This window comes from Megalops cyprinoides, chromosome 4 (genome assembly GCF_013368585.1).
Source record: "Megalops cyprinoides isolate fMegCyp1 chromosome 4, fMegCyp1.pri, whole genome shotgun sequence".
NCBI lineage: Eukaryota > Metazoa > Chordata > Actinopteri > Elopiformes > Megalopidae > Megalops > Megalops cyprinoides.
In genome coordinates, this window is record NC_050586.1 from 12,124,830 (window position 1) to 12,196,918 (window position 72,089).

Sequence of the window (72,089 nt, forward strand, 5' to 3'; positions counted from 1 at the left end):
AAGCCAGAGCCCATCCTACCAGGCCAACAAGAATCTGCCCTCCCATGATTACAAATGAACTGCAGGTATTTACACTTGAACCCACTGGATCCTGACCCTCATTGATATGACCCTTCAACTAAATATGTTCTTCTGTCTACCTTCTGTCTTTGTTCTATTGTGCAGTGTAGCATAGTGGTTAAGGAGCAGGACTTGTAACTGAAAGGGTGCCGGTTCAATTCATTGCTAGGGCACTGCTGCTGTATCCCTGGGCAAGATACTTACCCCACAACTGCCTCACTAGATATCCAGCTGTATAAAGGTATAACATTGTAAAAAGCTGTAACTGGTGTAAGTTGCTCTGGATAAGTGCATCTGCTAAATGCAAATAGTATAATAATGTAATGTATTAACATTAGATCTTTTACAAAGACTCTTCAAAGATTCCCTTATAAGCTGAGTAATAACCGCTTTCATAGACAGCATTATTTAAAGTATCTTAGGAAAGGTATGGATTCTCCTCTTAGGGATCTTGTCCATGCCTCGGCTAAAGAGTCCTTTTCCTTGCCATTGTTGCTCTTGGCTCACTTTGTGGCGTCTGAGATTTTCTCATTGAATTTTAGCCTCATTTCTCTTTGTTTTGTTTAACCTAGATTATAGTGCCAATTCTGTCTATGATGCTCACATACACTTCCCACATCTGTCCTATCATATGTTGACTTGATCATGCAATGCAACATATCAAATAAAATGACTTAATTGGTTATATGAATGAATGAACAAATGCAAAATTTCAAAAGTGACTTTCAGGAGCAATATCTCCAGCGTACAACCCATATACAGCAAATCCTATGATTCTGCAGACCAGTGTGGGCAAGACACGGGCAGAATGTCAAACCGACCTTGAGGACTGCCAAGAAGCTCTCCAGGCAAAGAGGCATTTCCTTTTGTTCTTTTCTAAGCTGTTTTGAGACAAGACAAGGCTGTTTTCTTTCCCTTTCAGTGGCACCCCTCATCCCCCTCCCAAAAAAAGGAACTCTCCTTCCTTCCACTTCTGTGGCTTTTACCTCCATTCTGACTTCCAGTGTCTCACTTGTCATATTTGCTGCCGCATGATTTGCTAAGATGATGCATTTTGCCATTGAGCCATTACTGGATGTAACCTTAGGCCCTTGATTGCGTCTCCCTCATAGAGTGTCAACATGTTTACTGATCTCTTCGGGTCACAGCGAGTGCCCAAATTCCAGAAGCAAGGTTTGATGTCTGCAACATGACAGCCCACAGTTTTACCCTTGCTGAAAAATGACAGCTTTCCAGAATGAATAATCAATGAATGGCTGCAAAAATAGTAGCAGGTCCAGGGTCTTGTTAGGCCATACCAGTCTGTGAAATGCTTGTCTTTTTTATTCACATCCCTGGATACCAACAATAATGTAGACCCCGTGGAATGGAAGAAATATACATCTCCTGCATCCAGGTTGCTTTTCACATCTTACATACAATCTTTTTCTATTTATACAGCTGGATATTAACTCAATAAATTTAAATGAAGGACCTTGCAAAAAAATACAGAATCAGTGCTCCAAGTGAACAATCAAATGTGAAACTGAAAATCCCGGTTCCTTGACCACCTGTACCACACTGCAACTCCTGAAAGCCATGCTCTTCCCAAGAAGCAAAGTAATACAAGCATTCACTGATAACTGATATTCTGTTTGGAATGGAAATTATATCAAAATGTCCCCTCAAAAAGCTAATGCAGAAAGGATCCATCTTAATACTGTCCATTTCATATCAACCATCTGTGATATTCAGTCACCTGGAGGTAGCACATTACATTAAACCTTATTCTAGCTGCCCCCAACAGACAAAAGCATAGCAGTTGGATAGTGAGGACAGAATTAAAGGTCATCTCTTACCTTCACAGCATAAAAAGAAATACACCAAGAGTAGCAGAAACATACTCAAACACCTATTTATAATGCATTAAAGGCTTTATGGAATTCATTTCTCTATCTAAGCATAACATTAAAAGGGCAGACCACAAAGCCTGTGAATTCATATTGTTTATTGCAGGTTTAAGCAATGGTAAAGCACAGCCTTACAGATCATCACCTCCCAGAGACAAAGACATGTTTCTTTCCCCCTTGGGACCTGGCTCTCAAGGTTTCCTGTGTATCTACTTTAATTGTCTCCTCACTGACTAAATCTCAGCAGCTCTTTGCTTTTCAAACGTCACCCTTAAACACTGCTCGGGAGTCAGCGACGGGTTACACACAATAAGAGGTAAAGTTTTTTTGAGACGCAGCGGAGGCTTATTACAGATGCCTAATCAGCATGGTTGTTGTGACGGCAGTGATTGCTCTTTTTGTGCAGGCCTTCATCGGAAATATTAGATAGAAATTGGCCCTCGCAGACGCCGAGGGCGATAAGCTGTGGCATAGGAAATGAAAGAGTGACATTTGGATTCTGTTCAGTAGCGTCTGCTTTCTCTAATCCCTCTCTCCTCCCTCTCTCCCTCTCTCTCTCTCTCTCTCTCTCTCTCTCTCTCTCTCTCTCTCTGACATACACACACTCACTGTCATCACCGGGAGCTTTCACCACTTTTCCATAAGATATTTTGGTAACGAGTCCAACGCTATGTAATTTATGCTAAACATGCTCGGTAAAATGCAGTAAGGCTTTCTCCGTATTCATTAATCTTTCTCGTGTCATAAGGCTCCCCACTGGAAAACAAGAAAACACAGGAGAAGGAACGTAAAGCAAAAAAAAAGGAATTCAATGGTGCAATGGTGTCTTGGTAAGAAAAAAAAATATTTGTGCACAAAACAATCACAACTAAAAAATCTTAGCCAATCGTCTTTAATCGTGATTTGTCTGATTTCCAGGAACAGCAGAATTGTTTGATTACTTGGTTCCTGTTACAAGCCTTCAGATACCTTATGCAACTTTACATGAATCACAGGGTATGCATTTATAGAGCAGCTTGTTTTATTTTTTTAAAAATCCAAAATGCTCTCGTGCTGGGTGATTATGAATATCACCTTAATGTCACTCCATAAAGATGCTTTTAAAACAACTAGTTACTCTAGTCTGTTGATGTGTTTTTCAACTATTGGAAGAGTTGTGTTCATTATGGGATTTTCAAGAGGCTCACTGGTGTTTTCAGATTATATGTCACAAAGATTCCCACACCCAGTCAATCCCAATTCTAGGTGCCCGCTTAACTCTTAAACCATCATTCATTTCAGGTGAATGGCAATATATATACACACATGCTGACTTAACATGAAATACAGGCTGTTCTTTTGGTACATATTTAGCGAGATTTTGTTTTTATGAGGTAGGGACATGTAGCTTTGCAAATGGTTTAGCATGAATAGCAGATTAAAACCACACTAAAGGCTACAGGGTTGCTGTCTTTTTGCACTTTGTTCCCTGTATGTGGATTAGCTGGTACTCCACCGATGTAATTATGGCATCTTCCCTGGCTTTTCCGCTGATCTTCAAAGCCACAGAAGACATCTACTGGGAAAATGTTGAATTTCACATCCACTTGTTATAAAGACATAGCTGTTTCATCAAAGAGTAATCTTTTTTCCCTCTCTGCGGACACAATGAGTCTTGCAGGTAGATGTGTGGTAACAAAGAAGGACAACCCTAATCAGCTCTGCCCTCTTGCAGATATTCCAGGAGGACAAACATGTAATGAATGAAGAGAATACTCTTTTAAACCTGGAGCTTCCTTTAAGTTGCAGGTGCAATAAATAATTCATCATTGTTGCTTTTCTGTATTAAAAAGCCTAGTTCCCTTTTATAAATGCACAATGCCTTTAATTTAAGACACAGAGAAAGCAATTTTCTTTACTTTACATTTACTTTCTACAATTAAATGGATGCACAGAATTCAGAATACAAATAGAATCAAAGGTTCATACAGTTAAAACCATGGAGGGTTACGTGTACGTTCAGATTCATTGCAATTCATCACCTTTGTTCATTAGTTGTAGCACAAGGTCATTCTTCTGGCTTCATAATGAAAGGTATTTTACTGTACATGATTGACCTCCTTAATACAGCAGAAGTACAGATCCCCCCCCCAAAAAAGTATGCTTTTCTCCTTGATAAATCAGAACATTTCAAGCACAGATGAACCTCAGCTTTTCACTATACTATTTCTCCTACTCTTAAATTACTATTCCCATTACCATTCTAAGACAGTAACTACAAACTGTCAGCATTGTTCACAGCATGTGAAAGTATTAATACAATGAGGGCATAAATACATTAAATAAATAATGTGCATTATTATATATTATAAAGAAATATAGAGCTGGTGGTGCAACAATGGTGCAGGTAAAGTCAGAAACTGTGCCCTCAGATTCTTTTTATTCAGTGGACTGACATTTTTAATCTTTAAGGTTCAAATACATTGCTTGTCAGTTGCTAGGTTACATTGCAAGTACAGGTATTTGGACTGGCCTGTAACAGCTTTGTTCCAAATATCATATAGCATTATGTCATTGTGATGTACGGTTTTGGGAAAATTATTATTTTTTAACATGAATAAAGAATATGAGTAGATTAAGAAAACTGTTGAACAGCAAACTAATGTAATACAATAACTATGACAATTTATCCGATCATTCTGAATCTGTCAGATTTCAGATATTGGATTAAAGATAGTAATTCGGAGAAGAAAAAAAATTAGATATGATCATGTGATCTTTCACATCCAGACTATTACCACCATCAATGATCAAAAAGGTACAGATGATCAGTAATATACTGCACATAAATTCATTACTCAAACACAGCACAACATGCTGCAGCAGCAGATCTGCTCCCAGTCTTATTTATGTACTGCTGTCTGCAGCTAGACCAGAACAGATGCTGAAAGTGATATTAAGCAGCATTCAGCGAGCATTATAATTGAACAGTCCGCTGCATTTTTAGACTAAACAAAGGCAACTCTCTGCACCTAAAAAAAAAAAAAAATGAAGCAATTACTCAGTAAGATTTTGGCCGCTGAATTCAGAGGAAGCCATCCTTGAAGAGCCATTTTCAGCATTGCTTGTGAAGTGAAGGCTGCGTTTTTTAGGTCTAGCCTGAGGGCTGCTCTCACCTAAGCCCTGGCCTGTGTGCACCCGTGCAGACAGGAGCACAAATGAAGGTGGGCAGCCCTTTCAAAAGGTGAGTTGGAGGTTTATATTCAGAGTCATGGAAATGGCAGGCAACCGTTGCTGTTTTTCCAACAACTTTCACCTCAGAGAGAGCCTAACACCGGCTCTGTCCACAAAATTTAACCCTCAAACTCCTCTTGAACAGCCTCTGCCCACTGGCTCTTGTTTGGAACTGCTGAAAGTAAGACCTGTGCTGTATGATGATGCTCTCCATTCCCATCATTTGTGTTGAAATTATGGCGGCAGTGTAGCATAGTGGTTAAGGAGCAGGACTCGTAACCGAAAGGTTGCCGGTTCGATCCCCGCTGGGACACTGCTGCTGTACCCTTGGGCGAGGTACTTAACCCACAGTTGCCTCAGTAAATATCCAGCTGTATAAATGGATAACATTGTAAAGAACTGTAACCTATGTAAGTCGCTTTGGATAAAAGCGTCTGCCAAGTGAATAAATGTAAATGTAAATTATATTAACAATGACATTCTCTAATTTTCCAATTTTGGTTATGGCCTGGCAATGATTACCATTCCTTTCATCAAAATATCACAAATGGAATGTCAAGTAAGGTGCTGTACAGCACAGACTGGAACTTTGTAATGGCAAATTATCTGGAATCTAACCTGGTGTTATTATAATCTCTTAAAATGCCCACAAAAATCGAATGGAGGGAATATCTCGCGTCCTGTTCATACACTATCTATCAGAGGACATGAAGATGATAATAGGTTGAAGACTTACACAAATTCATGTTTTAATTTCCATCTACTTTCATGATATGGTTGACCAGGGGTCTGACACTACAGTACTCAAATACAGCAAACTTGGACCAGAAGAATGACCGATCCCAAGGTCTGGACCATCTTTCCTTTGAACAGTGCTTGTGTCAATCTCGCCAGAGATGAACACCACTCAGGGTATATGAAACAAAACACATGGGAAAGAGGGTTGGTGAGCATGGGCAAACAGAGCCATCTTAAAATAGGGAGGCAGAGTCAACAGCTGCTAAGATATAAAATAGTGTTAAGAGACTGAGACTGAGATGTTTACAGCTGATGGGGGGGATGGAATCATGCAGCGATTACTGCCAGGGACAACGAGGGTTAAACCCAGCTGATATGAGCTCTGTGTTTCCACTGAAGTGCCTCCTTCTTGGAGCGAGGCACATTTCCAGACAGCATCTCTCTGCCAAATTTACTGACCTGCGCTTTTGAATGTCAACATTGTTTCCTCTTAGACCTCTCTTTTCATCCCATCAGTTCAGACTAACCTCAGCTGACCAGGACAGCCATCTGTGCCCTCTTTCTGTAGAGTCACAATTTCAATGAGAACGAAATTCTCATTGTGTCTACATAAGTAATTGTTAACAGATGCTTCTCCTCCATAGATACTCACTTTCTTCCCAAAATCCCAAGTTCCACACAGAGAAATAAAAACAGGAAAGTTAATCAAAGCTCAATAAAGGATGTGAGGCATGTTCAGTCCAACTGCTGTGACACTTTGTTCTGTTCTTTGAGTAACCAATTTATTTAAGCCAGTATGATATTTTCTCAATTTTAATCTTTTTTGCTATATTTCAGCAATACCCAAATTTATCCTATGAAAACATGTAAGAAAAAGTATAACACATGGTTTAGTCAGTTACTTAATGTTCAGGTAAATTTAGCATTGCATTTCAGTTGGATGTCACTTTATGTGTATTTAAAGATCACTCAACTTCAGTATGGTCAGGCAAGAGCCAAACACTCATTCGCTCTATTTGGTTCTTCTTGGCATAATTAATATATGGCATAATTACAATCTAATGACTCCATTACAACTGCGTTATCATAGTTCCAAGCCCAGTGTGAGTGCATTAGCCACACAGAACTGCAGCTAGGCTGTTCCTGTATTTGGTAAAAAGATCTTCACAAGATCTGCCCTGGTGCAAGAGGAGTCAAAATGAGCTGCAATGCAGAGAGCAGGTGAAGCTAATGCTCTTGGTTAGCTGTTTGCCAGGAGTAGACGCGGGCGGGGATCACGCTGCGAGGGTCAAGCCTTACATGGCGCGGCGCAGTCAGGCAAAAGCCTATGTACACTGCCACTGCGTCCTCATGCCCTGCAGCCGGAAAGTCCGTGGCACAGCGCTCTGGCGAAATGGTGCCCAGGCTTCAACTGATGAACTACCCGAAGCTGGCGATTTGAAGGCAGCAAAGAATGCACCATCATGCAGACAATGGGAACGCTTTTGCTGCGAGTGGGATCAAAAGCAAAACTGCAATTACTGAAATGCACTGTCTGGAGAAGCATTCATCACTTAAATGTGACAGAAGTGTTTGACTCTCAACATTCCTCGGTGAGGAAATTCTCCTTCACACCAGCGGAAAAAATGCATGACACCAAGCTGCAGCTTTTACAGTTTGAAAGTGACAACTTTTCTTGTGTTGTGCAAGCATCTTTTATCATTCTGTTACATACACATTTACATATGCTTAATGTCACATGCTGGCTCAGGAAATGTTTATGCGAATTAAAAATGACAACATGACTCCAAACAGACATGGAATATAACAAGCGCTGTTCCTAACCCACAGTTCAGTTCTTTTTTACTGATACCTGCTGAGAACATTCCTCCTCTCTCTGAAATGGCACTCATTCTTAAGTAATTATCTATTGCAAATATCCCCCCTTTTCAGAAGATGAAAGCTTTAATACAGTGCTATCTAATTAGCTGAGACCCTCATTTAGAAATACACAACAGAGTCACTACTCCCCGCTGTCATTGTGCTAAATTTAACACTGGAAAGGAAGACGTCTTAGAGCATTTGCTCTTTTTAAGAAAAATAACATATTGTCATATTTGTTATATACTCATTGACTTTAAGAGAGCATAGTTAATGCGAAAACAGCTCACTATAAAGATAAAGGACAAGAGCGCCCCCATGTGGGCAGAGGCATACTGCATGTTCAGTTCCCTTGGCTCGCAAGATGCAAGATAATATATCCAGGGAATTTATAACAGTATCTTTGTGAGGACTGAGGAAGGGCTGCTGGAAATAAATTTACACCATGGTGTATTCTTCTAGCTTCATCCTGTGGCTTTCAGTGCCATTAACAGCTTTTTTCTGTCATTAACAAAGATGTCCATCTTTGCAGTAACATTTTAAGTCTAAACAAGCTCTTAACAAGGTCAAATTTAGAGTACTTACAATGTTACCATCTTAAATGCCATCTCATACAACTATCAAAATCAACCTGCGTTCAAAGCAGCTTTTGAAGCAGTAGTGTCTCTTATTACCACTGTGGATGACATAATAGTGATGATACATCGATGAATGAAGAAACATTAATCTCAAAGAACTGCATTTCTTCCTGCAAAAACAAACTCCACCTTACCTATATATTCTTGGCTGTAATGTACAGTGGCAGGGTTTTCCAGGAATTACATTTGACATCCGTGCTCTACAGAGTAGGTTTTCTGTCAATGCTTTACATCTTTACCCCCAAAGAATGTACAAACTAAAGGCTTGATTCAAATAATGTTACAGACCCCCCACAAGGTTTGCATACAAAACGACATTACCAGGATGAACATGTAGAGTGTAAACCTATAATAACAATCTCACAAACCCTTAAACTGACCTTTAACTGATTCTTTCCCCCATCTTAATGCACCCGTTTCTCACATTTTGTGAAGAAGTAGAGCAAAATCCACTTTAATATTGGTAAAAACTATCTGACCCACATACTTCAATGTTGGATAATTTTGAGGACAAAGAACTGTAAGAGCTATGCAATTAATGGTGTAGTATATCTGAGTGCTTTTGAGCCCACTGGCATGTACAGTATACAGTGTTTCAGAGCAGTCAGTCAGTTGGGTGTTAGTCATGACAAGTTTAGACATGTCACAGGTCAGCAAAGACAAAAACAGTTTACGAACTCATTTATTACTTTGCACAGTCATATGCATTGAGTAACCAAAGACAAATTACAGCCCACTCTAAATACATTATCAAGCAATGCTAAACAGTATAAAATACATTCATTATATATTTTCTTCTTAAATTTCAAGTATGTTTCATCCTTCTCGTTGATACATAGGGTATCCCAGTCATTCCTTCCTTGTCTTGTGTCATGAAACGAATGCATGGAATAAATGATCAATGAGAAGGCTCCAGTGATCAGGTGTTTAGAGCAGAGTGTGGCTCTAACGTGTGTAAGATATGATTGATGCACAGCATGCTTCACCACAGGCTCTGACTGCAACAGACACCTTGATGCAGGATGAGTTGCCCACATTACCAGAAGGGGGCAGTGTCGCACAGAGATCCCCACTGTCATCCAGGCTGTTCAGCCTCACTGCAGGACTGGTTCACAGTAGGAGTGGCGAGCACGCTTCCTCTACTCAGACTGAAGTAATACCAATGACAGACATGTTGGATGTTTCCATCTTCTACAGACACCATTGTCTTCTTGTAGGGATCCCTGATTATGAAAGAGTCCTATGGCCCTTTCATGTGATTGGTACCGTCACTTACAAATGTGGCATTGAGGAAATCCCAGAGAAAGCACTGAGTCTATTAAACCCTAGTACCTGCCTTAGTGACAAGTAACCTAGCAATACAAGACTTCCCCTTTCACCTCTTAAGATGTGCTATATGGTTGCATTTTGAATGAAAGTGAATAAACTCATTCTACCTTGTTTATCAATTTGAGATTTGTATAAGCAATATAGGCTAATGGCTAGCTGGAACAGCAAGCAGGGAATCCCAGAGCTGTTAGGCCACTAAGCTACAGAATCTCATTTAAGAACCCCCCCAAAGGATATGCTTGTTTGAATCCCCCAAATGCTGTAAGACTGAGTGATGGTTGGGAATGTATAATTGGGCTGGGAAAAAAAATTATGTGGCACCATGTAGAAGGTCACATGCTCCCTGCCACTCCCACTCCGAGGCAAGGAAACTCCCACTCTCACTCTCATTTGCTTTTCACGCAGTGCTGTCATACTCCCTCTGTTTGGGATCAATAGCCTTATTAAATCCTTATTGGTGGAGTGGCTTCAGGGAGAAAGCAAGTTGCTTGCACACAGAGGGTGACAGAAGACTTAACTCTGGTGTGTCAGCCTGCATCCGCTCCTGGCAGCTGCCAGATCGCATTACGCTGATACATGCCGCAAGAGATCATCCCTCATTCTGGGATCCGGCCTTTGAAGATTTTTTTTTTTAAAACGATGAGGATCAGTTTCTCTGTGTGACTTTCGCTCCCACCAGTTGTAACCATCCCTTTTGTCTCCAGCTATGTCTACAGCAATTTGTCCTCGTACCGTGGCGGCCGAGGACGCCGCCCAGCTTCCGCGCATGGATGCCCCGTGGTTACCGGTGATGCATCACCGCAGAGTGTGCATTAAACAAACAGTGCCTTCAGGTATTCTCCGCACAGCACCCCTGTGATTCATGGTCAAGCAGAGCGCTCCCCGGGGAAGACGCATTGAAAGGCCGGGCCTTTGTAGAGTCTGACCCTGTCTATGAAGGAGTGACTCTTGTCCTCAAAGAGCCACCGTTGAAAATGGAGCCCTATACATCATCCTGCCGCTGTTCTCTTTGAGGACAGAGGGAGGCAAGAGCGGAGCACATTAAATCAATAGCGACTGGGCCGAGGTCCTACTTCCACTGCGAAAGTGAGCCTCAATCTGCTGTCCTGCTCTCCTTTATTTTTTTTCGAATCCTCTTTTCTGGGTTGCGCCATTTATCTCTGTCTGTAAAGACAACGCCTGACGATACAATCGCGCACGGCACTTCCTGCGGCCCAAGGTTAGCCTGCTGTGACACAGTTGGGTTTCCGGCCTTGGCAACAGACGAGAGAACTGTAAATAATGGTGGAGTGCTTCTGATTGCAGTGGAAAGCTATTTGCCTCATTAGTGTGGCACTTCAGTACCGTACACAGGCTCTTTGACTGTCTGGCAAGCTTGTTTATCTAGTTATATGCCAAAGAAATAGGACTCATATGAGAACGTACCTTCGAGATATATACATCATAAACTCTACCCTAGAGTTTCACTCTAGAGTTTCTCTAGAGTAGTGAAACTGGAAGTGCTGTCACATTTAAGCCACATTTATTACAAAATGATTTGTAACCACCCATCTGTAAAAATATCATTTACATTTACATTTATTTATTTAGCGAACGCTTTTATCCAAAGAGACATACAAAAGTGCATACAGTAAGTATTAGCGACAGTATGGGGACAGGATGTGTACAGTTCCACAACGAGACAGTTCTCAGCTGAGAGCAAGGTCTGTTTGAGGACACCATACTATCTAATTTATACAGCTACAGGGTATAGGGCAACTAATAAGATCCAACTTCAAACAGCGCAATGAGTGCCAGAGATCACTAATCAAAACTGTAACGCTGCTGATTACAATTGTAGTATTGTAGAAAAAAATTCCGATATTGTGAAGAAAGATTTTCCATATGCAATGTAAGTTGATTCCCTACATAATAAGTTCCTCTGTAAAAAGCACTGTGGGAGGCCCGTGCACTGTTACAATGAGGTTTACATTCTCTCAGCCGGTTTTAAGACAGAACCCAATGGAAATAAAGACAGCATGAGAGAGCGTGCTCAGACATACAGGGTAAGACATTTGGCTACATCCCTGGGTGAGTCAGCATTCATTGCCTGTTGCTACCAATGACCCCGTGTCAGCCTACCCTCCCTCCCCTTCAGACAGATGCAGAAGCCCTAGCCCCCCCAGGCCACACTCTGACCACGTAAATGTCAGAGGGGCAGGGTCTGGGGGGCGTCCGCCACGTGCGGGGGTAGCAGCAGGGGGCTGGAAGGGGGTAGCCGAGCTGAACCACAGCTCAGCCAACCACGACCCCCAACCTGCTCTCCACTGTCTGGTTGTTCCACGACCAGCCCCAGCGGACCAGAGCAGACCCCAAACTCATCTGTTCAGCCTTTTGGTTTGCAAACAGCTGATGAGATTAGAATTATTCTCCCTTTCGCCTTTTTTCTCATTACTCCTCCCACCCACCCCACATCGACACCTCCTTCCCCTTCCCCCCTTCTGTCTTGTGCTGCGTGGTATTTGTATTTACCGTGTGCATCAGAGGAAATGTATTGAGAGAATTCCTTCCTCTGAATGGTACTGTTAAGTCCTTTCAGACTCTGGTCAGGCAATAACAGGAGTCTAAATGGTCTCTTTTCTTGTGGTAATTATTGGACCCTCCATCATCATTAAAATCAAATTACTCTCCAGCCAGATAAGGCTGGAGAGGGATGCTACCCAGAGGCAGGCCTCCTTATCGACAAGAAGACAGTAGTAAAAATTCAAAACACAAAACTAACACTGAGTGTGCTCCTTGAACAAAGACATCCTTCCAGGTGTTTGGAAAAAACTTCCTCCATCAATGTTACTGTTTATTTCCTGGGGAGCAATGAGAAATCATGATTGTGTGTCTTATTTGAAAAGTGACATGAGCCTCTTTGTCTAATCATGCAGAGAAAAGGTAATTATGGTGAACTGACTGGAGGAAAATACTTCACAAACAACTCCTTGGGCAAATACATTTACAGAGAGAGGGCCAGTTTACACTGCTACACTGGATCAAGTGCACTGTTAACCCCAAAGATAGACCAGTGAATTATTTAACCAGCTGAAGCATGCTTTTAGTGACCTACAAAAGCCCTGGACATCTTTAGTTTCCCTTCTATATAGCTACGCAAATAGCTGTGTCTGTACAGGACTGCTTTCTAGAGATAAAAATGATGTGAGACCACACAGTTATAAAAGCGTGCTGAAAGGATACATGAGGTAAATTAAAGCTTTCAAATAACATTTTGTTTTGAGTCTTAATTTCAGTTAACACATCTCTGTTTTTAAATTGCATCTGATTAAATTAAGTCATTATAGAATTGCATCCATGGGTCTGCAATGGGCATTGCCATCAACCTTTCATTGAATCGAAGTACCCATCCTGTACTTATAAAAATGGGTGTTATCATGAACATTGTCTACTGTAATTTTAACAAAAAAAAACTAGACCGCACCTCATTGATTATAGTGTTTACCACTTAGACAATAACAGATGCCAGCTCTGGTCTCTAACTTACATGAAGAAACGACACAGAGAGCAACAACATTCCCATATTCGAAGACAGCCAGTTAGGGGTGTGATGACACAGTATTTTACTGCACTAAGTAAAAACTCATTTTGAGGCACAGTATAATTTCCAATTCACAAACAAAGGAATTTATTTAAACTGACTTCCCTTTGACACACATCTCAAGCATTTACTTCCTCTGTGGCTGGATTCAAAAACTGAATGCCAGTATCTGAATGAAGAAGTAAGTACAAGTGGAATTCCAGTCAGCTGTTCAGCATGTTTTGTCGCTTTTTTGTTTGATTGTTTCTTCACCAGAAATGGAACAATCTAGTAGCACAAACACGTGTCAGAATTACAACGGCAGGTAATCAGTCAAACTCAAATGCTAAGTACAAAGTGAACAGCATTTTTTTTTTTTTTTTTTTGTAAATCACAGACTGATTGTATATATGCATCAGGGCCTGAAGACACCACTCTGTATGGACAGATGGGAGTTCAAGCTCTGAATTAAAAGTTGTCTCCAACATTGGCATGAATTGTAAGTAGTCTTTGGTGGGTAAACACAAACACAGTGCAGTCAATCATGAATTTAAAAGCACAGCCATTAATTTATCTAATGGCTGTTTGTGAGCAAACAATGGTCATCTACTATAGCAAACTAATTTATTTTTTAATACTTAATTATATAATTTATATATTTATATATAATATATTTATATATTTATTATATATATTTATATAATTTATTTTTTAATAAAACCCACATGTTAGTACGGGCATGAATTGCTATAACTGTACACTATTATCTGAATAATGTAATACTAAAGCTGTGGAAAGTTAAAATCCATACACTTCATACATGCCATGTAAGGAATGCATTCCAGGTTCCAGAATGTTGTGTGCTGGAATTCAAAACCGAAGGTCTTTAGCAGATATAAGAGCTGCTTACGTGATTACTATAATAATTGGTCACCACTGGACCTAGCAGTACATGTAACTGATCAGTTTATGCCATGCCAAGGGCCACTGTCACACAGGTGGCAACATTTAAAGGAGAAATAATAGAATTTGCAGTTGCACAACACAGGACAGCATATCATTGTTGCTTAGTCTCAGTGCTCATGTCAAGGCATGTTAGCTTTTACAGTCTTTGATGTACTTTAAGTAGGCCAGGCCTGTTATTCAACTTATAATTACAGGGTATGAAGCTATTCCATCAGAAAACAAACTCTTAAAAACATGCACACCCACATGAGTCAATGTTAGGAAACATGCTGAGCCTTCAGGCACCTTTTGAACACATGAGATAGACAACATACTGCCATTTTAGATCAAATTTGTGGTTGCTTGAAACATCCACACAATAATCACTAGTTTTTCCTGGTCAAGTTCTCAATTCCTAGCATGCCCACATGTTATAAGCAACCAAAAAAAGTTGTCACTTCAATGGTCTTTACCACGGCAATTTCTTGTTAACTATGTTTAATCGATCATTCCTAAAGATTCCTAAAAATGCGTGTGGCTGAAGGCTACAGTGGACATACACATAATTCTGATTCTTCATGTCAAAATGGTTGCTTGAAGTTCAAGCTCAATAGAAATCTATACAGATTTAGCCATAATTGAGTGTACATCTCTTTCATCTTGTATTAATATTTTTCAGTTTTCTTTTTATCTCCTGAAAGACTTGAAGATCACAATCCCTTAATCACACTGGAATGCAGGTAAGGTTTATAGAAAGTGAGATTTATAGGAAGCACAAGGACAGCTAGATTTAAATACCTAGTACTTGAGAAGCATTAAAGTATGTTACCACCTTTGTTATACATCAATAGTCAGAGACATACGCCCCAAGATTTTCTTTTGGGCAGCCCTTAATAAGATTATCTTTGAAAATGCCCTTTCCTGGCAAAATGTAGCTGAATCTAATTAAAGGTTGTGCCTTTGAATGGTAGATTGTCTCAAGTATGAAGCTGTGGATTTGACCATACTGCTGATGTTTTAGCACAAGTCTAATTCAAGATCTTTATTAATATTCTCTTGACTGAGGTGTTTGTAAACTACAGTGATAGAGGGTCACTGACCTGATATAAAACACCACAGAAATGTTGCGTAAGGAAACTCAAATCTGCTAAAGCAGCGCTGCCATTACAGGAAAATCAGCCACTCTGAGATAGAGAAAACAGGGCAGAAGCTCTGCTGTAGGTGAATACACTTAGGCCTAGACTAAATCTAACCACAACGCATTGTGCCCTCATCAAAGCAGAATATTGAATTAAACATTCATATTTTAATACTGTAGCAGTTTTGTTAATTTCAGACACGGCTGAAAATGATGAGTAGGAGATGGAGAAGCATAACAACTGAAATTAATTGACTTTAAGAGCAAGTAAACTGCAGTTAGATCGAATCTTGACTCTCTAATCTGTGGTATGGGAAAATATGCTAAGGTGACATTTTCTTCAGAAAATGTCAAAGAAATATTGCAACAGCATGTTTGTTCTAGGACACTATCCAGGACACACAGAGAACATCAACAGTAAAATTGCGCTCATTACTGATGCACTTGAACTGAGGCAGGGATCTTCCAATATAACCACTCCAGAGGACTACTGTAGGGAGAAAAGCGATACATCAAGCCAGTTTATTTACCAGAAATCATGGAAATCGTTCCATTGTTATAAAGCATTTGGGACTGCGGAAGGGCATCTGTGAATCCGACAGCCTTTGTGGCTGCACAGGCGGGGATTCTTTGTATCTGGCAAAAAAAAAAAAAAAAAAAAAAAACCACATGTGCAAATACAAAACAACACGGCGCATCAAACCGGATCCTGCTCCATTAGAAGCCCCAGAGACCTCTGCCCCTCCCTCTGCGCTTCAACGGTCACACAGAGGCAGCAAGCACAGGTCATGTGACCCCCCCCCCCCCCCCCCCCCCCCCAAAAAAAAAAAAAAGGGGGACACATCCCCTTGGGGTCAGGTGTGTGGCAACAGGGTCTCAGAGATTATCCCTGGTCTTTTTCTCCCATTCACAGAGAGTATTGATCTGTCTTTCCTTCCCTCTTTTTTCTCTGTTTGGGGCGGAAGTCAGTGGGGTGTCTTACAGACGGAGGAGAAGCAATCGAACCGCATGGTGATGATACTGGCCAGAACGGATTACCACGACGACACCTGCAAAATTAAACACCACATGGGAGATCAGACAAAAAAATGTCTGTAATTAAATTGTATGAAATAGTAAACATACTGTTTTTTACTTTAAACTTCAAACAGACTGGGAACAAAACAGTTCATTGCCACAGTTTTGACAAAGGATTTGCACCAGAGCACTGTGACTTTGAATTTACAGCACAAAGACATCCCCAAACAGCATCACACATGGGAGTCTGGCAAATCTGCAGTGCATTGATTCTACAGTTTTGCACAAATACTTCTGAGAAGAAAGACTTCATAAATCACTTCAATCAGCAACATCCACCAGAAGCACAGTGAAGAGGGAGACGCAAGAGAGTCACACTTAAAGCAACAGTATCAAAGATGACTATCATCTCAATGACACCAGACGGACACAATGAAGGGACTGGAACTAATGAGGAGACAAAGCCTGTATTTGGCAGACAGTGCAGATATGGCAGGTGTCCTGAGTTACAGTCTCCTGAGATTACAGGGCCAGGTGGCAGACCTGTGATACCAGACAGTCAACACTTCCAAAAAAAAAACACAGCTCGCATCGTTCACGGTGTTGCGACCAACCATCGCTGCCCATCGCCTGTTGTCTGGTGAAGCTGGCAGTATGGGCCACAAATCACACATGGCATAGCCGGGTTATTAATGGCTGCCGCTTGCCCTTGAAGCAAATATTCATATGCAGATGTAGCTTTACCTTCTTGAACATTAAATTCTTCGACTTTATGACATGTGGCACATTAATCAGCTCCACATCTGTTCTGTGAACATTTTTAAAGTGAATCTTTTTGGCACGTGGTTGATTCACTGTGGTCTTCCACTTACCTGGCTCTGTCTTGTTCCTTTCCCTCCAATTATGTCACACGTAATAAGTCACTGTCCACCCCGTCGGAGAAGCCCCCTCTCGCTGCCACAACCACTCAAGTGCACGGAATCCTCACCCACCGATTTCGCCTCTTGTCAAAAGCCCTCGCTGATCTCACTTGGTGCTCTTTGTGAGTCATGTCCTGCGTTGCATCATGGAGGGATTGGGGCAGAGAGCTTAATATTGCTCCTTTCTTTTTTTTTACTTATTTATTTTTTGGTCAGTGGCATCTGCCCTACACGTGAGCTGTTTGTACAGGAGGCCCTGCCAGCTTCAGAGAACAGCTTCATACATCTGATTCACAAACTCCACAATTAGCCTTGTGGTTGAACTTGGTATTACTGTAACTGGCAGTAAACAAGCATTTTACTTTTAAAATCAACTGATGTAATACACTGTAAATGAATAACACCAAATCATCAATCATTCTTCTACCGCAAAGTATGGAACAGAGTATGGGGTTGTTTTGTTTGGCTTTATCTTTTTATAAGGGAATGTATTAAGACTGGGTATTTGGAGATAACTTGCAGCATAATCCAAAAATACAACATTATCATAAAAATGATAAAACACTTCAAAAAAGCAATAAAAAGCCCTCACCTCTAAGACTTTAAGAGCTGCAAGCTCTTAAGTAATTAAAAGCTGCAAGCTTATGTATATTCATGCTCCAGGAAAGTACACATCTTCCTTATTCTAGGTATCAGGTATTGCCTGTCTGTTTCTTATGTTGTTATGTTTAGGTGCGCCAAAGACAAATTTCTACCCTGGTGGACAATAAAGACACATTCAATTCTATTCTATTCTATCATGTTTTATTGAGATCATTTAAACAAAATATACCAAATCCAGTATCGCATATATCAAATACAGCAACGTCACCAAACTGTTACGTTTCTAAATACAGCTCCATACAATGGGAATCTTCCTATAACCTTCCTAATCTTCCACTATAATAGAAGTCACATTTGTATATCAAATTCAACTGCATTAAAATGGAAATGGCCATCTGCAAACCCAGCAGCACATTTATTGCAGTGAGCTTCAGAATTCAAAACTGCTGCTTTTAAGCTGCCCACATAAAAACAGATAAGGAGACTATTTAATAACGCCAAGGCCACACGAACATGTTTACTAATAAGTAGGGAATGAAAGCACATCTGAGAGTATTTTAGTCTCACTCTGGTAGAAACGCTTGAGGAAGACAAGCCCCTTCAGTGAGAGGGTCTAAGCCAGAGCCTAAGCAGGCAAATGACTGGCCACGCTTCACCGCCATCTTCAGGGCTGTGAATGGCATGGTCAGCCCATAATGAAACCTAACCCAGCTGGCACTCTAGTGTTGAGCCGCTCCTGACCAGACACCTGGCCCTGCTCTGCCTGAGCGGTCTGCTAGATCTCCCCCAGCTTTCTTGCGCAACCTATCGGGCCTGTCTGCAATGAAATGCATTGTTAGCGTCTTTAACTGTTTCTCTGCTCTAATAACACATGCCAACTTTCTGACACCGGTGACATTTACATGCTGCTCATTGGAGCCCATTTTGAAAATTCTCAAGGGGTATTTTGAACTAAATCACATACATCTACACACAATTTATTGTAGTTATTAGAACAACAATAAATGGTTGATTCTAAAATGGCAAATGGGTTTTTTTTTTTACCATCCATTAAAGTTTCATCTCAAAACTATTCTCTTCCCACTCCCCCCACCAACCCCACACACACACATACACACACACACAATGTACAGTAACAGTAAAGTGCAGCACTATTTAAAGCCCGTGAGTGAGCTCTTGAGTGCAGTCATGGGAAAAATTGGGAGGAAGATGTCCATGGGTTCCATGCCTACAGCGCTGCACTGGAGAAGCGGTAACCTGTATTCGCAGCGATCATTTATTCATCCCACCTGTTACGTAACTATTTTGCGAGGGAAGAACGAAAATAACAAGCAGCTTGAATTATTGAGGAAGGGTACGAAGAATCAGCAAGGCACCTTTAAATCGGGGAAAAGAAAAAAAGGAGGGTCACTAAAAGCATGCAGCACAGCAGATGAATAATTTGTGACAGTGGACTGCAAAAATACTGTGAAAGGAAATTTGGTATTGATGAGTTATGTGCTGATTTGTTGCTTATTTTCTTCCTTTCTGAGGGCTGAAATGTCAGGGCTACAACTGATACTTTCTGCCAGTCAAGGAATTCCATTGGTTAAAGAGTTGTGGAAAGCATTATAATAACAATTCTGTGCTTATCAGGTGTTTATACTTTTCTACTTTTTAAATTTTATGTCCACACAAAACCAAAATGCATGAATGGAAATTGAGTAGCTGTACTTCCTCTGCTCCAGAGGCATATGTGTGCATCACACCGCATCAGCGTTAGCGTTCTGTATCTGCAGCAGGTGGCTTCAGTGGATCTACTGCACAAATGCAACAGCATAATATATTATATCATTAGAAAGGAAGGGCACAGAGCTGCTCTTGAAAAATGTGTCTTTGACAGATGGCATGTCTACACCAAGTCAAGATTAATCTGAGTTCTGACACTGATGGCAAAAATGCTATGTATCTATTTCATATATTAGTTTACATCAGCTCTGACATGAATGCTTGCATCAGATAGAATGGAGCTAGGATAGTGTTGGAAGTGCAGTGATCCACATTAGAGATGCTGTCAGTGAATAAAGGGACGCTGGGCAGGGAGCTGGCATATCAGTGCACTTCTTCAGCTAATGTGTAACATGCACATCACTATCTATTAATAACCCAGGTTAGGACTTCCCATGTTATGAAAGGCTGGTAGAAGATAATGCATTCTTCTGAAACAGATCATGCAGCAAACAGGAATTTACAACACTGACAATATAAGCAATTTAAGTCCACTGAAAGGAAGCTTATACCTTATACCGTATACAGTTCAGTTGTTACTAATGCAAAAAGATGTTTCTCTTCTATGTGTGTGACACCGCTAAAGTCTCATTGAAATCCGAAAGTTCAGATGATGCCACAGCAATAATGCAAGTAGCAGTATGCTAAAATGATCAGGTTTATTGGTACCAAATCTGAAAAAACAAGCCATTTTGTAGGCATCTGTAACTCATCCAGTGTGTCAAGAAATGTGTAGAGAGCAGCAGAGTCAAGGACAGCAACTATTTTGTGCCGGTAAATTCACCACATACTGTGAAAAGGGATGCAACGCTGCAACAACTTTTCAATATCATCTAACATGAGAACATTGTTGCCACTTGCCCTCAACAAAAACAAGTGGCTCAATAACAGCAGTTGAGCTTCAACCTGTTATTCAAAAGCTCAAGTGTCTGGTCTGTCATGTCGAGCATTGTACAGAAGGTTCTGTTTCTTTAATATCCAAAGCAAAAAAAAAAGTCTTGCCCCTGTCCTGACAAAACATGCAGCGCGTCTCCAAACCTCTCCATGGAGCAGTTCATAAGTTCACTTGCAACACGCTGCCTACCGTTTAGTCTGTCAGCAGTTCACCTTTTTGACTGGTTTCAGCAAGACACGCTGCTGGTGAGATTCTAATTAGGCCTGGTGTGTCTGGATGTTGCTCTCTCCCTCAGCCCCCTCAGTCTCTCGGCTAATCGAGTGAGCGCTGAGGCACCGTCTGTCTCTTTGATAGATAAGTTTCGGTCAGGAACAGGGTAATTGTTTTTCAGTTCTGTGCAGTGAAGTTTGGTACATTTTGAGCACTGCCTATCCAAACAGCTTACCGAAAGCAGGTTTCCTTAATCTTTATTTTCTTTATATTTTGTATGTTTCAAATGTTCAGTTTGGATTGACTGTTTGACTTAATTTTAGTTTACTTATCTTTGCTTTAATTCATGTTTTCTTTTTTTTCCTCTTTACCTCTTGTTTCTGCCTTCTTTTTCTGGCTTTACTTTAATAACAGGGCTGAGTGATTTTGCAGCCCCTGACTACGAGAAGTTTGGTGAATACGTATCCTGGATCGTGCACCATGAAGACCGAGTCTGGAAAGTGAGTTCACCTTATTTTGAAATTCGTTTTTGCATTTTAATCTTCTATGTTGCTAGTGTTACCAGTAAGCAGGGCAGGCCTTAACACAAGCTGAATGTGTACAACAGCATCACATTGGTTCAGTCACGTTATTTGCCGAAACACAAAAAGCCATGGCAAAAAACATGAATTCTCAGAGATAGACACCTTACATTTGATATTCTGTTCTCATCTGCTTACATTGTTATGACAGCTTCCTCCGTGTACCACAGTGAATTTGTTTCTCCTACAGATGCTTCCGTAGGTAGGTGACAGCACTGTCATATACTGCCTGCATCAGAGGCACTGCGCTGTCTTCCACAACACAGAATCTGCAATCAGAGAGGTGCTTGATTTCGCTTCAGTAACATTTCAGGTCTGTTATTCCCTTTCTCTTGAGACAGAATCCTGACACCTGTCAAGATGCTTCAGCAAAAACAGGAACAGGTATTCCTGCACTCCGTGTGTTAAGAATACAGTCACCGATGAAAAAAAAAAAAAAAAAAAAACCTCATCTTTACTCAATACCCACTGCCATCTTGCATGGCTTTTTGCCATTCTAATGAAGTGGGAGGTCCAGCAGTGGTATCTGAATATATGAATGAAACCGTTTTATGCCATTGTAAATTGCCTGTCATGTTGCACTGAGATTCAGGATTCCGTTCTGATTTTAACCACATATTACATCTTTTCAAGTGTTCAGATTTAGCAAAATATTAACAAACTACGGAAGCCAAAGCAGACTCATACATCTGGCTTGATAAATGTAGGTGAATGTGTTTGTTCAATGTGTAAAGTGAATTCAAGATCCGTTGGCAGGTATTTCACTTTTGTCTAAGAATGCTATTACATTATGATGTGGTGTCTGGTAAGGCGCCAAGAATCAGTTCCAGAGGTGACAAACTGGTGTGGGTTGATTTCAAAGCGGGCAATCTAACCATTATTATTATAGCCATAATTTGGGTGTAACCATACACACCATTATGTGAAATTCATCCAACAGTCAGTCTCCTGCTGACTTTTCCAACTTTGCCTTTATTTCCTTTTTTAATAAATGCTTTATCCTACACTAGCAGAAACAAATATATCACTCCTTGCTAACCGGATTTGCTCACACTCCTCTGTGTCTCCAGCTCATGTGATTGGAGCATTTCCTGACCAGTACAGGTTCCACCATCTCAGCCCTATCTGAGTGAACCAGTCCTAACTGAACCATCTTGGCCAGGATTGCGGTACAAATTTGGTTTTGTATATGCCAGGTCAGTTGACTTAAGTGGTAAAATGGCTGACCATTATAAACTAACAAGGATGTGAAAGCACACAAAACAGTCATCATTGTCTCAACACTGTTTGAGACAATGATGATTTAGACAATGTTGGGCATTTTATAATCATTGCATTATGTCCAAAATTTAAGGGTGTTCATCTAAATCTTTGCTGTCTTATTGGTAGATGATTGATATATTGTTTGTCTTGTGATGGAAGCCTCTGCAATACACATACTTAAACACAAAATAACAATAAATAAACTAGCATCACCAGATACAACACAAACATAAATCAATTGCAACCTTATTGTGTGTTGATATGGGGAAAAATATATGGTGAAAATGAGACATACTGACAACAATATAGTTAACCATTTCTAACTACTTTAACTTAAAAGGTGAGCTTCAGAATTGCTATTTTGTGCAGAAACAGAGGTGTGTCCGCAATCTTTGGTCTTAGACAAGACCTTGGCTTCATGACAATCAGACCTGCCTAACTGAATACCTTCGGCTTGTCAAAATGCCCAGAAACCTTTGTGCAAAATAAACAAGTATTGGAAAACTGCATTGCATCCTGAAAGCCAGCTCTGTAGAAGAAACAGCGATTGCGCACATACTGTTATCAGCCCTAGAGCTGAAAAGTTTCTCCAGCACAGAGATTCACTAACAATAATTGAAAATCGTCATATTTTCCCGCTGATGGATACTTTTTCAGGAAGATCATGTGCATTTTTGAAGACTGCTGAACTTACAGGCTCATTCTGGCCTGGTCTTTAAGAAAGTCAGGGTTGCTCAGCTGAGAATCAAGTCAACTGCTAGCATTGTGATGAGGAAAAGGGAGCATGGATGACCGATTTTAAATGTAATTCACGGGACCAGAAATATTGATGAGAATATTTTGTGATTGGTCACACCATGTGATTGATCATCTGTTATGCTGTCCCAATGTAAATTATATTGAAATCATGACATGACATCAATCTTCATTCTTCAAATGTATAATTACTCACATGAGCATGGCACAATGTGAAGTCATTTGAAGTCACACTAATCACTGATCCCTTATAGAACTGAAGATAAGGTGTAACACCTTTAAAATTCACATAATCATACTACTGAATGTGTGTCATACCCACGCTGAAAACAGAGTCTAACTACTCACTTTGTCGCATATATTATAAAGAAAAAGCAGATTGACAACACTGCCAGAAAATACTGGATAGCATCCAAATGTACAGAGGAGGAGGACCATAACATCAAATGATAAAAGCATAACATACGAGCCAGATGGTCACCTGTATATCAGCATGTATATACCTGTATATCAGTATATCTGTATATCAGTATATCAGCAAAGTACTTATCCCACAATTGCCTCAGTAAATATCCAGTTGTATAAATGGTTAACATTGTAAAAAAAAAAAAAAAAAAACTGTAACCGATATAAGTTGCTCTGGATAAGAGTGTCTGCTAAATGCCAATAATGTAATGTAATGTAATGTAGAGTTCAGGGTGATTCCTTTGTCACAAATACGATGTCTCAGTGGTGTGTGTGGATGAGTTGAAATGCCTGTAATGGACTCCAGGATTACGCTTGACCAGGTCTGACGTTTCCCTGCGTGACCAACCAGTGACCAAGTCTGCACTTGTAATGTTTTCAACCACAGCTGCACACAGGAGCTTGGTCATTCCTGAGATGATCCGTGACTCAATATCCTTGAGAGAAGGTCGCCCGACTCATCAGTGTGTACTGCGATTACGGTCTTATTGAAAAGCAGCCATGGCCGCAATGGGGAACATTGTAGACGCCCATACAAGACTCACGGGGGACCTCTCACACAGCTGTGCTTATTATTTGGTCTGCAGGCAGACATGCGCCCTCGTTCATGCCGCTGAGTTTCCCCTTATGCTTTTTGATATTAGCTGGATAGGATAAACAGAGTATTTCTAAAAGGAAATTTTTGAGGTCTGAGGATTCCATTTCTTCCCTTCTTGGAGGTATCCTAGTGGTGTCACTATGAGCTTGTAACTACACTGCTTTTTCGTTATTTGTAATAACCATAAGGTGTTTTAAGGGATTGCAAAATCATTAAATAATGTAGAATGACTTATCCCCTGTGCTCATCCTTTCTGATGAAGAGGGGTAACAGAATACCAAACTGACGCAAAAAATGATTACTGTATTAAAGCATATTGGTTCAATTTTTGGTTTTGACTTTGGATATCAGATTTTGGATGGTATTTTCTGTGACCCTCAGTAAGAGTGTAATTCAGGGAGAGAACACACTGTCCTGTAGGTTTTCTATTGTATTAGAGCCAGCTAAGTGACAATTTCACAGACAGGACATTGGCCATTTCCAGAGGAGCTCTACAGCTGAAGTCAGGAGGTCAAGAATGAACAAAAGGGAAGACCCAGGGGTCAGTTTTTATCATTCCAGAGAAACACAGCAACAGCAGGATTTGGAACAATGTTTTCAAAAATAAATGAACTATGGCTACAAATCCCATCTATGAGAATAAATGTGATTTATTATTGTTTCCAATCAGCTGGGGGGAAGTCTGCCAGTGCTGGAAAATGAACAGTGACCACAGTTCCAGAATTTAATAATGCATATCTGACCTCCAATTAGACTTAAGATCACTCCAGCCCAACTTATATTACCCTTTAAATCAGTTAAACACATATGCACAGGCATCACTGACTCTGTGTGAAATCTTCCTATGCCACACTGCAACTTCCTCTATACTGTTTTCAGAATGAAGTTAGAATGTCAAAGTTAGACTGAAGTTAGCAGACACTGAAGTACTACAACTAGGCAATTGCCCTTTTCATTTTATTCATAGGCAGAGACATTACAACACAGGTACAAGGGTTTTGTGCTTCATGAAATTTGGTTGCACTTGTTCTACTTTTCGCTGATTTTCAAGGGAAAGGGTGGTGTCATATTTCATCTGCATTGAGAAATAGGAACAGTCCATCTGGGATTTGCAATGACAGTGGTGGAAAGAGAGCAGGCACTTTAAATACAAACCATACACCTTCACACACATATGCATACACACACAAACAGGCGCACAGCAGCATCACAGCAGTGGAGTGCGTCCAATCAGAATGCAGTCAGCCACTGGTGGGCGGGTCTCACATTGGCAGAGGGAGAGAGGTATGATGGATAACAGAGCCCCTGGGCGGAATGCCAAGGAGAGAGAGGGAGAGGGAGGGGGGGTGAGCAAGGAGGAGGGAGGGAGAGGGGAGAGAGAGACGGGGGGAAGGCGAGAGAAGGAGAGTGTGTGTTTATATTGGAATGTGACTGTGTGCTCACTTCCTGGGAGATGGGACATACTGAACACACACAGCAGGGAGAGAAAAAGGCAGGAACTTGCGGCGCAAAGGAAACATTGCGTCTGGAGCGTCCTCTCCACAAGCCAGAGCAGTCATCAATTTCCATGCAGACAGAGCCCACATGCAGGACACCATGACTGAAGGTAAGTCACCCCAGGCTCTCTAACAGCTGCTGATGTGGGTCTGACTGTGGAGGTGGCCATACTGCTTGTATTGATCCTGGGCCAGCAGGCATTCTGCAGGAGGGACAGTCATCTGCAAGCATCTTTTTTGGTTTTCGTGTGGGCTTGTTGGTTTTGCGCACCTGAAATGCAGGTTGGACCAATACTTGTGTATATTCTGCATTTTATGTATGTGGGGGTGCTGTTTAAACAATTTAAATTAAGTGTGTTACAACAGAAAAATATTTATAATATAAGTTTACATAGTTGCAAGACAAACGTAGCTCACCTTTATTCCTTTTGTGTGGGTGCCCCACTTTGGGAGACTTTTGGTCAAGTTCAGAAAGAATGTATGGAGGTGTGTGAGTTTGGTTTTGCTTTTTGAGGCAGCGCTGAGCTAGATTACATTGTCATTAAATTGTTCTGGAGTTGCGTATGTGTAAAACTCTTTAGGATGGAAAAATACACTATTTTCAGAGCGGCGCATAGTTCTGTACACCTCTGTGAAAACAAAGAATGAGTACTACCTAAAATATTCTTGCAGCAGTTCTATAGATTATAAAGTATTCCAATAATGCAAAAAAAGATTCAGTTACTTGGGTCTATTAAATTTATTCACCTTACTAACACAGATATGGCAGGAAACTAAAGGAACACTTTTAGATAAAGCAGTCATGTCTGTAAAATCAGTGCACTGGTTTTCACAGCCTTCATTTCTAACAGAGTAGAATGGGGAAAAAACTTCAGATAAATTGAGATGGATATTGTTAATCCATTCGACTCATAATATATCATCTCTCCTTTCAAAGTCTGACTAAAAGACCAGAAGAAACCATAAGAGATAACAAAAAGCTTGAGGAATATTAGTCTCCTCGAAGTGTTGAGATAGTGTGTAACTATATTATTCTGAAGGCGGTCCTTTTGGCCGAGTAGCGCCCTGACAGTCAAACTTGTTTCCAGATGAAAAGAGTCATTTCGAGAAGGGCATTACATCATACTTTCCCGAGATTATCTTTGTATTGTAAGGCCCGTATTTCACATCACACTCACAGGCAGGGTTAATCCTGGGAGTGCAGTGAAGCTGAGGCAGAGGGCAAACAGGGGAGCTGGTCCAGGCATGTCAGGCCTCACATTGCAACACTTTTTTAATATGCTGGGAAACCTGAATGCTGAGTGGGTGTAGGTTCAGAGCTTTTCAAAACGTTACTGTTGGCCTTGTGTTCTGTCTGCTGTCTCAGAGAGTGCAAAAAAATGTATTATCCTGACCCAATAAACAAGCTGCTCTCTTAGAATAGCATGCCCATATTTCAAATTAGGCATCTCTGAAAATGTCTGAATTAGCCAAAAGTGGGTTATGGATTTTTAAGTTCAGCACTTCTAGTTCTCCACTCTGGGGCTTGGCCAGAGACAGAATAACCCTATATCTTCAGAACACATAGTCTTCTCATGCCAGAATGTGAAATTGAATAAGTCTTTTCCATCGCTGACTAATTTATTCAAAAAGAGTGTTATATCCAGACTTTTCGCCCTTTAGAAAATGATATGAATTGTAAACAAAACATATCCTTCAAACAGTTTTAGCTATACCCCCACTCCAGCTTGAACTTTTCACCCTTGAGACATCATACTACTGCTGATATGCCAGTAGAAGCCCTCTGAGGTATTTCTCAGGAGGGATTAAATATCACCTGCTTGTACCAAGAAAGTACAGCACTGCCCTCTGTTCTGAAGTGAAAATAACATGAGCCAGTATAGTCTTTCATGCAGACAACCTTCCAAGCTTGTCAGGGTCTGAACTGTAAAAGAACAGGGTTGAGTTTCAAAATGGGAGCAGGAAACTCTTGCCAGACTATTCAATAAGGAATTGATTAAAGATATGGCACACCTGGTCAAAAAAATATGTTTTGGTTGAATCAAAACAGGGTCTTTAAATGACATGCTTTGAAAGTTAATGCATATGACATTTCTTACCAGATCCCGGGTATGGATGGCCCTCATAGCTGGCTGACTGATTTCACTTTAATAACAGAGATCCAATTTGTCTGATCACAGGCCTGTTCGCACCATTGTCTGTAGATAATTACATATAACTAAGATAATTAATAACTTCTGAGCAATAGAAAAACATGTGCCACCCATCAGATAATACTCATTCATACCCAACAAAATAAAAGGTGCTAAGAATGGAATGCTAAATTACAATATTGTCATGGATGTTGTTTGACACATACAACATCCACAAATTCAATGTGGGTTGAAAGGTGTGAGCCTGAGGTTATTTGCACCTGGGTTTAATTTGAGCAGTTTAGGACATTAAATAGACACGGTGGAACACTTTGCACCATGCTGGAGTTGCACTGAAGTGTGAAATGATGATGACACGAGGCTGAAACCAAGGATGGAATGAGGAAGCACAGCGGGCAAGGAGAGAGGGACCGCTTCGCGAGGCACTGCTATCTCTTGTTGACTAATGGCACGGATCAGGGGGATGGTCTTGCTCCAAGCTGACAAGTTTATCACCATCTCCTAACCTAATGGCAGCTATTTTATAGCCCAATAGGTCTGAGCCTTAAATCCTGACGACTGTGAGCGCTTCACTCCCTCCCACATGCCAAGCAGTTTCAGTCAACACTCAGGCCAGCGTGCCACAACACCACCAGCCATATATCAAGCAAACGCCATGTCCCTCATTCATTTTTGTGTTGACTAAACTACTAATTACCAGAGATTATAGACTGCACTGAATTATTGTCAAGAAGGAGTTTATAATGTTTGGAAATCCCCAGGCTTTCCTGCCAAGTTACTCACCCGTACTGAAGGTAATCATCCCTGTTGCTAATGCTCATTTCATAACTACACCTAAATGCATTATTAATACTACACTGAGCACTGAGGGGAAAATTCAATCAAAGAGATCTCCCACCCATGGTGGCATAATCTAATCAAGCAGGGATTGTTTCTCTCTTGCAATAGACCTTGGAAAGACTCTGAACTACACAGGTTTTCTACCTTTATACCTTTTCATTCAGTTTCTACAGTGTTCTGGTTCGTAAACACTTTGTGCAATACTTTGATGCATGCACAGCATGGCTTCCCAAATTCAATTACTTGGGCTTTGTTGCAAATGGTTTGATGCAGGGAGTAAGAACACTATGGCTGTGGGATAGAGGTAACATAAACTGAGGAATATATTAAGGAATATTAGGAGGAATGAGGAATATTATTAATCAGATATCAAGACTGAAAACAGACCTAGTTCCTACTTAATACCAGCACCATACCAAAAAGCACATGGTGGAACAATTAATGCAAAGAAAGGTACTTTCTACAGCAGTGCAGAACGGTGGGGAAAATGTGCCAAAGACAAAATCTCAGCCAGTTTTTTTTTTTTTTTTTTTTTTTGTATTTTTGTGTTACAAATGATTCAACACAAACTAGCTGCCAATGCAATACCTGCTAGTTTAATAATCAACATGGAACTCTGGTATATGCTGCAAAAAGTAAAAATGTTTACATGTTGCAACAAATGCACAGAATACATGAACAACAGATATGCCTAATCAAATAGCAAATACAGCTATAGCTCCCCCAACACACACACACACACACACACACACACACACACGTACACATGTTTCTATTGTAAGATAAGCAGACTACATGTGGAAAAAAGTAATCAAAGTGAGTAGGCTGTAACAAGAATAGCTGAGGGTGTATTGGGGCACAACTGTAGACATGGCTATAAGTTCCTCCTGGATAGGCAGGACAGCTATGGAAGGATCATATATGCCTGGGATGTCATCCACTGGTACAAAGAGAAAAAGTCCTGTATCCTGGTCAGTTGGTGCAGGTACTCAGTGGAGAGAGAGGTAGAATACCAACATGATAGCCAATTTGCCAAGCAAGACTCTGCAGGGCCCATTGGACAGCTGACTTGGAGAGGTGATGACTGGCAGCTTCTGAGTTTGAGGTCACTGGGCTTTGACCCAGTCAGACACAGCTATTATTGTGGGCTTAGGGCCATGTTTCCTATCACATCTCTCCTTCGTTCACAGCAGATGACTTTTGACTTTGGGCTTTGCCGGGGCAGGTGGGAAGTGGGATCTGGGTGCGCAGAGCCTGGGGAGAGGTAGAACCAATTTGCTTACCAGCATAAGGGAAGGTGGGAAAACACCTGGGGCGGTGTGGTGTGTCACTCTGCAGTGAACAAGGGTCTGTGAGAGGATTGTTGTTAAGGTGGTTACACCCCTCTACCCCTGAGGGTGTTAGCAGGCTGTGCATATATAGCCATTCACTTGCATAGCCATTCGCTGTTAGGAGGAAAGTGAATTAGGTGGACACAAATTGTGGGCCATCCATCGTTATGGCCCGGGGTAAGTCCCACCAGGCAATGGAGAGATCAAGGACATTAACCAAGGCTCCGGCTGTGACAGAAACCATTGGGGCCACCTCAGTATACTGGGAGTGGAGGTCAAAGACAACTACCAAGAAGCACTGGTGGTGGGGAGCAGAATGGAGTTCTCCACATACATCCATTTGAAGACACCTCTAAGGCTTTGACAGCGAGTCAAGTAGTTGCAACATTTGGCATAAGCCAGGTTTTCCCAAACTATCCTTCACTAAAGGCTCAGTTTTGCACCTGATGCCAGGCCACCAAACTGTGATTCTGCATATTTACTTAAATTTGATTACGCTGAGGTGCCCCTCATGTGCCATAGTCAACACATGCCCCCATAGGGCTTCTGAGATCAGTACATAGTGCCCCTGTGACACAAGCATTACCCCAGCATGTCAGTTTGTGCTTTACTGGTGAGGAGGGCTCCGATGCTGGCACAATTTGAGCTGGCCAACCCTTCCCAAATGGGTCACAAAGAGAGAGTCTCCTGCAGATGCTTGAACGTACATACTGTATGTGGAACCTGCCAGATCAAAGTGTGCCAAAACCGATTCTGAAGTTGTGAGGTGGTAACTTAGCTGGTGGGTGGCCTTCTGACATGCTGGGATCCGGGTCCATGGTGTGTCTATCTTGAGAATCTGCCAAAGTGGGAAAATGATGGTGGAATACTGGGGAAGGAACCTAAGTAGTAGGCTATCATGCCTAAGAATGAAGCCACCTGAGCAGCAGAGGAGGGCTCTGGGATCTCCAGGATGGCTTCCACATTGGAATGCAGTGGTGAGATGCCAGAGTCTGGCACGTTAAGGCTTGCAAAATCAATAGTCAACACAGCAATCAACACTTGTCCTTGTTGATGGTGTGGTTGTGCCAGTAAAGCATGGTGAACATGTTGCCACAAACATTTGTGCTCTATTCACCACTACATTGTCAATGTAGATAGCTACCATTGGTCCCAAGAAACCATAGTGTTGCCTGCATGTGTGGCTTGGGAGAAGGTAAGGAGATTGTAGGAACTGGGCAGGGAACATTATCAGTCATTGTCATCATAAAATGTGTTTTAAATGATCTGGCATGGACTAACTTCCAATGCGCTACCTGCTGGTTTTAATGATCAACATGGAAGTCTGGTACATGCTATAAAACACCCAAATGTTTACATGTTGTGACAAAGACACAGAATACATGAACAGCAGACATGCCTAAATAAACCCTGAATACAGCTGTAACAGTTCGGCCACTGTCGGCTCCTGGTCCCTGTCAGCAGATAACACAGACATTTTTGATGCTGCGCTGCAGTGCATATCCTCCCTTTGGAACAATTGCCTTAACTGCCTGAACTACTCAGGAGCCCCCTGTACAAATACATAACACATTTCAGACAGAAACCCTTTGTGAAGACTCACTATGCCTCACATTATGAGAGCCTTTGAAAAAGGTGTTTATCCCTCAGTGTGAATCTATAAAGGAAGGGAAAGCATTCCTGTTACCAGCAGAAATTACACAAAGGGTGTGAATGCCTATGTAATGATCAGTCAGTGAGATACTGCTAAAACCATTCTGTGGGATATTGGCTAGTCCTGAATCATTTAGGAAGCGTTACTCTCATTAAAGAATTCTTCCTCACATTTGTTGCATAACAGCAGCCCAGAAGACTAGAGATGAACCGGAAGCCTTGCAGGCAAAGTGAGCAGAGACGAGGCCAGCTTTCACGCGTTGTCAGCTCTACTTCACAAAACTTCTCTTCTCTCACCCTTCAAAAACACCACTCTCCACTTTCACACAGACGGACACCTCAGTCAGTGATTTCAGTCAGCCAAAGTAGTTCTGACACCTTATGCAGCTCAGGTGTCACTTCACTCAGTGCTCAGCCCTCACATTCAGATTTTGAAGCAGGCTCGCGTTTCACTTTATTCCTCAATTATTCAGGAGATCGATGCAGCCAGCCCAATTTATCTGTATGTTCTAGGCCCATGTCCTAAAATACACCATCACATTTCTCTCCTTTCCCTTCTAAAATTAGGCCAGTGCACTGTGCCTTTGCCTAAGTTTTCACTGCCCCATTTTTATTCTGCCTGACTGCTCTGAAATAACCGACAGCAACATCCCTCTGAGAGGTCAAGACAAGTTGAATCACTCCACCTTGCACAATTATGTCTGAAATATAATTGCTCTATTTTTGGAACAGTCTGAATCATTCACTGTCCAATGGGCCAATTGGACAATGTGCACAGAGGGCACATATTGTATACAGGAGCACCAGTGTACATGTTCTGTGATACCTTTATTAAATTGCATGCCTGGTTATCTTTTGTTCTGTTAGATTCTCAAGGTTTTCCTCTCCACAGACAAAGTGAAATAGATCTTACATTTAGTAGGCTAAGCTTTTCAACCCTGTGAACCAGTTGAGAAACATTAAACCACAAGGAAAGAAATTCTCATTAATGAGAAAAATTTCCCTGAGAGCTGAAAATGTATGAATATCACTATCATCATGTTCATAGGTAGAGAAACATTCTGTTCTATATATTAATGTATCTGCCTACTGTATTACTCAAAAGGTTGTAAAAACAGGGATTTTTTTGGAATATTGTGCCTTAATGCATGTCATTTTTAACATGCATTAAAACAAGGGATAGATTTGTAAATGAGGTTCATTACATATTCAGGCTAATTCACACAAAACATGTGCTTGTCACCAGTAACATATAATACAAAAATTGTTAGAATTTTTATAGCAGCTAACTGTCATTTGTTTAACGTGTGTCAGCCTATTTAAAGTTAGTGTAAAGTGGACAAATAAGCCATGGTAGACAGTGATCACTTTCAGAAGTAGACAGCGTGAGCAAATGTTTAGGAAATTAAGCAAGAGGATTTTTCACACAAGAATTATTTCCTTCTACAGATGAGTGAGAGAATGATAAAATAACAATGCAGACTCCTGAGCCACCCAGTAATAATCTTGCTAAAGGAAAGCAAAGAAGACCTTGAGCTCTGCACACAAAGGTTTCATTCCCTTCTAGCAATGATAAAAAATATTACAGAGGTTTTGATGTCTGGTATTTCTCAGACCATCATATTTATTTTACACCAGCAGATAAGATAGTCAAAGGGAGAAGCAAGAGAGCTGTGACTTTTTTCATTGTCTCCATGGAATCAACTGCACATATTTGTCCATTGGACCAACCCACCCCCCTAAACAAACCTTTTTGTAACATTCAATAACTGTGTATGCTGCATATGATGCAAATCATGGCAGCAATGTGATTTTCCTGATTTGTTCATGATAGCTTTATGTTCTGAAAGTTCTTCACTTAATTATTTGCAGCATGTACTATGGAGAGTCTTGGCAGTTGGCTGAAGCACCCAATGTTGTTTGGGCAGACTGTTCTCTCTATCCTCCAAGTCAATATTTTGCTGTTTTCTTTAATGTTACATTTATTATTTATCACACTGCAAGTGAACAATCTGATCTCACATACTGAAGAAAATAATACTTGATTCTTTTCCTGACGCTTTATATTGAATTAAATGTGGTGCACGTGTAGAATTGGTTTAATTTCATAAACTAAAAAAGAAAAGCAAGATTGACAGATGTTGTGAAAACAAAGCAAAACAAACTCATGAATGGCATGAAAAGTATTTTTAGTTTATCACAACCTCCCTTGACAGGATGTCCTCACAAACTGTGACCAGCAGTAATTCTTTTGACTGACTGGACAATTAGCTGCTCTGAATAACCACTTCTGTGAATTGGCTGTTTTCGTGCAACTAATAGCGGCTGCATCTGAGACTGTAACGGAGCTGCTAGCCCGTTACGGAATGCCTCTATAATTGGAACAATAAAAAATAAAGCCATACATGACTGTTCATTACTCACCCGTTTTGTTATACAGAAACACTTCGCGGAATTCCGATGTAAGTTTGTTAGTTCGCAACCGAGCGCACTGCGCACGTTTAGAAACAAAGTTCTAAATTACTGTTAGGCTACACTGTTGTTGTTGTTGTTGTTAGGGTGGCCAACTAACAGAGCAGTGAAGGGACAGGCTGTTAAAAACTTAGCTAAACAGTTTTAACTTTGTTTTACATGTTTTATGGTACCGTGTGAGTGTGATAACTAGCAAAAGTCTTACCGCGTATCTGTTGGTGTTTCAGTACGCAGCCACTAGTTCCGGGTCATCGGAGGGCAAAACGTGATTCGTTGCGCTGGGGCTATATTTATCATTTAATGTACATCGGGTAGTATAGTCTAGTTAACACCGGTTTTCATATATGTTTATTTTCTGAACTTGGGTAAACTGGAAAATGTGTAAAATCTGTTATAATTGAAATGCTATTTGCTATGTAAATTATTTCTGTGAATTATTACAATATTACCTGTTTTGGATTAAAAAGAATTAAAATTGTTTTTGATCGTCCCAGCCAGCGAGGAGGGTATATAAGGGGTCTTTGCCCTCATTTTAGCTGGTTGGTTGAATGGGAGTGAAGACTGGTCAGAGTCTAAGCACAGTCAGTCAGTCAGTCAGTCTTATTGGAAGCCTCTGTCTTGTTTACCTGTTTGTTATTTTATTCTTTTTGTTTTTGTGGCATCTTTGTTGCTTGAGTTCTGGTTTTTGGTCATACTTTTGCCACCTGCACTGTACATAGCCTTCACCTTCACTTGCACGCCTGGGAACCAATAAAAACACCCTTGCCACTTCATTTGTTGTTTGGCTCCATTTTGGAATTTTTTGCCTGGCTGCTGTGGTTGTCCTGTCACAGAGACCAAGAATTTTATCACTCTGTAGTACTGTAGTAGTTAACACAATGTAGTATTCTGAGCATTAAAAGGGACGGCAGTGTAGCATAGTGGTAAGGTACAGGGTTTGTAACCAAAAGGTTGCTGGTCTGATTCTCTGCTGGGACACTGCTACCCTTGGGCAAGGTACTTAACCCACAAATATCACAGTAAACATCCAGCTGTATAAATCAATAACATGTAAAAATTGTAGGATATGTACATTGCTCTGGATAAGAGCATCTGCTAAATGGCAGTAATGTACTGTAGTACTATTCCCTTAAAATCTAGGCCTGTAGAATCAAAACATATGATGTCCTTTTTTTGTCCTTTTATGCTATAAAAGGACAAAATAGATATTTATGTTTAGTGAGCATTTGAGTGAGGGTTTTGGATTCATTGTTTGACTGAAGTAAGTGGAGGATCATTATGCTGAGCACACCTGGGAGGAGTTAGGGGTGTTTGGTCAAGCTCTACCCAACCCGTATCAATTTCATGTTAGGAGTAGGTTGCTTAACCATACAGCTTTCAGCTGTTCTTGTTTCCATCATTTAATAAAAAATTAACTTATTATTATTGTTATAACTGTTGTTATTGTTACAAAAAAAAATTAATTGCCTTCAGAGACTCGTTCAAGCAACATCTCACAATACCCCTGCTAAACTACTTCAGTGTGTCATTTCCCTATTAGGACAGATGGGAGAGTAAAAGTGTAATGGTAAATGTTTCATGGGTAGGTTATTTTTGCTGAATGACAGTATCGCATAGAAACAAAGAGCTGCCTAAAAGAGTTTTTGGATGGCCTCCAGCCCCTTCCTCACTCTTAGGGAATGCTTAGTGCACAGCTGACAGACGACATTAATTGATCAAGAACATGAAGTGGATTCTTTGCTTGCGGTGCAGTCCGACAGCCACTCAGACGTTTCGAACCCAGGGCGGGCCCCGTCATTTCAGTGCAGTACTAAGACACCAAAAAGAGAGCTGGGAGCCACGTAGCCTTTGGCTCTCCTCACGAAAGTGCCCTTGTTTCTCATGCGTGTGGTGTCTCCGCCAGCGTTAGTGTCTGCTGCTGTACACAGGAGGCTGCCCGCAGGCCGTGGCAGGACGCAGGCACCGCTGTGGGCCTGTCAGCGGCACTGCCGTTCTGGGCAGGTGGCCAGAGGCCTCAGGTGAACTCCTGTGATCTGTGTCCATCAAACAGGACCAGGGGGGTCAGCTCAGTTGTCTGTGGAGCTGGGAGCATGTCTTCTGCATCTTCAAACAAAAACACCCTCTGGTTCAAAGGCACAGCTGTCAGCTGGATGCAAAAATGCATGTTATACACTTGCATTTTTCTTGGTGGATGGCATTATTCTGAAAAATAAATGGCGCTTATGATTTAAGGAAAAAAAAATCCTTTTGACAGGTCATTAAAGGGGGATCGCTTTGTGTCCATCTCATGATTTAAAACGCCGCGTGGAGAGCAAAAGCAATAAACCAGCAGATGAATTCTTTGATACACCGCCCGCCAGCCGCACTGTATCAAAATGTAATTACTTTACACGGTGGGGCCTTGATGGAATCTGTCCAATTTCCCCCCTGCTGGCCCTTGTTACCTCTGCAAATCTCGGTGACACGGGCTCAATCAGCGGCACATGCTCTCTCCACCACTGTCATTCATTTCACCTTGGCACCCCTCCCCACCCCACCCACCAGCGCTCGGACTCTCCTTCAGCAATACTCTGAGGTGCTTGATGACAAAGGGGGTCCACTGCTCACGCTCTCCCTCGTGCTCTCCAGTAATGACAGTGTGGGAACCACTCTTCAGCCCCAGAGAGGTAATTCATTCTCTGCCTCCTCGCAAATGAACTAAGCGGATTATCCAATTTGCTCCAATTGTGTGCTGTAAGGGGGAAAAATTGCACCAGACCATGCAAAGTGCTGAGACCCAGTGAGGTGGTTGGGGGTGAGGGGGTGGGCATTACACAGAAAATGATGGATAGGTTTATGCCTCTGCCCCACACATTACATCACCTATTAGGAGAGCATCATTTTTACCAGGGATGTGTCACTTAGGCTTCCTAAGAGGCCCCTATGAATAAGAGACACAGTTAAAAGATGTAAGAGGAGCCCTTGACTGGCAGAGGCAGAGAAGGTCCTCTCTTTTCAGTAAATCACCCCATTACCTAAATGCTTTCTCCTCCATGCCTACGCCTCTTATTCCGTGGGTGTATTTCTCATGCAAAATGCAATTGCGGCATATGTCAGTGTCACTGCAAGTAGGAGCAGGGCTTTAAAAGATTTAACGGAGGATTTTTCTGTGCATATGCTGTGTCCCTGTTTCCACATCACACACGTCTTTGGCAGTGCACTGGAGACAGGCTGCACGTGTCACACTGGACCTCCTGCACCCACAAATCATTTCCTGATCACTGACACCAGGAAGTCACATGTTCTAAAAATGACTGTATCTGTGGCTTCCAGCTTCATCTTCACAATACTGATGCATCACTAGCTTTCTGTGCTATCATTATGAATCTCTCTTTTCAAGAATAAAGGCAGCAATAATATTGTGTAATAAGAAGATATGTTTCTTCATTAGATATATGATATTTGCCATAGTAATTATGCATGTCTGCAATTAGTTTTACTTTTGTCATCAGCTATTGATATTTCGGGTGCCAAGATAAGAGAATTAGTGCACGGAATACAAAACCTGCAATCTGGATGAACAAAGCCCATGTCGTTGCTATGGAAACCAGCTGTTTGAGTCAGCTATGAGCCATGAACAATTGAGGTTCAGTTCTTTACACTTTCAATCATTCAAACAACATTCCTTGTGATGAATGTCATTGACCGTGTGTTTTTCACAGGAGGTCACCGGAAGAGACTTGCGCAAAAAAGAGATTAAGATACTCTGTAAAAGCAGACTTGAAGAGACATGACGAGGGCCTTGTGTCATTGTGTGAAGGTTACAGATGTTAGAACGGTCTGTCTCTCCTATCTACACAGTGTAAGGGAGAGAAGAGACATCCTGAGTATCCGGTATAACCACAGGAATGTGATAAGACCCACATGTACTTTGTGCTAACAGGGATGTTAATGCAGATACAATGTATAGGTGCCTTCAGAACTTAGACCAGTACTTAATGGCCCTTCAGATTTGGCAACAAACGCCTGGCTGGAAAGGCTGGTAAATGGCCTCACAGTGCTTTCATGGTCATGTTTACTTTTAAAAAGTAAAGTAGCCAGAAAAAGAACAGTAGCCAGCATAGCAACTTTCTCTTTCATTTCAGTTAATGTATAGCACTGTCTGAAAGAAATACACAAACTCTAAAATCAAACTGCTGTGTCTTTTTGAAATTACAGCCAGCATGATAAAAATAAATATAGAGCAAATATGGCAATAGCCTATGTTTAGATGTCACCTCATTGTGCATTAAGCAAACACCATTTCCAGACCGAACCACCCAGACCGAGTCTTAACAGTGTCTTTCACATAAAATAAGATTTATTACATGGAACAAAATATTTTTTCTTGAAATGTAGGACTTACTCTCTTAGTAAGGAGTCTCAGGAAGGAATGCATGATGGACTATTCTGAATTAGTTTCAAACAGAATTAGTTTATGACAGTGTTTCTCCAAACCTAGGCATAAATAGAAGCTAATTTTCCATAATGAGGAAAGGGCTGGTGGTGTGTGGGAGGAACAATTTGGCCAGATTTCAAGCAATCTTTATGTGACAATCTGTCTTGATTAGGAACAATGTCCCACACGTGGTGACGGACACGGAGTCTCGTAATGATCCTCCTCGCTCTCGCTGGAGAGGAGCTGGTCTGTGCAGCTGTAGCCAATATGTTGTCAATTAAGTCATATTCCGATCGTCCCCCCAGGCTTCGCTGGTGAATTAATCCACAGCAGTTCATTCCCTTTGTCTTACCCCATATGGTTCCCCATCATGGGCTCAGTCTCAATTGTCCCTCCAGAGCCTACAATAAAAGAGAGCACCCCCTGAGTGGCAGCAGTTGCAGCAAGCCTCACCGTACAGTATGCATGATCTTTAAACATACAACTCGCCGTAGGAATCAGCCCAAGGCACTGAACAAAAGGATTTGTTTTGCTTTGTTTTTTTTTTTTTGTTTTTTTTTTTTAATTGAACTATAATTATAATAATAAGAACAATAATGATGAAAGTAGCCTTGTATGTAGTCACTGCACCTGTGGTTATTTCACTCCTGGTGGTCTTATACAGTACTTTCCTCCTCAATCAAGATCTGTCATTTAAAAACAAACAAAACAGAGTAGTTGTGATAGTGCTGCTGCATCTCCTGTATGTCACTGTCACCATACATTTATTCTCAAGTCCGTTTAGCAATCAATTCTGTCTGTGCCTCGTCCCCTCTGTGAGCTTGCTTATTCAAAAATGTAAACTATCAAGAGAGCTGTAAATCAGAACGGAGCTAACCTCAGGTAATCAATCTGTTGCACTGCATTATGAAGTAACTCTGATGTAACAATATTTGTAGCTGAATTAGCTCCACTCTGAGAAAAGCAACATTAGCTAGGCAAATTCGCAAACTGCCCCAGATTTGTGGACTCCTCACTGCCACACCTTTTCACATAGCAGCTTCAAAATTTAAATAAAAGCTGTCTCAAAGATCATGCATGTTAAATTCCATGTCATTCAGTTAATAAAGATATGTTTTGAGTGTTTGTCAAAAAATCTTACTGGCAGGTGAGGTTACAGAACAAAAAAAAGAACATGTGTACCACAGTTTTGTGACTTTATTGCATACATACAGTTCAAGTAAATAGGGCTTCTGAGCTTGGACTCAACAGTATGTGTTACGAGAGAATACCACTGGCTAAGTTAAAGCCAAATTTCCTTGATGTTCATCAGAACCTGAGCATCAATGTAATGGTTCAGGCACACGTGAATGGGAAATTATGGGATCCATTTAGTTAATGTTCATCATTTAGAATCCAGAGCACTAATCAGACATCCCTGAGGCAATCAGAGATGAAAGGGACATGAGAGGTACCGTTGACATGCATGTCGGGGTTGATGGTGTGGCGCTTAAAATTCTGCAAGAAATAATTCTAAACATTTATTATTTACATAAAGCAGAAACATAACACAATCACGGTGCAGTTAGACATTCACCTTGGCACGTATTTCATTTGACTTTGTGTAGTTCATGAAAAATGACAACCATTTGGGTGGACAAGAAGGAAGAGGATTTAAGAGACCTAATAAAGGAAAAAACGTGTTATTATACAAAATAAATGCAAACCCTAGTAATTTTTTAAAATAGTGCTTTGTTCCTAAACAAGAGTTGGTAGCCGTACTTATTTTATTTGAACTTTATTTTATGCCCATGATAAACAAGCCCTAAACAAATATTTCATGAGGAGTTGATGTTTAACCCTCTGACTGCCATTTCAATATGGAGGCTAAATCATGTGCCTACTGGTAAATATATATTTTTATGTAATGACAGCTCCTTTACAGTTAGATAAATGGATCGGATTGCATGTACCTAAACACATCAGCTTATACATGTTGAGTGAATAACTGTACAACTCTCACTTAGCAACTGGTGAAATTCTGGGAATATCACAGCGATTTCAGTTTGTGAAGAGGCCCATTTGTTGGACACACAAAACACAGCAATTATCAGGTATTTTTGCAGGCAACACTGCAAGGTGCCTGGCTGAATGCAGTACAAACTGAGTGTTACAAAAATAGTGTTTTGTAAAACCAAGATGGCCATGGCAAGCCAGAGGAACTGATGAGAGGTGAACTGAGACAGGGCGACCTTTGTGCTCTTAGCCCTGGGTGTTGAAGTGAGGAAGAACTCACAAACAACCTGGGACACATTTCAGCTGCAAAAACAAGTGAACAGAAAGCAGTCTCCCTTCTTCAGGAAAGGGGAAGCTCCAGGTCCCGGTGGACACAGGGCTGAAAAACAACATCCTCTTTTGAAGAGAGAGAGATATCCAGATACCCCAAACGAAGATTTCAGAGTGGCAGGTTGTTGTCGGGGAAAGAAACAGTTCTCCCTTTAAAAGCCTTCTTCGATGTCACTCTGAGGCTGATGCCATTAATGTTCCCAATCACTTTAGCACACCTAATGTGTAATTTGATTTGCAATGGCCATTTTCGTATCTTCAGACTTTCTAAAAAGCCTCCTTTCCCTGAGATCTGCCGGGCCTGTTCTTGATTATCCTCATGAATTAAGGATTAAGCACCAAATTTCATTTTGCATGCAAAAATTAATTTAAAATGCACTTTAAAAAGCAAGCCTTCACACAAAAAAGTCAAGAAAGTACACAAATTGAAAATCGTTTATGCTGGGTCATTTAAGTAAACATATTTAGTAGTGTGTTATAAAAGAAGAAGATGAAACACAATTTAAAATGAAATTGATTATTATGCAGTACAAAGAATGCCATTTCAGTGCTATCATCTTGCATAATTGGTATTGCAAGACTTGAAAGGCCACCTCTAAAAGCTGGCCAAATCAATCCAAAATGACCAATCCTGTGAAGTCTAGTACTCCAATTTTAAAAACAGAGACTATTTCAGAGAGTGATCAGTGATTTGAAATCCAGAAAAACTTTGACATTTATTGTTACTGGTGTGTCTTTTCACCTAAACCCTGCTGTTACCCAACACCAAGGCAACTTGTTTGAAGGCACTAATCATTGCGGATTCACAGAGATATACATTTAAAAGACTAAAAGGTCTAAGATTATAGATAGTGGTGGCCTTTATAATTCACTGGATTCTTCATTTCAGGAGTCCTCAGCACAGAGTTATTTGGGTTGGGCTGGTTCTCTCATATGACACTGACATTCAAATGTTACTCTTGTAGTTGATGTTTACAGTTTGGCATTGTTTCTTCAAACATACACCACAAGAGTTCACATAAACTGAAGCTAGATGCAATGTACAAAATGTAACAAGCTAGAAAAAGCTTGGTGACACACATATGGTGTTAAGACAAATACTATTTGCCTTAGAAATCCTTGCCATATAAGCAAGCTGTGTTATTTCAGTAAGCAAAACTACACAAAATTTCATGAAATTGGAGCATTTTCCCTCAAACTGTAACTGAGTCCACACCGACAAGTTAAATTCACTTACAGCTGTGAACATTGTCCTTGAATTTATCATTACATTAGAAACACAGAAGTGAACTGGGAAGCATGGCAATTAAATTAATGAAGGAAAATCCCACGGGAGGTCTTGTTCAAATATGAGATGTGCATATAGCCCGAGGCTAATTAATTATCAGTTGCAACAAAGCTCTTTGGTTAAAACTGCTGTGATCATATTTAATAGTCTGTCATTCTGATGAAAAAGTAAATGTGAGGGTAATTTTGCTGTTACATTTTCCACAATGGTTTTGCCTTGATCCTACTGCCAAAACACTCTCTACTCTGAACCCAGATCGCTTAAAACGTGAAAGACCAAAACAATATGGACAATCTCAGTATTGTTGAAAAACCCATATGTACGTCCATGTTTTTTTCCACAACATATCTCCAATGTGATACAATGTTAACAAGACAGCTGGCAGTGGACCATGTAGAAGCAGCAGGGGTGTGAATGAGAGGGGAGCTACAGGGTGACTCTGTAGACTCAGTCCTACTGCTTGCCGCTGTTCTTCTGAAGCATCATTAGATGCGCACTGGCCAATTTCACTGCCCTAATAAGGACGTCAACTGAGGGTTTCAGGTTTTATGTGTAACACATTATTCTGTGCAGACTAGGAATTCTTAGGAGACTCCTTAAGGGTTACACTGGTCAGTGATGGCACCAAGCCACACTGTGTGTGTAAGGTGTCCAGCCTTCAGCCTCTTTCACCAGAACATCAGGAACTGAAAAAACACCCTTAAACTGTCAATGGTAGATCTTCATTTAGAGTAGCTATGACTAACTTCAACCAACCCTATCCAGACATTAGGTAGGATATTTAATTTTCTTCATCTTTTTCGTTATTCCAATTCTTCACAGTGATGGAGCGGCTCTTCACCTGTCATGCCGGCATTATGAACCTCTGCCAATGACACCTCGTACATGTCTAGCTGGAGATGCACTATAATGAGGAAGCAAAAAGAAATATGAGACCTTTCTTCATCAATGGGGGAAAAAATCAGATTACATTCATTAAAGTAACTCTTTCTGTGGAGTGAGAGATATGCCACGCACATTGTTAAACACGTTCTGATGCACCGAGCCAAGCACACACAAGTCTATGTTCGAACATTATTCCCGCTATAATGAGAGTTTTCGCATCCAGCCACATTAACATTTTAATTTCATCTCCCACTGTTCACACTGAATCATACACAGCAAAGAGGGTTCTTTCATATATCAGACATGAGTATGTCTGCAGTAATCAGAACTGTCTAAGAAGTAATAAGAATGAGTAATTTGTTAAATTGGAAACAAAACATAATCCATTCTGATTTGCATGCGACAGCCTTATCTCTTCCCTGCCTGTTCCTCGATAAAACTGCACAAAAATTGTAAGATAAGGAAAAATAAGGAAATTTGAATTAATAATAGCAAGATATGAAAATGAAATTTTGAGGGGATTGGGAGTTAAAATCAAGGCTCACACATTTTTTGTGCATAGTTATTTAGTGTAACGTTTGTGGACAGGAACCTTTATCATTGTAATGCTTGTGATTAATTACTATGTGCTGATCATACATTTTTCAAAGGAAAAGTTATTTTTCTGAAATTTATATCCCTTTTAATTGAGCAAGAACACCAAGGAGTTCTCAAGAAAGCCTTCCAGCTTTAATTTCGCTCCCTTCAATAATTTGTAACTTCAGTGCAGCAGCCATAGGGATGACACGGTTCAAGGACAAAAAAAGTGTGAAAAATCAGCGTGTATGTCTATGAAGGGCCATATGGCCATGGAGGTACAGCGGAACAGGCTGGTGATTGGACGGGAAGGTGTAAATCCTGTGTTTACAGCCCACACCTCGCCCATGCCGGCGGTGGGGGGGCAGCTGGAGTGGACTCGTGTGAGCGAGGAGTCCTTTGTTAGAGCGGCTCCCGAAGAAAGCAAGGCACGTGGAGCCCCCGAAAACAATAGCTCGCCTACGGCACCCCACCATGGCCCCATTTACTGGTGGTCTGAGGTCATGCAGAGCTCCGCGAACAATGAGCTCCCAAATCCGGGGTCCTCAACGACATGTCAAGGCAATCTACATATCCCCTGTCGACCCCCCCCCCCATACAACCCCATACAAACCCATCCCCCCAGCACAGTACATTTCAGACAATACCCTGAAAAATCATTATGATACATGACATAAAGAGGTGCTTGAAATCGACAAAACCTTGGTAGCTTTCCCCATGTTCTACTTTCTCCCTGACACTCTGGGCTTTCAGCATGATTAGCTACAGTTTTTAGTGCACTGTGATAATATCATCATTTACCCTAGTAATGGTCCTAATGCGGTAATTATTGTGGATGAAGGAAGATGCCAGTGAGGATGTGTGACATTCAGAAATGTATGAGTCTGTGGAATAACCACATTATGTGGAATTCATATAGAAAAGCATCAGAACAGTGTTTAGGAAGACATATTACAAGGGACAGAAAGCAATTATGTACTTCAAGGGGGGGGAAGAGGAAGCACTGCTGAGTAGTCCTTAAAATGACATACTCATTAACATATTATACAAAATAGACTTTTTTGTATCAAATAATTGTGAAACAATGAGAAATATTAAGAGCGTTATTTCAAATGTGTTTTTTTAGCAAATGAAGGGTACAGAGAGAGGCCAGTTGGATGTGTCACCACTAGGCATCATTTAGGTCTTCACAAAGTCTAAAAACATCAATTTACAATGAATAATTATAATTTATAATGAATTATAAACATCATCTATAAGGCCTGAAATGACCATAAAGTATAGTTTATGGTTTCAGGAGCACCCTGGCCCTGAAATGGGGCACTGAGCTTTGTCAAATGATCTATGATAAATCAAAAGTGTTCCTTGCACTTTTTATGCACGGTTTATTATGTAAAAACAGATATGAACACTGGCTAAATAACTGAGTAAATCAAACACTGCAAAGGATTAACTCACATGAGATGCTGATTATTCACAGGGGTCAGATATTATACAGTTGTCTTCCATTGTCCCCTGAATGAAAAATTAGGTGTTAGAAATGAGGTGGTCCATGGAAGCTCCCCCAACCTCCATCACCCTGCCTATGCTGCTCTCTATTGATTGATGAATAATTATTTCCAAATGGTTCAACGGGCCCCTATGAACACATTTGGGTTTTCTTGACACAAAGGTGAGAGGTCAAGTCAGCTCATTAAGGCTGGCTGTCGGGTGTGTGTTGCAGGCATGAGGGCACACTGCCTGTGCCCCAGGTCTGGCCTTCCTCATTAGGGCCGGGGCGGGCAGATGGCCAGGCCAAATTTCCAGAGATTGGCTAGTGGAATAATTAGGTTAGCCGTGTCAGATCGCACACGAAGCCCTCGACACAGTGGACCGGAGAGCTGCAGGAAGAGGATTTCACATTTGCTCGTTTTGCTCATGACCATTGCTCAGATTACTTTTAGCTTTCACTCAAGCTCAGATCCAAAGGAGCCCACATCCTTGTGAGCACTTTACATAGAATCACATCTTGCTTTGTCTCAAAGAAATAAAAAGCTGTTTTTTTTTAGTTCAAGTCCAAGCACAGGCTTAAAACATGGAATTTATTCATTGTGGAACCCTATTTGACTGTAAATCCAAAGCAAGGGACAAGTTGACCTTTTGATTATTTTACCAAGTGGTGTCATCTGACTGCAGCTTCCCTTGTTTTGATGAGATTTATATACAGAGGGGCATGTAGTCTCTGTAAAATCCCACCTGGACACCCTTCTCAGCATGTAGGTGTGGATCACAGTAAGGACCTCCGGTGAAACGTATGCAGTCTGTCCCCCTGCTATAGACCCTCATAACAGCCCACCACGGGCTGCAGGGAGCAGACACCCATGACCCCCTCCAGAGACCAGCAGAGGAGCAACACCACACAGCTGACATGTTCAGGCAGACGCTGATAAGTCAAAGGCCCATAGTCCAAAAGAGATAAAAGCCTGCGTCAATTCCACTATCAGCCGCATAACCTTTCCTTCACTCCTCATATGCTTTTCAGCTTAGTCTTTCAAACCAGTGATGCAAAATGTATGAGAGAACGGAGGAGATCAGAGCACTCTGTGGACCATGCTTTGACAGTGGTCAGTGACAAGGGTGACAAACAGACCTCACCGGTACAAGCAGGGAAAAAATCAGATTAGACTCGGATGTGACCTCAGAGTACAGTCCTTTGAGGCAGTTGAAAGCTTTGTGGCATACGCCACGATCGGATATGCCAGAATCACGATCCAATTAGCTTTTTTTGTGATTAGGGTTTTTCAACAGAGCTGAAATGCGTCATTAAAGTTGATTGCATATTAAACTTTAATAATGGAGCGAGACACATCCATGACAGCCACCGTAAATCCCGTTTATGTGAATACTGTATACGTATCTTACCCTTACCCCTACCCCTCTTCCTGTCTGTACACATTAGCGTTTTGTCAGAGCATCAAGGAATCAACACTTATGTGCTTAGCAGATGTCGTATGCCTATTTGAAGCAATAGAGAAAAATTACCCCCCTCAAGACTGTTGCAACAGTGTCCAGACTGAACACAACTCATCCTGCCTCTACTACACTGGGATAAGAATTCAGCCTCAAACAAAAACAAAACTGATAGCTGAAATAGACCATCTAACCTGCATGAACTTCACTGATAAGCCAGCAGGTTTGCAAGCAAACAGAGATGAGTACTAACTCTTGTCTAAACTGCCCTCAAAAGATTAAACTTGCCACAGAGAGCAGAGGACCATTAGCTGAAATATATATTTCTTCTCTGTCTGTCTGGAATGTTGGTCTTCTCTTATGCAAGCTGGGGTGTGGGAATGTATGCATAGATGTGAGTGTGTTTAGGGGTGATGGAGTGATGGGGATTGGATATGTGGATGTGTATGTGAGTATGTGTAGGGGAGTGGGAGCGTACTGTAGGTGTCGGCATGCATGTGACAAGTGCTGATGCTGTGATTTTTTTTGAGAGGACCATCAATGACCTTCGTTGCTTTCATTTGGTGAGCCCCGAAGGCAGTTCTATGGTGCTGCAGATGTGGCATTGAAAGTATGAGTTAATAACACACGGAGCTAAATTAGAGAGAAATGAAAGGACCTCCAAGGGCATGAGCGCCCTGCAGAGTGGGAGCTTCCTTCGCACCAGCCTGTCTCTTTTATAGACAGATACACAGCGTAGGAGACTGCGGGGCACAGAACAGGTGGGGGAACTCAGCATTCCCAGATAATCCACCCAGACACCGGCTCCCACACACAATCGCACTGCACTGCACCGGAGTCAGCTCCTACACAGCCTTGCTCTCTAACGCATGTCAATGCTATCTTTCTCACACCGGTGCGAATGCGCTCCAGTTTAGCTGCGGGTGGGAGCGCCAGATTGTTCCATAAATAGGGAGAACGGAACAACCGGGGCGCGAGATGAGGAACCCTCCGGAATTCATCATGGATTTTGTGCACGACCGACCAAATAGCACACGCACGATCTTAAAATAACACGAAACAGCGTGGGGGTGATGCGACGCAGTGCATGAGAACGACAGCGTCTCCGCGGAGCGGCCTCGGAATAAATTGTGCATGCGATCACTCCGTTTTTATCACGTGCACTTTGCCAGCGTTGCATTTGTAATCATTATTGTAATGTGGAACCCCCATGGGGGGCGGGGCCTTTTCCCCCGTTGACCACCCGCTTCTGCTCGTGCTCTTAAAGCCCATTAAGCTGTTTAAGAGCGCTCTACCTCTCAGACGGGGGGTAAGTCTCGCAGGTAGATTGGGGGGGGGGTCGCTGTGCCAGTAAATGAGTGCGCAGGAGACAGAGGAGAACAGCAGGCCATAAATGCAAAGAGTTTAAGGCAGAGCAGATTACTAAAGGCGAACACAGTGGGAAGCTGAACCTCTCCAAACCTAATGGACTTAGTGTGTGCAGCTGGTAGGAATGTCAGGGTAAGGGGTAGAAATATGCTTGGCACATTAGCTGCAAAGACCAGCCACTGCATAGAGCAGGGGCTTAAATAAGCAGAGTCTTTATTTTGACCGTTTTACCATGTTGTAATCTGCAGCAATATCTGACGTGGCGTGAAGAGTCAAGTTTCTATTTTTGTATGTACAAGCACACAGAGTTTGGGTGTACAGAGAGGAGCACTCATCTCTAAACAAGAAATCATGTGTGAAATGGTTACTTAGGAGCCCTGTGATGAGCTTTTTAATGGTACAAATGAAAAAAAATTGGGCTGTTGTTATTTTGTGGAAGTCCTGCTAGTAGTTGTTATTAGAAGTGCAGTGAGAATGATGGTACTGCTATGAGATGTGGTCAAACCCAGAGGGAATGGGAGCATCTTCTTAGTTTCCACTCTCTGTTCAGACACTGACCAGTCACATTAGAGAGGTGGGTCAAATGGTATGTCCTTATCCATAGTCAAATACTTCTATATTCTCAGAAGAAGTGGAACAATAATAATAAATATATATTGTTTTCTTCACATGGTCATATATCACATTATCAATTCATATGTATAAATAAGGCTTCTCTTTACTGTCTCTATACTCAGACACACAATAGAAATAAAAGCAAAATTTAGTTTAAAGGAATTCATCTCTGAAACTCTTTGGTTAAAATTATTTGTAAAGATCCAATCCTTTGAGCCACACAATACACATCTTTGTTTAATCACATAAACTGCAGAATTGTCCAAAGAAAGGCTTTTTTGCTTTATTACTAACTATGTGAAGTTATAAATTCCACCATGACTGTAAAATATACACTTTACAAATTAAAAGTGCCAGCTGTTGTTGCGGTGAAACACTGCTGTTGTAATGTGACACAAGCAAAATCAGGCGAGCAGACTTTATTCTGTGCGTTTCATCCATAAAACCTCAAAACAATAGCGACGGGGTGCTATTTCTGATCAGATAATGGTTTTGCTGTCTTCCTATTTTTTACTCCAGCCTTTCACTTCCGCTGACAATTACTGCCCTCCCTTTTCAAAGCATCCAAAGTTTTGTGTCCTCTGTAATCTGGAAAACTGCCAGGGGTGAAATCAGCCCTGTGGATTTTTCACTCATGGGCTGCTGCGGCCTCCAGCATGTATCTAAATATAACTAATCCAATTCCTTTCTCACAAACACGGATACATAAACAAGCACTAAAGTTGTATCGAATGTATGAATACCTCAGCGCTGTGAAGTACTGAAAGAACATATTTTACCTGGTACTACCTGGCATGACTACCATAACTGTCTCCTCCTATTGAGTCATTGAAGGGTCCTGCACAGAACCTTGAGCCACTTAAAATCACATTCATTATTAAAGAGATTATTTTCTTTGTAACGTCTGTGGTGTATTTCCCAGGAGAGCTACAGATTGAACTTTAGATGTGCATCCTTTAATTTATTGCAGCTCCTAACAACTGCAGCAGAGCATTGTTCCATGGGAATTGACTGTTTACACATTGATTTCTTTGCTAAGCACTTACAATAGGCTGTCCAGAATCAATATCATGCCTTCTGTTGTTATTATGTGTGATCAAAGAATACTTCAAAGCAACATGTCACTAAGGGGGCAAGTTAAATTTGGTTAAAGTAAAAATTGATTAGCCTCGGAGACGACGGTCTTCGTAGACGAGAAATGCAAACGAGAGCACATAGGATTGCCACCTCACAAGAACGTTTGCAAGTCCCTTTTTTGCTCTTTTTAGCCTCCCTTATTGTTTTCATTTCAGAAATCTGACAAACACTTGCCTTTTGTTGTCTCTTAACAATACAGTTACCAGTACATTTCCCCCATGTTTTACACAAAAGGCTTCATCCAAATGTTCTTCCTTTGCCAGATTTATTATCGGCAAACGTTTTGTCTTTGTTTTTGTCCCTTAGGTGCTGAGTTAGCAGCTCACACGAAACAGGGCGTTAGAGCAGGGGACCTACTCTGGATGCTGAACACATTCTGGTGTTCGCCTGCCATTTTGAACAAATAAAAAGACAATCAAATGCTCCTGAAGACAAAGGAATCATTGCAGTTTCACAATGAGTTGAAGTGTATTTTGTATTTCCTTTGAAAAACATGAAAGACTGTACAATGCAGAACAGCTGATTACTATAATGTGCATATAATAGTTACTTGTAAGAGCTGATTAATAAAATAATCATTTTGCATTCAACAACAAAGAAAGAAACAGGATGGATCTATGCTGGAATAATACATTGTGCTCAAATTATGTAACTCATCAAGCTAATGTGACTTGTGAACTCTGCAACCTAGCATGAGATAAGGGCATTGTCAAACACAGAGAGTGACCAACTAGAGTGAATAGTAAGCCATAAAACATGTCTTGAAGACACTACTCAATGACCAAGCATGATCCATGGATGGTGACAAGAAAGGTCAGTAACATGTCACCAAAGAATTTACTTTGTGTTTTGTTAGAGTTTCCAAAATCAGCCAACATTTAAATTCCAAAACAGAAAACAGAAAACAAAGAATAGAACTATTGTTGGGATTCTGTTCTCATTCCTTTTTTTAAAATTGTGGTGAGTTATTTTTGTGCTGGAGGGAAAATGATAAACACAGTTGTAGCCTTTTAATGTGTGCAGAACTGTACAAGTCTTTGTCTTTGCCTAGCACAGCTCTCCACAGAGACGGACTCCCAGCTGAGGGAAAAATTAATGAGTTTTTAGACAGGGTTGTTTTTGCTTTTGAAGGCCTCCAGGTACAATCCTGTGTAGTAGTGGAGTGGTCTCAGTACCTCACCTAAAAACAGCTTTTGATCAACTTCGTTTTCACAGTTGGGAGAGATGACCACACTGCCCCATAACAATTCCAATACTGTTGCCAGACCATTGTGCGCTACAGTATAACACATATAAGGTGCATGTAAATACCTTTGCAAAACCACCAAAAAAAAATCTGAATTATTTCGGCTGCATTTATTTATTTATTTATTTATTTATTTATTTATTCATTCATTCATGTTGAAGAAACTCTTATCCAGAATGACATAGTGGACAAGGCCACCGTGACAAGAGGAAGCTCATGTCACAAGAACAAGTGCATCCGTGCAGAACAGCTAGTAGCATGTCAATGACAAAGCATCAAGTTGAAAAGTGGTGCAAAGATATAAGCTTTTAAGTATAAATAAAGCACTGTAAAATCACAATATTTATGTCATGGTAGAGACATAGAGCTTTGATAATTACCTTAACTTCATAATGTTATCTAACATCATATTAATGCACATGCAGTTCCTAATAAGGATCCTACTAATAAGCATCATACTAATGTACACACAGTCTGTAACTATAAGATTAACTGTGATAACTGCTTCATATCCACAGAGGGTACAGTTCTTCTTGAAACCAAGTCAACTGAATTAAGAATTAAAACAGATGAAATATATTCACTTTCATTATTTTTTTCAACTGTTGTAGTTTCCTGAGGTCCTAGAACATACTGACTGCATTTCATTACAGAGGAACAGTCATGCTCAGGCTTTCACTTGTAAAGGAACAGTGTCACATTTATTTCATATGCCGTTTCCTTGTATATTTTATTTGTTCAAACCAGTTTGTAGCAAGGCAATACCTGCTTCAACATGAAAATATGATGTGCGTGAACTTGTTCAACAAAAGATGGAATACATCATACAGCTTCATTGCTCAATAATATAGCAGTGTGTGTATGTGTGTGTTGCGTGTGTGTGTGTGTGTGTGTGCGTGTGTGTGTGTGTGTGTTGGAGATTAATGTGAAAACTGAACTGTGACCTTTCTGATGTCATGTCGTACTTTCAAATGATGGTTTGGCATTTTCAGTGGATTGTCACATTTCCAAACATGTCAAAATTTGATTGCCAAAAATCTAACCGAAAATACAGAGATAATACTTCAATGTGTATGAAAAATGGTATACAGCATGAATGCTTAAGTGGCTAGGCAGGAACGGATACAAAGACGGCACACTTCAGCAGACAAAGAGAGCAGGCTTCTTTCTTTATACTGAGGTGCTTTTTTCACCAGGGGTACAGAGCCGTCTGTAGAGGAGGAGGGGTTACAAAGTGAGCCCAGAGAGAGATGGGGAAAAAAATGTTGGTGTAAAAAGCCATTGTAAGAACAGGAGTTAATCACTTTAGCGGCACACGTTTGTGTAAAGAAGTGCATGTTGTACACCCCATCCACTGGGGGCCAAAGGTCCCGCCCCCCAGGCAGCATTTACATGTCAGTTATGCAAAAATGTGAGACGCTGAATGAGGCGAGCCCGCCCCTCTGCATGGTATCTGCTTGGCTCTTGGCAGCTTGATGTATTCACTGGCTGGTTCATTCAGGGACACACATGTCTCTTCTGCATCTTCAGGATGGGAAGGATTGCTCTGCAATAGCTTGCCAAAGGGATGTTTTGCTGTGGCAGTAAGTCAAATCTACATTATTATTCCTCACGTCCTCTCAATATAGCTCTTAGGATCTGAGGCTGATTTAAAGGGAATTTTTAAAAATATAATCCTGACAGACAGACAGGCGGGCAGGCAGGCGGAGTGGTGCCTGCAGATTGCTAACTGAACTCTGATGCTGAATTGTGTGATTTGCGCAAGTCCAAATCAAACTCATTCACAAATAAAATCTGCTGTTTAATGTACATTCTGCATGACCGAAGTGACAGGTTTTTGTGCTGCGACAAGGTGAAAAATAAAATCAGCCGTTCAAAGGCAAGTGAGTCACATGTTTTTGGATCAGCACTCCTGTGGTTCCGAACGTGCTCTGCTCTCGCAAACAGAGCAGCTACGTGAGTGGTTGCATCAGAAGAGTTGCTACTGGGATTTGTTAGCTGTGGTTTTTTTTTTGCTGAAAGGGCATGATGCATAGGTCTTGTTGACAGACTGCTGCTCCCATACCACTGTTGTTATAGGTGCTTGTCTGTTTACTTTTAAAGCATGATAAGGCGCCATGCTGCAGGAGTACAGAGAGTAAACACAAAAGAGGCAGTCACGCTGCAATCAGCGGTGGCACGGAACTAGAGTGTGCGTGAATCGCTGGGCGCAATCCCATTGTCTCTCTAAATCAGAATCCGAATAATCACAACTCTCTCTCAACCTACAGACTGCGAAATACGTGGAATTAAGCTTTTGCCTTGGGATGTAGAAAAGATAGACTTCCAAAGGTCTAGTCAACTGTCAGTGCATTGTGAATATAATCATCAGGGCAGGGTAGTGAAACAACACCTCTGTTCATTTAGTGAATGGATATTAAATAGATGTTTGGAGGAAGGGAGCCAGGTGGTTCCATGCCTGAAGGCCTGTTGATTAACTTTGTGGGACCCCTGGTATTCAGTTACCAGAGAGATGACTGAAAGTGCCCGGGGTCGGGCTCCCCCGCGAGTTGCAGATCACAGCCGGCAACACCTGGGTCCTCAAGCTGGTCCAGGGGATGGCTGGCTGGGAAGATAGAGGGATGCTGCATTGGTGATTACACTGATTAGCTATTATTGCAGGGACGGTGCCATATTTCATGGCCAGCCATGGCTCGGTGGCCTAAAAGAAAACAGGATTTCAGGCTTTTAATTACAGCTGTGCTGCTTAGTGCCAAATGAAGTGGGCTCGCTGCCCAGCTGAATTATCTGCTTATCTTAGAAAAGGTGGTCTAGTCTTGGCCCAATAGACACAAACGGTTCACACAGGCACTGAGTCCAGTGTTGTCACCTGCACCTGCTAATCAGAGCACTACTGTGATTCCTTCAATATAAGCACACAGTCATTTCCATATGGATTACATTCACAAAATATGTTAAAAAGGGTCAGTTCATCAATGGCCACTAAAGTAAGGGATGCAGCCTCTAAATACTGATTCAGAGTTCGACTGAGGACACTTGTTTCTCACTTCCTTCCTCCACCACATTGCTCAGCACCATGTCAATTAGCAGCCCAAGGAGAATGATATTAGACTTGATGCTCATGCCACACACTTCAGCAAGCTCAAAGCTAATGATACATTAAAGATCTCAAGTATCGATCCAAATCATTAAAGTGTGTGGAGTAAACTGCATGACTGTTACATTATGTTCATTACTTCTAACTAAAGGAATATTGAACCTCTCATGACAGTGAATTGCCTGTACATTTCTCACTGAGATGTGGCCTGTGTTTTGAAATCAAAGTAGTGTCTTGTGTAGAATTTTAATCATGTCCTCAACAGAGCAAACTGACTTGTTAATCTAAACACAACATGTGGTAACATCTGAAAGAAAAATTAATTGCTGAAATGATGTGACATTTCCAAGAATGCTTTGTTGAGATTTAAATGTTGAAAAACCTTGATGAAGTAGAATAGTCACAACTTTCTAATCTGTCATAATGTTATGCTCTTGATATCATCTTAAAAAAAGACTGCCATGATCTGCCATGAAAGATCTTTCAAATTCATTGACCTTGATATTATAGGTTGATCTAAGTTCAGTGACTCAAGATGGCCCTGCATACAATGAGTCATTCTGAAATCATGTACAATCCACATCAAAGACACACAGTCACATTCTGCCAAAGGTGAAGCATTTCAAATTCATTTGAAGCATTTTAAAGGTGAAGCAATGATATTTCACTGGGGAACTATTACCTGAATGGTGCTCCATTACCATTATCAAGGGGCAGTCTGATCCTTTTAGGATTACTTTTTTAACCTCAATTCCCCTTTTTGGTAGAAACTAGGATTTTTTTGCTAGACAGTTTACTCAGTAGTAACTGCTTCAACCAAAATGGCTTTTAGTTTATAGACCCTTAAACAATAAGATCACTAAGGCCAATGCTATTGACTTGAAAAAGAGGAAATGCAGAATAACTGCCAATATTTCCTTATCTCTTTTTGTTCCTCTAGGCCACTTCTTATCTTTCAGTGTTTGTTTTCTTCCCCTTACATATTTAGGTTAAACAAAGCAGAGAAAGAGAAGCTCCCTAACAATAAAACTGTGTGCCATTTAGCAGATCTGATGGCATTACTAAATGAAGCATTGTTTGAAATTTCTCATCCATTTTATAACAAACATATTTGCATTCTGAAAAAGCAGGAAAAACTCATGGCATGTTTGCATTTCTGTTTCATTCATATAAGTAAAAATCAGGATGAAAATACAGACAAAAGTATGCTAGAGAGTTAAAATCATTGCACAGTTTACCATAGACTGACTGTACCCTTTGTATACTTAAACTAAATACCTTCAGGGTATTCCATCTGAGGGAAAGAGTTCACACACAATTTTCAGCCAATCCTTTCTTTTCTTCTTTTTTCTTAGGTTTGCAGGAGGCAGCAGTGAGGGGCTATGACTCCATTACACACGCACCCCACATCACTCCCCTCCCCATCTGTTAATCGCAGACCTGCCGCCGCTGTCATTTCGCCTTTGCCGAAGCCCAGAGAAACATGGGAAGTGTCAGCAGCTTGATATCGGGTCACAGTCTCCACAGCAAGCACTGCCGCGCCACAGAGTACAAGCTCAAGAAAGCCCCTCAGGCCAAGAAGTCAGGCCGCAACCTGGACGGCCTGCTGCGGTATGGTTTCTCTCAGGACTCCGCCAACAACAACACCAAAGCTGTCTTCCAGTCAGGCAAGAGTGAGGACTTCTTTTACATCAAGGTGAGCCACAAGCCCCGGCCCGGCCACCACAGGCACACCGTGGCAGAGGACCAACCCGAGGGGCAGGTTGTCATGGAAACTGGCAGCTGCACACCGCCTAAACTGGTGCCTATGTCCGGGAAACTGGAAAAGGTGAGCGCAACATAGACAGGCAGGCAATAACCTCGGGTCAAAATTTCAGTTTTTCTCCAAAATTGATTCTACTGTGCATTAGTGACAGAATACTGCTACTGACAGCTACTGATTTGTGCGTTGTACCAATACACAAGAAGTGGTGGAATGAGATTTCATTTCCAAGGCTACATTTTCACCAGTAACAGCATAAAGGTCATTTCCAGCCCTTCGGTCCCTTTTCTGTCAAGTGAAACCTATTGTTAAGTCTGAGCTGGAAGTGTTTGTAAATTAGAGAAGCTGAGAGCTAGTTAGGGCTGATCTTTCTTTCTCCAAAACAAACACAAGAGAAGTACAGTAGATAGCCAATAATCCCCCAGGCCCCTGCACCGAAACACTAAAAGCTTAGTGTTGTCCAGTCGACTTCATTAAGCTTCAAGATTGATGAGTTAAGAATGCCTTGATCTCTTGAAAGATTTCGTCCGTTGCCAGGGTCGTGCTTATGCAAACCTTTCTCTCTCTCAATGGGCCTTTATGCCCAGGGTGAGCCTAAGCCCCAGACTGTGGAAAAGATCCCAGTCTTCAGGCATGAAGTCAATGAACAGGAATGCTGAATCAACAAGCTCACCTCTCACACTTCAGTGACGCTCATTATTAATATGAAACAGTGGTGCCATTCGTCTGCAGTGAGACAGTGCTGAGGGGGCTACTGGGGGAGGGAGGGGGGAGGTAAGGTGGGAGAGGAGCTTTTCCAGTGTGGGTGCGGAATTCACTTCTTACACAATGGGACACAGTATACTTTGTCCAAGGGTACTCTCACCATCTGAGTAGTGATGCTAACGTTGTGTTTTCTCCAATAGATGGAGGTTAATTATGTTCATATATGGTCAAATTATGTCACATTATCACAATATATATATAGACATAATGACCAATTAAATAAATTGCTACCTTCTCTTCATCAAATACAGTACAAAACAAAAAAAAAAATTTGTAGACCATCCCTACATCCCAGACCAAGAACTGTGGTATTCAATTGCCACTGTTCAGTCAAACTCCATGAAACAAGCCAATAAAGAAAATTATACTAAAACAACTCTCCCGAGTCAATTCACGTACAGTAGACTCAACGAATAAAGGGGAGAATTATTGCGAGACAAGCTCAGGGTTTGCTGCATAGAATACCCTGGGGTTTTAAAGGGGCACTGGGTTGAGAAATGCCAGCCTTCATTTATTTTTTATTGTCCCTTAAGAGTTGTAACCTGGCAAATACTGAAAACATACACCCACAAAACCTACAAAAAGTTTCAATTATTGAAAGCTCAAATTAACTATTACCAGAATGTGTATGGCCATTTTTGTATCATAACGACAAGAGAGATTTTAAGGAATAATATCAGATACCCCTGTTCCTTCTGTTTACATGTTCCCCACTGTTTATGAATCAATAAAAGCAGTTATTTGTATAGTTATAGATTCTGATGGGAATTGAGGCTCCCAAGCCAAGGCTTTGGTGTCTCTCTAATCAATACTTAATGCAAATAGAGAGGTTAAATTAATTTAATTAGTGATTAAAACAGAATGTACCGATACTTGAAAAATAAGTGTCAACATCAATACTCGGCTGTCTGACAGCTCAATTAGCTGTCTGGATGGTTCCATTAACATATACTGCGGGAATAGGAAGCACAGGCAGGTAAAATCAAATCATACAATGGTGCATCAATGTTTCTAAAAATTCACTAAATGTGCACTGGGCATAATGGACTTTGTGCTGGCTGGATACATCTGCATTTTTTTTTACCCATAGAAATATTTTATGACTGGACCCTTTCACTGCCAGAGAATGGCTCTGAGTGCCATGACAGAAGTGATGGTTTCCTAGTGCTGGTTTTCTGACTATTATCATTGTCATTTTATTGTCATCATATGCAATGGTAAGGTAAGACATCATCCAAAAAAGTCATGTTAATTCACTGAGGGTCAATGAAATTTCTCAACAAATCATTCACCTCAACAGTGCTGACCCCTTTCCTTTCCCTCAGGGCATCGAGAAGGGCTTGGTACGACCAACAGCGTTCAAGCCTGTCATTCCCAGGAGCAGCACTTACACAGATAGTCATACCAACCTGAACCAGGTCAATGGGAAAAGACTGAGCCCCTCTGAAAGGGCGAAAGAGCAGCACGAGCAGAAGCCGGACACCAACTCGGGGACGTTTTCCGATTCGGGCCGGAACTCCATGTCCAGCCTGCCCACCCACAGCACCAGCAGCAGCAGCCAGATGGACAACCTCGGCACCTCCACGGGCCTGCTGATCCGCTGTGGGGGCTCCGCCCACAATGTGAGCCGCCCCCAGCACCTCAGCAGCGCGGCGGCGGCGAATGGGGGCGGCGCGGCGGGCGCCAAGCCCGCAGCTTTCTGCGACGGTGCAGCGGCAAGGCCGACCAGGGACGGGATCTCTCCCGAACAGCAGAACCCTTTTTCTGAGAGCACGGGGGGCTGCGTGCGCTCCCCCATCTCTATGGACGAGTCCCTCATCCAGCAGCTGGAGCAGAGGCTTCTGGAGAGGGAGACAGAACTCCAGGAGCTGCAGGTCAGCTTTGAGGAGAAGGAGGCGGACACCTGCCAGCTCTTTCAGGAGAAGCAGAAGTACTGTGCCGAGGAGATGGAGGGGCTGAAGCAGAGGTGTTCCACCAAGCTGCGGCAGGCTTCCCAGAAGGCGCTGAGGGCCCAGCAGGTCCTCCAGCTTCAGGTCTTCCAGCTGCAGCAGGAAAAGAAGAAGCTGCAGGATGATGTGTCCCAGCTGACCCAGGAGAAAGACCTCATAGAGGTCAAGCTCAGGTCCTACGAGACTGAGAAGACCCAGCTGGTTCCAACTTTGGAGGAAACTCAGTGGGAAGTAAGTGCCTCCGCTCTGTGTAAAAAAAATATAGTCTTTCATCTTATGAAATATTGCAGGGAGGTCCCCGGTAATTTGGTTTCACTGCATGTTTTTTACTCTCTGTGACAGCACACTTTGGCAGCAGAACAAGGTTCGGGGTGTCAGCATAAGTGATGAAATTGTTTAGGTTTTATCATAATTTCCACCACCAAGAAGCCCAACGGTGCTGTCTATGTATGAATTTGCAGGTATGCCAAAAATCCGGAGAGATCTCGTTGTTGAAGCAGCAGCTCAAGGATTCTCAGGCTGAAGTGAGTCACAAGCTGAATGAAATTGTGAGTCTCAAAGCCACACTTAAGGACACCAAGAGCAAGATGGAAGCCCTGGAACAAAAAATCAAGGAACAAGAGGAGGCTGTCCGTTCACGAACCGTGGAGGTGGAGGTACTGAATGCCTAAATCCATATTATCCCAGAAATATTCAGCAAAGCCTGGTATTGTGTGATCTTTAAATGAAAATACATATCCATATAGGTCACATCATGGAATGGCAGTTCCATGGGTGTAAAGTAAAAAAAAAAAATGAAAACAAATTGGCAAGTTCACTGACAGCCAGTTTTCACTGGAAAAAAACAATTCAATTAAGTAAGTCAACACTGATGACAAATGTTGATTGAATCCATGAGTTTGACTTGTTAGTTTCAGTCATGTCACAATGACTCCTTCTTGGCGCTTTTCCTGCAGGTGTGCGAGAATGAGCTGCAGCGGAAGAAGAATGAGGCCGACCTGCTCAGGGAGAAGGTCGGCCAGCTGGAGGCAGACATCAGGGCCATGAAGCAGGACTTGGCCCTGGCCAAAGAGCAGCAGCGGAACAGCAGGGAGGAGGCCAAAGCCAGCCAAGGCAAGGTCAAAGGTCAGCCAGAGGGGGTGGAGGACATGGAGGCCCTGCAGAAGGAGGTGGACAGGCTGAGGGGGGAGCTCCGCGAGGAGAAGCAGAGGAAGGAGAGGATGGTGAGCAACTTCCAGCTGGAACGGCAGACGTGGAACAGGGAGAAGGACAAGGTTATCAAGTACCAGAAGCAGCTCCAGTACAATTATCTGCAGATGCACAGGAAAAACCAGGACCTGGAGAAAATCCTACGGGAGCTGACCGCTGAGCTGGAGAGCCGAACAGAGCTGGACATCGATGTCCAGAGTGCAGATATGCACTATGAGGACATCATTGCCACTGAGATATGAGCTCTCAGGGACCCAGGCAGAATAATGACATGTCACATGCACACAAACCAAAAAGGTCTCTTCCAAAGCAATTTGATCAAAAGTCAACTTGGGGCATTCTTTTTGGCATGTTTCAAGTGTCCACAGGACAATGCTGTATATTAATAGTTGCTTACCTATTCCACACTCTTTTATGCTCCAAACTATTGGATGCTGATGTATATTTCATTTTGTTTCAACTGCTAAGGGTAATTTATTTTGATAAAGAAACAATGTAGTAAATGTTCATGCAGATTTGTATTACAAAAGAAAAAAAAAGAAATGTATTCACTCACCAGTGACATCAAACTTTTACACCTCAGCACAGAAATTGCTTTTGTTTGGAGTATCAGAGTACACAACTATGTGAGTGCACAACACTCCGAACAAATGTTACCTCACTGGTGTAAATTGCTCAAAGATATAAACTGCATGACAGTCTTTGCATAGCAGTTTTGCCATTTAGCACTTATATACAAATAGGTAAGTCTACATATTGGTACAATTCACTATCAAAGAATAGTGACCTTGAAATCTATGAACTGCTGATCATTTGCATTTCTTTATGCACACCTAAATGCAGGTAACAATTAAGTAAAAATGCAGTTAATGTTTTTTAGGGGTAAAATACTGTCATTTGAAAACACACAATGGTATTTTTGTTTGTTTTTCTGAAATCCTCCGCACTGCAGAAAACAGCTATCAATGAATAGAAAGAAAGAATGTATGCTCACCAGCTATGAATGTGGTTTACATTCTACTGACAGCCTAATTGCTGAAAAAGTCAAGAGTTTGAACACAACCCCACATACACAAGCAGCGGTCCTTTTCGCAGATGACAAATATCTAACACACTGTCACTAAAGAAATATTTTTTAAAAAACAGTCATTGTATGCCTTAACTATTGTAACTATTTTAATGTAGGTTGCAAAATTTACAAAAACATAGAAATTCATGTGGGACAGTTGAAACAGGGAAGGATAGAGTTTAAAATGGGTAAAAGTCATGCTGGACATGGGCATGATATAACTTTATATAGCCTGACCAATGAGTTTGCTATGAGTCATCAAGCAGCATTCTTACTCTTTTTGCTTTTCTTCTTTAATTTTCCAGCAGATTCGTTCAAAACAAGGCAAAGGTAGATATTTATTTGGCAGGACTAAGTGTTCAAAAGTAATACTAATTTTGGACAGGCAAGGTACATGAATTAAGTCAAGTATACTTGAAACTGTGTTCAAGCCAACAGATCAGCAAGAAATTTTATGAGACTTTTAAGGACACAGGCCCAGAAAAACAAAGTGGCATCTGTATGAGGTCAGGGGTTTAAGTGCTCTAAATGAGTTATTACTCCAAACTGGTTCATCCAGAGAATCCTCTGATAAAAAACAGAAAGATAAACACTGAAACATTCTCTAGCATTTATATTTGCAAAATAATGACCTCCAAAGATCAAAAGAATACTAATATTTGAAAGTATTAATGAGAAAGAACTCAAGTAATTCATCCACTCATTATTCAACAGATCAACATGCATTAAAACAAGAATTTGTACTCATTTTGCTTGGAAAAACATATTTCATTATATGTGTTTTCTTTGAAACGTTCACCACCATCTTTAATATGCCTTTGCGTACTTAAAATTGCAACAACAAACCCAGTCTTGATTACTGTACATTTTACATACAACAAAATACATTTAAACTAGGAAAAAGCAACCTATATTAATGTTCAAAACACACAAAAACCAGAACAATAGATGTGAAAAACCATTTCATAATATTCATAGTACATTTCAAATGTACTTGTGCTGCAGAGAAAGACAACTGCAACTCATAGAATATCTTTCAGTATTTTGTGTTGACACTGGCAGTGTCATCTAGTTTTTTCCATGATTTATTTATGTGTCTGAATGTACAGTATAAAATGATCTTTCCTTAGGAAAGCAAAACCTTGTTCCTCTTGCTCTGCTTCCCACCAAGCGAAAACAAGGACAGATCTAAAGTAAAGTCTTCCTAAGCTCTGCAGGTACAGGTCTTTGAAGTTCGTCCTCAGATGGAACTTCGTTGACACGGGCAAGATGGGCAACAACAGACCAAATGACCAAATTCCCAGTCTGGCAGCTTCCTGTCACAAAGGCACTATTTGGAACTAAGGGAGGCAACTTAAAAGGCACATAAGGGGTCTTTGTAAAAACAGATCACAGGGAAAGTGCTTTGGCAAACATGCAAAGCATTTATATATCAGCCTTATACAAGCCAAACATTAACATCCAAATAAACACTTTGCCCAGGGTTCATTTTCAAATACAAATTAATTTCTACAAACTATTTATTTTGATTACTAGTTCCAGTGAAATATACATCTGAAACAGTGCTGAAGCTTAATTTCAAAGGGGGGGGTTGCTCACTTGGAGGTTTGAGAAGGACATGCAATGTCTCTATTGATCAATATGTGCGTGCACATGTAAAGGGATATGAACCCTCCTCCCAGCCCCTCGCTACTTACTCCAGTGATGTGAAATGATAACTCTAAGGGAAATGACTAGTAAGAGAATGGCCTTAGGTGACTTTAAGGCCAATGAGTAATGGCAGTGTATCCTGCGCTGTGTTTTAACCTCCAGCTTTTAGGGGGAGCATGACTACTCTGTGGGAAGGATGTCAGTGGGACATTTTGAGAATGCATTGTTATGTATGTATTGTATATTTTCTATTTATTTAAAAAGAAATAAAGTTTTCAATTATTGGTAAGGCACACTATTGTGTTTATGGCCTTCTAATATATATTTAATTTGTGTAGGGTTTCACACAGTGCAAATAACCATATTTTGAAAGATAATTTTCAGTCTGACAGAGTGACTTTATTTGGATGCTTCATTGTTCAAGTGTTTGTGCGGTAGTGTTCTGAACAATCCTTTGCAGTTACTTCAAGTGCTGTATTTTATAAGCGTACCATCCCCATCTGTACACACTTTAGTGGAGGGCTTTGGGAAACTTTTGATTGTTCTTCTTTATATTCAGGATGACTACAGCTCGTCTGACCACTTACCAAGACACTTCTTGTCTGCAGATCAAGTAACAACTCCAGCTCAGTCTCAGATATGAAGCTAGCTCAAAGCCAACACCAGAGAAGAGTCAACTCTGTCTCTTATTCAAATATAATCCTCTTTATAGCCCTTTGTGAACTCAAACTCTTTGTGTGCACTTATCAGCGAAACGCTGCTTCCCCCTCTAGACTAATTCCCACAGTAAAAGGATCCTTTTTTTCTTTTGAATGTCAAGACCCAACCCCTCCCCCCTCCTCTCTAAACACTCCATCTCGCCCAGACATATTTGTATGTCAGGACTCAAATCCAATTTAGAACTGCAGCTGACAGATATGCTTGCCAAATGTTGGCATACTTTAAAATAGTATGCATGTCATTAAAGCCCATATCTGATACACAGTATATGATATGATATGCACCTCATCTATCCAGTAGAGCCGATGTAAAATACTGTGCTGTGATTGTCTACTTACAACAGGGACACATGAATCCATGCTGTATTAATGTAAACAATTATAAGTTAACCCAAAATAAGATATCCCGATTATTAGTAATTTAGATTTGTTCTAGATTATATTTGGGGGTGGGGGGGGGATAATGCAAAGAAAGGTTTTTTATTTAATTATTGAATCATTTACTGTTAGCATTGTCTACAGGAGGCTTGGGCTGGCAGATCTCAGATCTAATGAGGGCTCTTATTATTATGTTAGGAAGTACAAAAAGTGCCCATCACTGATAAAATTAATGGTAGTCTTTACAAGGAGGAGTGTTCAAGTTGAGAGAGCAAAAGCAACTTCAAAATTAACATTTCAACTTAGAAAAGAGCCTGTCCTTGATTCAGTAATCCTCCAGGGAGTCCTCTTTAAATGATCAAGGATTTGTGAAAATCTACATCGAAACAGATATTCTTTGATTAGGACTATACTTCACTGTTCCAAAATCAGATCTAGGATATTACTGCGCGTTTTAAATTCCAAATCTGTGAGGAAGATATAATTTGTTATCCTCTCAAGCCTTCTGCAGTCTGCAGGAACAGCACCGCAGATATCCTGCTGTATAATTGCACAGCAGTGTAGTGGTCACAGGAGAGGGTATGGAAATTCATCTGCATCCCGCTGTGAGCTTGATGACCGGCCGACAGTCAAGCATAAAGATTTTTTTTTTTTTACATAAATTAACAAGGGAGGCATATGCACACCAGGCAAGCAGGCAGAAGCTGGAACACAACTCATTGTTGGACAAATCAGCTGTATCTGAACTGAGCGCCAGTCCATTACTTTCCTGGTAATGCCCTGTGACCTCAGCCTCCTAATGCTTCCAGCAAATGGGGGGATTGCATGATGAAGTTGCCCGAACAATTCATACATAATTAGGCTCTGCCTATGACTGCTCAGCCAGTACTTACCTATTATCATGACTGCGAAGAAAATGGACCCTATCTTTCAATGCAATATTTGTTCTTTTCTGTATTTTCCTATTCAATATTTGTTCTGTTCAGTTTTCTTTGTGCTTTTTTCCCCCTTTTAAGAGTTTTTGGATTGTCAATTGTACTTTGTGCAACAGTCTCTATATTGGCATATGAGTACTAAAGCAAGGAGATTGAATTGCTCTGATACACTCACGTGCAGCCAACAGCTACTTTTTATACTACAAGTCCCACAGTGCATCACAAGAGTGAACAGTAACTGACATCATCAAAGGGATTAGCATGCCAAAGCAGTCAAAGCAGCAGGATGAGGGGTCCCTGACCAACAAAACCTACCCTACCTCAGAAGAACAAATATTGGTTTCTGCCTCTGTGGGCCCCTGGTTACTGTCAAAAAATGACACAGCTCAGACTCAAACCTGGCTCTGGGCTGTGGGGCTCAGCCCACACTGGAACAAGCACCTTAACTAGATGAGGCACTTGGGAGTCCTTTAATTCAATATGCCTGAGTTTGTCAATTCTATTGTGTGAAGCAAGAGATGTGAGAAAACAAGTGATAGCAGTCTGATATAAGAGCATAAATTCTAATATGCGTTTGTTGTTTGATCATAGGTACAAACAGGTAGAGGCAAGTGTTAAGATGACAGCAGGGAAAAATAAATAATCTTGTGCCTCTCAAGAGGACACCATAGAATGAAACATCCTGTCTCAACTGTCTTTTGTTGGAGCAAACCACACTTGGAAGTAATCATTTAACAATCATTTATTCAACTAGTTAATGCTTTTAACTGAAGTTGGATTGCTGTCATCTTTGCGCAACTTGGTTGGAGTTGACTTGCTAGTAAGTTGCAGGGAGTGTTATACAACAAAGGTGCAACTTTGTTGCAAGTGTTAAAAGTTGCACAAAAGTTGCTCTGTGTACCATCAGCCTTATTCAACTCAGCATGCAGTATCATTTGAGGCACTTGAGAACACACTGCATTATTATGTGCTGTAAGTGGGATTAGATTGCGAAATCAAACAGACAAGAGAGGCAAGGAGTGAGAGTACAATGGGCAAAAGGGATGTGAGCCAAGTGGAAGGTAACCCCATTTCTCCCATCTGTTACATGAGGGGCACAACAAAGGCATCAATACACATTGGGATATCCACTTATATTGTAGGGAAAGGAGGTACATGCTGGAGAATGGCCACTGACCCAGGTACAGTACAGTGCCAAAGAGGGGGCTGAGTATACCATGAAAAGAACAGACTGAGTCAACACAAAAGCACCTGCAAGCCAGGGCTTGTCACAGCATTCCAGCGGAGGGAGAAGCAATCCAAGATGCTCTCTGAATTAGCCGCTGCTACGCCGACCGAGCAGGATGGTGAAATGAGAGGATGAGGAGGATGCTGGCTTTGTCATGGGAGGCAGCTATGCAACACAGAGGGAGGATGGAGAGGCGTGGTGTACTTTCATGGCATATTCATCCATCTTAGGTTTTACAAGCTGCGAGCTTTATAAAACGCAGAAAAATACGCTTTATATTTCACTCTCAAGGCCTTGTTTTCAGCAGCTCATAGTAGATACCCTGGTGAGGGTAATAATCCAAGGCTGTGTTTTTCTTGCATTAGTAAAGGCCCCGGCGCTTCGCAAAATATCAAATGAAACAACCAGCCAGTGCATTATCTCTCAGGCTCTGGCAGTTTAAACGCGCATCATAATTCCTGGGAGCAATGGAGACCACGTCTACTGTCTGGCAGACACACAAACGCACTCTCCGCAGCGAGTCTGCAGGGGTCCAGGTTTGCTCGACTGGATCTGATGAGGTTGAATGAACACAGGGGGGCTCTTTGTTTGGGGGGGGGGGTATAGTTAGCTTTATCAGCCATCTGTTTTGTCCCAAGGCTCTTTGCACCTCGGGCCTTAATCCGGCTCAGGCAAGCCCGACATGATGCTCCAGTCATGGCCGGCAGAGCAGGCAAGACTGGTGACACTATCAGCTCTCTTACACATGTGCTGTGGGCGCCCAAATCCCCCCTGTCGCAGAAGGAAAGTTCCATTAATGAGGCGGCGTTCCGCTCCCTGTGGGACAGATTAAAATACGGGGGCCACACGTCTAGACGCTCGCTTCTCTTTTCTTTTCTTTTCCTTTCCTTCTCTACTGCTTCTTTAATTGGGAAATGTTTTGAAAGCCTCGCGCCACCCGGATTAAGTGCAGATGATCATTAAAGACTTACCTCTGTGACACAACCACATTTGACTTTATTTCACAACTTCTCATGGCTGCTTTCAATTATACCTATTCATCCATGTAGATGTAGACAAACTGTTAAAGCAGACCTGGCATTTCTGTAACACCTGTAACAGAGTTTAGCATATGCACTGTAAATGCATTATGCATCAATGGCGTCATTAATATCAGTTTATACCCATGAGGGTCACACAGAATAATAATTCTCTTCTGCTTCTGTGGGTGCTAAATCAGGTTCTTTGTCAATGGCTTTGTTCCAATCTCCTTCTGATTCTAACTGATTTCAACTGGCTCTATTCTATTTACAGCTGTGAACACTTATCATTAACCCCTCATTCCTGGACTGATGGATGCTTCACAATTAACTCAGGAACTGAATCAGAAGCTCAGTACCAATGCCAACTGTGATTGCCTGCTGCAAGCACTGTGCCGTACCTTCCAGGACTACTGGTAAAAATAATTATAAAGATGCCATTCCCTCTCTGCCTCAGTGTCTCCTGTAACTCTACCGGCAGTCGGCTAACTCTGCTGACAGTCCCCCAGGAAATGTCACAGCTTCATCACAGCATCAGTGACGCTCTGGGACAGCAGCCTGCGAAAAGAAACAAATTCCCTCTTAGCCACACATGCAAATTGAGACAGCAAAGCACAAACCACAGAAGATGAGATATATATATATATATATATATATATATATATATATATATAAAAAGATATGTGTGTGTGTGTAAGAATATGATGCTTGTAAGCTGTCATGTGTCGAGAAAATGTATTAAGTTTCCCATCAATATAGGAGGCAAATGTTCCTGTCATAATGCGTAACAAACGGTACCAGATACCAGGACAACAGCATGTATCTTGTCACTTGGATGACTGCATCAGGGGACTTGACAAAACCATTCAGAGAGGGAGGGGGGTGGGGGGGGGGGTCTCAATAGTACTCCTGTAACAGCACTGAATGCCAATGTTCCATTATGTGCGGAGTGAGGTGAAAAGTAGAAGGAGAACGAGGAATAAATCAGGAGGGATGAAAAGAGTGACTGACATTGTTGCAGAGAGAGACGCCCGCTACTCAGGGTGTAATTATCCTCGCGACTGACCTTTTCATTTATGAACACATCTGTGGATGATATTGAAGTGCCTCTCTTTATTAATTGATATCGAATCCATTTGTCACCCTGACGACGCCCACCCGGCACCCATGTATTAAACTGTCACATCATTAAAGCGAGGCACCTGTGTCGTCCCTGAGATCCACGGCGACTGACAGCAATTTCCTGCCATTACCCTTGCACGGCGTTATTGACAGCTCCCAAATCAAAAAAACTGAGGCGGTGACACTTTTATAGCCCCTCTCAGAAGGTGATGGGGGAACAATGGCGATGGTTCATTCAGGTCTGGTAAATCTGAGAAACTCCTGACCGTTGCTCTAACCATAGCCCTCGAGCCACTGCCACTTGCTTGCACTTGCAGATATTGCTTACACATATTACTTGCGTAATTTTACAGTCTGTCCATAAATAAACAGAGTGTACTGCCCTTCCGAAATTTGAACTTTACTAAGGGAAACACAAAGAACAAGGACAGTTCAGAACAGTGACACCAAGTGGTTAACGTGATGCAGCTGCATCATTCAAACAGATGTGTGCTTACTTGGATTGCTATTCTTACAACTGCTTATTTGCTGTGATATATGGTAACGTAAAACAATGGCATTTGCAGGTGTTGGCAAAAATAAAGTGCTGCTTAATACACCAAACCGGACACATCTGCTGACCACTGATAAGCCTCTCCTAATGTATGCTACAGTATGAGTTGTGACACAGCATTCCTGCGTGATGAGTGGAGCAGCAGAAAGAGACATCCTATTAAACCCAATGACTTTGAACAAGGTCTTTGCAGTGTGTCCTGGGTTGATTAGCAAGCGCTTTTTTTTTTCTTTTCCATTTATCGATCCTACCACAGACATTACATTCAGTCTTTGTGTCCGTTCAGCTCTTACCCCCTATTCAATTTCCTATTGGAGTTTCTCTTGTTTCAGATTCAGGGAGGATAAGTGCAGTTATCCTTCCGCTCCAGGCAACCCTGCGACGCAGAGGCAAAGACATTAATACTGGGCTGCAAAGGATCCTGCAACTGCCCTCTATGCCTGCAGGTGACTGTGTGACCCCGGCACAGCCAATCAGCATGGCACATTTGCTTTGTTAACATTGAAGGAGTAACAGTTTTCAGAATCTATGCACCTTTTAAAAAAGCCAGCCCTATAAAGATGTCTAAGGCGTGACAGGGACACCCATGCTTACTCTGCCTCTCAGAACTTCACATTTGCAGTACATTTGGGCTCTTTGCACCAAATGTCTTCTGAGGCTTTGTTCGGACTGAAAATCCAATCCCACACAACAGACAAAAACAAACAACCGTGAATGTGCAGGACTATTAAGTGGTTTAGGGAGTCATTGTGGATAGATTTATATGGACCCCTGCGCCCGTCGTTCAATAAATAACCCAGTAACAGCTCCCTACATTTCTTATTGGCATGTATTGATCACCAGTGCTCTGTTGCACGGTGAGATAATCTTCCATTATTTAAGGAGTGCAGCACTGTATGAATTTAAAGTGCACACTCTCCGGTGAGACCGGCGTCTCTCTGCCTCAGTTGTTTGCCTTAACCGAGCAGTTCATCAATTCCATACACACAAGAGACACCGCCGCAGAAGGTGCCGGCACCTCCGCCTCACTCTGACAAGGAAGCGGGATGTGAACCCTTGCTTGCGGCGCGAGAGACGCCCGTCAGCTTCCTCTGACCATCGCATGGCACCAATTCCCAAATAACCCTCCCAGTTCAACAATGTTCCTACACGCCAATTAGAATCCCCGCTATGGAAATGGTTAATCATGGTGTAGAACAAATACGGCGCACACAAAGCATGGCCTTTTAATATAAAAAAGGGGAGGAGGAAGATAATGAGTCTCTGACAGCTGTGTTGGCCAACCCCAGGGGACAGCAATTGGCTGACATCAGAGAGGGGGCCAGCGGGAGGCATAAATCATTCTGAGACTCATTCATCACTGCACACACAGCGGCCCTCCTCCACCGCTGCTAAATCTGATAATAAGATGATTCAGCATCTGCCTCCGAAAGTACACAGGGTTTTCTTTTACGTGGCAGGAGCCTCCTTACTACCGTCAGCTGGGACACTTGCCCCTCCGTCTCCAACACTCCCACAGAGAGAGGGGACGTGTTCATGGGTCAACACCTCCCCTCGCGGACCTTAAAAGATCCGCTTGGTCACCTTGGAGGAGATCCCACAAACGCAATGTTACTATTTGAATCCCAATAATGTCAAAACGAGCGCTGCGCAAGCTCGTAAGCGTTTTCTTTCTGTTGGGTGTCTGATTAATGTTCCATGTTTTCCTCAAGGAAATACACTGAGGAAACCACAGGGGGTCACATATGCCTTGGTAGTTTCATTGTCACTGCTTAGAGATGGGGGTGGTGGTTATTAGGTCTTCAGCAGATGGAAAACTAATATAAAAGCCTGATTCAGACATATTCAAAGGTCACACATGCTTTTTCACCAAAATAAACTACCACCATATATTGACGTATTTAGCCACTGATAGTGCTCCATTGCAACGACCCTCTCTCAAGAATATTTTACCATTTGCCACCTCCACATTGAAATATATTGTGCACTATCATATTACACCATGTTCAACAGCCACTCTTTGTTGGTTCCTTCACACAGACATGCACATCAATATAGGTAATCTTAAAAGAGAACATTTGCTAAAGTCCTCACTGTGCTGTAGTTGGACAGAATGAACTTGAACAAGAGCACAATGGCTCTGCATCTTCTATTCTGATTGTCTGACTTTCCTTGACAGCGCACACTGAATGAGTGCATTCCAGCTAGTTTTCATCTGTATTTCCCTTAAAACTTGCATGGACTTTTAGTGAAAGCCTTTGTGTTCTCGTATTGACTGAGGTACTTTGATATATTTTTCCTCCAAAGCCTCCCCCATTTTAAGGCAACCAGCAATGGTAGTCATTGTCTGAATACAGTTTTCATTGTTAACTCAAAATAATGCTGAAAGAAAAGGGGAGAGGGCACCTTCACTTATGCTTGCTAAAAGTAAGCATTCACAGTAAGGCGGTTCTCTATTCCAGTCAAGTAACTACGGCAAAATTCCTCTTTCCACTCTCCAGTCCCCACATGTGGAAGTGCTAACCTTTGAATTAATGGGAAGTAATTTGGGATTAGGCAAATTATTTCAGTATTAAAATAGTTAATTTCATATCATTATTTATAAATTATCTGATTTAAATAATAAATGGCTGAAAATTACACTATATTTTGGTTAGATTTACTTTTGACATATTAATGGAAACACAGTCCAGAAGTGAATCTGTGCTTTCACCCACCTTGCTGACAGAGATTAAGAAACTGTGAGATTCACATCTCGGGTGTACACCCTCCAGGCATGTAAACACACTGCACTCCCTAGAGCAGAGGGACAGATACTGAAAGTCATGATTACACATTTACCCAGCATGCTCTACACAGAGGACATCCTTTTTGGATCTGAAGCATGGTTACCCCTCACCTAAACCTGATCAAATGCCCTAAGGCCCTGTAAGAAAATCTCTGAGTAAACCTCCCATCACACATACTCAGACAAAGAAAAAGTCTCACCAATGCAGTGGTGCTTGATTGTGCCTGTTAATTTGTTTATGCAGAGAAACAGCTTGTGGCAGCAGTGGGTGCTCACCTTAAACAACCGGTCTGATGTCGGTAAGTCTGTGAACCTGAACCATATCTCTGACAAAGTGACCACGAGATACACATACTTTCCCTCTCACACGCACGCACGCACGCACATGCTCACACACATTGCCGATACTCCCACACCTGAACAAGCCGATCGGGCTTCAGCAAACATAAATCGGTAGTTCCGCATGTAATCCGCCTTAGGATGATAATTCCTCATCCATCCCCCGTGTTTAATTGGATGTTAATTGTGAGCGAGACTGACAGAAGAATCTGCGGGTGGCGGGGGCTGCTGGCTCTCCCATCAGTTTATAATCCGCTCGCCCTGGGTGCTTCATTACCTCCGCAGTTTTCTATACGTCAGGAAAAAAAACCC

At 41.5% G+C, this 72,089-nt stretch overlaps 1 protein-coding gene across 2 annotated transcripts; it reads left to right on the plus strand.

Moving 5' to 3' along the window:
* Nucleotides 1-25,869: 25,869 nt before the first annotated feature.
* Nucleotides 25,870-60,439, plus strand: lzts1 (leucine zipper, putative tumor suppressor 1). 2 transcript variants are annotated; one of them, XM_036527329.1, is made up of 5 exons: nt 25,870-26,050; nt 55,648-56,120; nt 58,145-58,999; nt 59,230-59,424; nt 59,725-60,439. In XM_036527329.1, the coding sequence occupies exons 2-5, from the start codon at nt 55,776-55,778 to the stop codon at nt 60,217-60,219; spliced, it is 1,890 nt and encodes a 629-aa protein (XP_036383222.1). In that variant the 5' UTR covers nt 25,870-26,050; nt 55,648-55,775; the 3' UTR covers nt 60,220-60,439. The 2 variants fall into 2 exon arrangements, with proteins under 2 accessions (XP_036383222.1, XP_036383223.1); XM_036527330.1 differs by lacking the exon at nt 25,870-26,050 and adding an exon at nt 52,697-52,778.
* The last annotated feature ends 11,650 nt before the right edge of the window (nt 60,440-72,089 follow it).

Excerpts from the sequence above, each read along its gene's own strand:
- lzts1 (XM_036527329.1), top strand. The coding sequence starts at position 55,776 with ATGGGAAGTGTCAGCAGCTTGATATCGGGTCACAGTCTCCACAGCAAG. Across the intron at positions 56,121-58,144 it reads TGTCCGGGAAACTGGAAAAG|GGCATCGAGAAGGGCTTGGT; the intron begins GTGAGCGCAACA and ends CCTTTCCCTCAG. Across the intron at positions 59,425-59,724 it reads CACGAACCGTGGAGGTGGAG|GTGTGCGAGAATGAGCTGCA; the intron begins GTACTGAATGCC and ends CTTTTCCTGCAG.